Source organism: Pinus tabuliformis, chromosome 9 (genome assembly GCF_031772625.1).
Source record: "Pinus tabuliformis cultivar Carrire ecotype Pingquan chromosome 9, CPIR1, whole genome shotgun sequence".
In the NCBI taxonomy this organism is placed as follows: Eukaryota; Viridiplantae; Streptophyta; class Pinopsida; order Pinales; family Pinaceae; genus Pinus; species Pinus tabuliformis.
This window is the reverse complement of record NC_142307.1, coordinates 1342065885-1342137973: the sequence shown is the minus strand read 5'-3', so window position 1 is coordinate 1342137973 and position 72089 is coordinate 1342065885.

Genomic DNA, 72089 nt, shown 5'->3' with positions numbered 1-72089 from the left:
ACAAATAATTTATGCTTGCGGAGCAGCTTCAAGAGCAGATCTACATGCTGAAGATGTGAAGCCCAAGTGCAACTGTAGATGAGGATGTCATCGAAGAAAACAAGGACAAATTTCCTGAGATATGGTTTGAGAAGGTGGTTCATAAGGCTCTGAAAAGTAGATGGGGCATTACAAAGACCGAATGGCATGACCGAGAACTCATAATGGCCTTCATGAGTTCTGAAAGCAGTCTTTGGAATGTCAACTTCCTTCATGTGAATTTGGTGGTAGCCTGAGCAAAGATCCAGCTTAGTGAAGAATTGAGCCCCATTGAGTTCATCCAGCAAATCATCAACAACCGGGATGGGAAATTTATCTTTGACTGTCAACTTATTGAGGGCCCTAAAGTCTAGACACATACGCCATTCCCCATCTTTCTTGAGCACCATGACCACCGGTGATGAATAAGGACTAATGTTGGGACGAATGACGCCTGCTTCCAAAAGTTCCTTGATTATTTTTTCTATTTCATTCTTTTGGGTGAACGGATATCTGTATGGGCGCACATTGGGTGGTTGGGCCCCTAGAACCAAGGTGATGCTATGATCATGTTCCCCTCTCGAGGGTGGAAACTCATGAGGCTTGTCAAAGATTGGCAGATGGTTATTTAAAATCTGTTGCATCTCAGGATGAATCGGCAGAGAATTGGGTTCGACGGCCTGGATGGCATTAAATTGAGCTATAACTCCATGATGGCCCTTTTTTAACAATTTTTCCATCCTATGTGAGCTGATGATAGAGGGAGCTCCCGCCTGGAGTCCGTGGAGGGTATGTGTGGAGTTGTTATGCTTAAAGCTCATATATAACTCCTATAAATCCATTGTGATTAGCCCAAGAGTGCGAATCCATTCAGCACCGAGGACAATGTTGCACCCTCCCATGTGTATGGCAAACATGTGGGTCTTCAACTGATAATCCCCCATTTGAAGTTTGACATTTTCACAGCAACCTTCACATTTCATTGTTCCCCCATCCACAATTTGGACTTGGAAGTTAGAAACTGCTCATACAAAACAATGCACTGCTTCCGCGACTCTTTGATGGATGAAATTATGTGTACTTCCACTATCAATCAAAATTACTACTGGGCGATGCTTAATAAAACCTCTGATTTTGAGAGTTTGAGGCGAAGAAATCCCTGCCAAAGCATGCAGCGAAATAACTGGTTCGTCAGGGACATTGTCCTTTTGGTTGTCCTCTTCTGCCTCCTCAGGTTCCTCAAGTGGTGGGGCTTCCTCCGATGAGCTGTAATCAGTGGCATCAATTTGAAAGAATTTGGGCTCCTTGCATTTATGACCTGGGGAGTATTTTTCATCATAGTAGTAACATAATCCCTGCTTTCTTCTTTCGGCCATTTCTGCAGGTGACACCTTTTGAACCTTAAGTGTTTGAGTCGTGCTGTGAGACTGTGGGGGACAACCCTTGGCGGTGAAATATGGGCGAATGGACTGGACCGCTAACGCACATTCCACATTATGATCTACCTTGCAAGCCTCTGACCATGTGGGAGGGTGGTGCAGTCGGATGTGGGCTTGTATGGCCTCTTTAAGGCCGCTGATAAAAAATTCCGTGTAGAACGCATCTGTGAGACCCCTAGTGCGGAAAGCTAAGGCTTCAAAGGCTGTAACATATTCATCCACTGTGCCAGTCTATCGGAGCTCAGTGAGACGACCCAAAAAAGCAGAGTCATGGTCAAAGCTCTCTGTAAGAGCTTTTTTAAAGGCATCCCAAGTCAAAAAGCTTCCATTGCAACATTGATGCCATTGCCACCATTGCCATATTTCATTGTCCAAGTACATGCTCCCCACCATAAGCTGAGTCTCATTATCTAAGATGTAATTCAGATTGAAATACTGCTCCATTTGTGCTACCCATGCTGCCGGGTGAGAACCATCAAATTTATGCATATCCAGCTTGGGAGGTCGCAGACGGGATTGTTGGTGGGTGCCCCAGAGGTGAAGAGAGTGGCTAGACTCACCCTCATTGTGTTCATTGCCAATATACGCCTCCTCGCGGGATTCTGCCTTGCCCTTAGAGAGTGCGTTAGTTATTTTGTCGAGTTGATCTTGGATGTCTTTCAAGGATTGTTCCAGTTTTTTGATCTTCTCATTGGCCATAGCTTGAGCTCTAGTTTCTACCATGCACCGATTCGATGTACTTGAAATTTGGGACCGCCCGAATTTTTTTTTTACTAACAATTGAACGGTACCACCTTGCTTAGCTCGTCGCCCTTTTTCTGAAAAATCCTAGCGGAGTTTTACTCCTTGCTTAGGAATACTGCAGTAGTCGAATCCCCAAAATGTCAATGCTGCCAAGAGTCCTGCGAAAATCACGCCCCGGTGTGGGAACCCCACACAACTACTCATATCTGGTGGATCTGAGAGATCTGAATGGCTGATCGGATAGCTCTGAGCGGCAAAATAGATTGGTGCTACAGATCTGATGGATCTAATAGATCAGAATGCCTATTATGTTAACTCGGAACTGTGGGACTGATGTCTGTTGCTGCTGCAACCCCACTTGCGAGATCTGATCTGGCAGAGATTATGTGTGATCCCGAGATAGAAAAGGGAACTATGGTCTCGAGGAGTGTCAGGTGCTATGGATTACAATATACATAAGGGTTTGACAGTAGTACTCGACCCAATGTTTCAGGGCTCTAACTAAGGAGAATCAACCGTACCCTTAGCCATACAACCCGACTACCCTATTGTATGGGCGAGTAATCTCTCCAAGTGATGTTCTCGGTGTACTGTAGCAGCAAGATGGCCGACGGTTTATCTATGACGAGGTTTCAAAGGAGCTAGGGGGCTTCCGATTTACCCATAGGGTACTTGGAAGATAGTCCATGCGCGGTTCTGTCTAATGCGCTACTAATCGAAGGGGTACCCACAGGGGTTACAAGGGAGTCCAACAAGCGTGACCACCTCTTGTATTTCTTGCGTGCATGCCTCCCCAAATCCGCAGGTTTATGCGCTCAACGACAGATCCTGTGGTTTAAAGACGTCAGAACACGTCTCTAGCCAAAAAAAAATTGCTAAGAAATGGAGATCCCACCGGCCCTGGAAAGAGCTTTGATACCACTTGTTATGCTATTAACCTGCAAGACAATACCAGAATACAGAATATGCGAAGAAATATACCCAAAACATAGAATAGTGAGAAACAACAGCAAGTATGTTATTATTCAGAAAGCAATGTTCACTTGCCTCTTCGAGGGGGCAACCTCCAATAGAGCAGAGCTTGATTACAAAATAAGACACGATGCCCTCGCAGGGAGTCTCTATCCTTTATATATGACTCATACACGCAATACCATGGATCAATACCATGGTTCTTATTAATACCATCTATCTAATACCATGGCCCATTTGCAATTAACTGTGGTACCGTCATTAAGTGCAGGTTAACCGCTTACAATTATTAATATGGACTTTATTGACTCTTTACTTAACTATAACTAGGACTCGATCCTACTACATTAATAAGGGGCTTAAGGTGGGACCCTAACAGGGGTAAGGAGGAAACTAGAAAGAAATGGGCCCTGGTTTCCTGGGATAAGGTATGCAAGCCCAAAAGTCAGGGGGGCCTTGGCCTGGATGATCAAGAGATTCTTAGTAAAGCTCTAGGAGCCAAAATCTGGTGGAGATGGGTGCAGGAGCCAAAAGCATAGTGGGCCAGGATATGGAAAGAGAAATATGCCAGCTTGTGGCACAATAATGACCTCATAAGAATGTCTGGAATTATAAAAGGTTCTTACATATGGAATAGAGCCTGGGAGAACAGAAGTCTTGTTCAAAATAATAGTTTCTGGGAAATTAGAGCAGGAGATCTTGCTCTTTTCTGGGAGGACAAATGGCAACAGGAACCAACATTGTTAACAGAGAATTTTGTATGCCTCAAGCAGGAAACAGATGCCCAAGGATTAATCAGAGTTAAGGATTTTTGGGATCTCACGCATACCTCTAAAAAATGGAGAAGCTGGAGAAACATTGATTGTGGAGAGGATAACCCCCTAAAAATAAAAGCAGCGGCTCTTGGGGACTTGCTCAAGCAAAGGATGATCTTAAAAATGGAAGGGCAGGATCAATTGAGATGGGGTAACAACAAGCGCGGAGCCTTTAATCTCAAGGAAGCTAAGGGTTATCTACTAGGGCTGGATTACAGTGTTCCAGACAAGGCCTGGAAGCATCTTTGGAAGCAGCAAGGATGGATGAAGATCAAGATTTTTATGTGGCTGGTTCATCACAAGAAAATATTGACTTGGGAAAATATTAGAAAAAGGGGAATTATGGGGCCCTCCAGATGTCAGCTCTGTGAGGAACAGGAGGAGACGATGGAACATATTCTCAACAGCTGCTCTTATACTTCTTGGCTGTGGGAGTCGTTCTCTTCAATTTTCTAGCAGTCTGATAGAGATAGAGGAAGTATCACAAATACCCTAAATCACTGGAGAAAAAATTTCAAGGAGAACGAAGCCCTCAATTTGGCCTGGGCCTTCACTCCCGGCTTTATTATCTAGAACGTTTGGAAAGAAAGAAATAAAAGAATTTTCAAGCATGGTAAGTCCCCAACACAACACCTTCTTGACCTTATCTTGAAACAAATCAGAGAAACAGTCAGATCTACTGTAAGCAATATCCCCTCGAACCCCCCCACGGACGAAGAGCAGAGAATTCTCAGGCAACTGGGAATGCTAGAGATAACTCCTCAAGGTAGAAACAAAAAGGATAAAACCATGGTTATGGAGAAGGACTACTGGCAACCCCCTCCGAAAGGCTTTCTAAAATACAACATTGATGGTGCCTCAAAAGGCAATCTGGGAAATGCGGGCTATGGAGGAGTTTTAAGGGATGACGAGGGCAATATTATATTTATCTTCCACTACCATTTAGGTAGAGCTACTAATAACATGGCGGAAGTGATGGTGCTGGAGCAGGGTCTAGAGTCTCTATCACAGAATCATCACTCAAATGTCATTGTGGAAGCAGACTCTGAGATCACCATCAACGCAGCAAAAAGAATCAGTGGTGGTTCCAAGCCGGACAGAGTTTCGAATCATTGGAAACTTATCCAGGTTTATCAAAGAATACAAATGCATCTAAGGGGCCTTCGAACCATCAGTTTCAACCACGTTCGACGTGATGCCAATAAAATGGCCGACTTACTGGCCAATCAAGGTGTGAACAATGCTGAAGGTGGAATGGCCAAGAAGTGGCAAGAAATTCCTCCAAGTCGTGCAAAGGCTATCTGGGAAGAACAAGCTAAGGAGGACAGGGAGGTCGCCCGATATCGTGCCGGGTGGAATCCCATGATGGGATGACGATGGGGGGTTCCTTCTCAGTCCAGCAAGTAGAACCTGAGAAGCAGACAGTCATGTTCGTATTCATCTCCTCCTGGATCTTCTCGACCAGGTCTCCCTGGTTTTTGGTGGCCCCCTGGCTGATTTATTTCCTAATCAAACTCGGGATCAGACTCAGGTTCGAAGGTACGCCTCTAAACTTTCCGAGGTTCCAGGTTCAGGAGACGGAGATTATCAGGTGCAAGAAGAACCCTGTTTCATCTGCCAGCCGGTTTGTTCTGAACTTGAGGGCCCAGTACAGGAAACCACCTCCCAGGCGGTTTTATGTTGATCGCACCGCTTTTATGTGGAGAGCGGTTTCGGAGATTTCGCAGCGATTCCAGTCAAGCTTCAACACGTGGCAGAGGGAGTGTACCGAAAACCGCCCCTTATCGCACATTAACGCCTGTTCTAGTTGGCCAGTGCGATATCACTCTCACCCGTAGATTTTGGTCAACAGCGATCAACGGTTGGATTTGATCGTGCTTCTTGGTGGGGCAATGTCGCTTATCTCCGGGGCTTTTTGAGTTATGCGATTTCCCCTCAACCGTTGATCTACTTGCTTCTTTTGGATGGCCCAGATAGGCTGGACCTTCCGTTTTTGGGGCAGCAGGAAGTTCGCGGGTTTTTCCTTGCATTTGAATTTATTTTTTTTGTTGTAATGCTTGAAGGTTTTGCCCTTGATGTCCGGGGCTTTATTTCTTTTCTTTGTCCTTGGCGTCGGGTAGACATGTGTAAAAATTGTACACTAGTTTTTGCTTATTGAAATAGAAGGATCCACACTTGCTTTAGCAAAAAAGAAAAAAAACTTATTTTTTACTTTTATATATATATATATATATATAACTGAAACTGAAGTGAATTGGTAACTTCCAGGAGTAATCTAAATTAGGTCCATAATAATATTTACTGGCTATCACCATAACATCAAGAGTATATCCAATAACCCACGAGCTAGATATACCAATAAATTGCAACTTAGCAAGAGCCTAGACATCCCAAACTCCACGAGAGAGCTCTCTCCCAAGGGTTTTGTATTCTTCAAGCCTTATCACAAGGATCCAACATGTCCCTGATGTAAATTGAAAATTTGTGGAAAAGATAACAAACCATTATCCCAACCACTCAATTTAAACCAACAAAACATACTTATACATTAATTTAATATTTGACTTAATCATTACTTTAAAATTAAATTATTAATATTAAATAATAATAATAAAGTTAATTAAATGTAACTAACCATTTTGAAAGAAGGATGTTATCCTCCCACATTGTGACCTCATGCCATTAATGAGGGAGGAGTGGCCACCACCCTTTCTCATTAATATTTTCTCAGGACACCTCATTTACTCTCCTAAGATTATCGCTCAATCTCAAGAAGAACTTTGTTTTCCATTCATTTCATTGAGAAGGTTCTAGATAATAAAAAAATGGGGGGTATTTCACCTTGTGTTAATTTGTTTGTCATGATATTTTGGGTTATTTCCACTTAGAGAAGATTTTCGCTGCAAGGTGTTGGGATTTTTGCTCAATTAAGTGGGTTTTTTATATGAATTTGGAGCATCAACTCTCTTTTATTTTTAAGAAGGACCAAGTCCCCTGGCCTACCTCCCATGCCACCTTTTAGTTTCAAGCATTCCATTCCAATTTTGTTGGTGCATAGGGTTATTACCAGTTTCACTCTATTCAGGGCATCCCATCAACTCATTTTAGGTTTCTTGGTAGATACCTACTCTAGTGTTTCCAATTTCATTTTTTATAATGGTTTATAATGCATGTCTAAATATATGATGTTTGTCTTATTCAATTATGTGTTCAAGAAGTTAAACGATTGGTCTTTTTTCTTGGTCTCTCTTCTAGGTATTGGTCTCCCCCTCTGCATTGCCATCCTCTTCCCATCTCTCACATTCCCATATAGGACTTGTTTCGTTTATCATTGGTTCTCTATAGCTTCACCCATGCCTAGTCTCTCAAGTTTTCACCCTTGCATTCTTGTCTTGAGACCCTTAACAAAGCTTCTCATGTCTTGGCAGAGTTATGTCCCCCCTTGTCATTTTTCCCCCATGCCGAGGTAGAGATATCCCCCCCCCCTCCCCCCGCCCCTTCATGGAGCTAGCTCCATAAGCACTCTTGGTGGATACCATGCTCACTCTCAAGCTTATGCTTTTTCTTAGCTCTACCATCAAAACACTCCTCCCACAATTAAAGAGGAAACTCAATCTATTGAAGAGGAGGTGATGACTAAGCAAGAAGAAACATCTAAAGTCGGGGTTTTAGCTTCATTGGCTAACTAGGTGCTAGATCCTGGGCACACTCGGTGTTGGAAAAATCTATGTCTACTTACTATAGGCCTTTATTGGCGCTTAGAGTCAATACTTGGAAAAGTGTTAGTGGAGAGAAATGAACCAAAGCAGGGGATCACGCTTCAACTTCATCAGATACAAATGGAACACAGGGACATGGAAAATAAGCTTGCACACATAGAAATCATGCTCACTCCTCTCAACATTTTTCTCCTTTGGTTGGTCTAGCCACTCATGAACTGATTGAGGTCTTCACCTCATCTTAATTCATTTACATTGTTTTCTTTTGTCATGATGTAATCTTCTACTATTATGTTGTCTATTGTTTTATCGTTACAAACTGTTGTGTTTAAAGTATGTAATGGGCTATATGTATCATAGTTAAGACCAATTTTGAGGTATCCCAGACATGTTTATACAAGCATATCTTGTCATAATCATAATGATGGTTCTCATTTAGTTTTGAACAACATATTTTGGACTAAATCTCTCCTCTACTTCAGTTGATTTGATTTTTAGTGTGGCAAGCCACGACAATAGGGAGTTGATTTTCATTGTAATATTTTTCTTATGATAATAGAAAGAAATTAATTTAAAAAAAAGGAAAAAATGTTTCATAAATAAAGAAAATGACAATTCAAATAAATATAAAAAAATCCAACCTTCCACATAAAAAATAATGAATATATTGTTTATATAGTAATATTTGTTTAAAAATACCCTAATGGGGGTGGAAAACAATGAAATAAATTGGGTTGGGGCTCATGCCCTCTCGCCAAAACTTCCTACGAATGTATCTCCCTTGAGGCATATTTAAGGAGCCTCGCCTCGAAAGGCAAGAAGGTGGGCCCCTTGGCAAATGTATGTCATATGTGTTGGTTGTGTTTGTTGACTCCATAGCATGCTACCTTTTTTTAGGGTGGTTGTTTTATCTTGGTGCTATCCTTCATCACTTTCTTCGGCTTTGGGCTTTTCCCACCATGCGCCTAGACTCTCACCTAGTTTCTTGGGTAGGTTGTCTCCTATACTTATCACTGAGTTTCACACTTTTATTTTCATATTTTTCAAAAGGGTTGAATATTTTCCCACATTCCATGTATGTGTAACCTTACTGGTAGTTTGTAATAGCTTCCTTCTTTTATGGCTTCCTCATGTATCTCCCCTTTCACCTTAGCCTGAGCCCATGTGATGTCCTATTGCTTCTAAAAGCCATAACCCATATGAGATCTCATTGTCAGTGTGGAAATGGAGGTCAGGGAGCTTCAAGCGGTTCCCTGGATCTAGGGAATGCCTTCAAGAAAAATATCCAAGCTATAGCTTTCATGGAAGCACACTATCAAACATACAAGAGGAAATTTGATTGGTGGAGGAAGAAATTTGTCATGAATGATAGGTAACTCTTGACTTTTATGTCATGGAAGTCATTGCTCCATGGATTCCAGATTCAAGTAATTCACAAGGATGTCAAAATCATTACTTGCATAATATTGATTTACATTGGCATGTCAAAATGTCGCTTGGAAAAGTCTTGGTGGATAGAATAAAATCCTAGTTCAATATTTTACACAAATTAGATGAACTATGAGACCTTTTTCTTGACGTGGAAGGTTTACTAACTCATTTAGAGATGGGTTTTCCACTCATCTCTCTGATTCCTCCACCGTGCAAGGTTGAGGGATAGCCAATCAACCTATATAATTCTTAACCATTACATGCTGAAACATTCATAAACCCAATCCATTAACCCTGGATTAGAACATAGTCATAGTTCCCTTGACCGGATCTACAAAATACCATGGGCAGAAAACCATCATTCCCAAAAACATGTGCAAAACCCATTCACAAAACCATACATACGTTTTCCCACCTAATATAGGGTTCAAAAAAAATTTCTTGGGGTGTTACCTTGGACCCCATGTAGGGAGGCTACCGCCCCCCTGAGACTGCCCCTATTGTGCCCGATGCAACGAACAGGGGGAGCTGCTGCCCCCTGCATGTGTGACTAGTCGTGGAAAGAATATAACACAAACCCAAAAAAGTTATGGGTATTTGTATTGACTGGCCCTCTTAAGCGATTCTACAAGTCATACAACCTTTCTAATGATACCATGCCTTTTGGCATGATGTTTTATTTGCTTGTGCTAGTTTCATCTTGCAATTCCTTCTCATGCTAATCTTCATCGATAGTTGCATCTTTCACAGCGTTCGCCATAAAGTGTAGTATTTGTTGATCATCATTCAAAACACGTAAATTATTAATATTATTAGGGGTTGATTTCTTAGAAATTATTTATACATAAAAATCGTCCATAAGTGGTGATAACCTAGCAACAACATTTTCTAATGCATCAACGGCTATGTTGTGCATTCTAGGAACAAAGATAATATTAAAAGCTTGGAAATGTGAAATTAAACACCATGCCTTTTGTTAATAACTTTTGAGATGAGGTGAAACACAATGTATGGTATCACGTACCTATCGTACAATAATTTTTGAGTCACCTATTTCTTTGAGAACCAAAACGTTGAGGTCAATGGTTCTTTGCAAACCCAAGATGAGTGCTTTATATTCTACAGTGTTGTTGAGCAAGATAACACCCTAGTTTAGTTTCCAAAAAAAAGTTGCCAAATATAAGATCTGCGAAAGCCATTGGCTCATTCTCGCCCTCTAAGGGAGTTACTGTGTGTTTCATGTACCACTCTGAGTTCACCCAGATCTGATTGTTTCTGCCCTTATACAAAAGCCACAAATGTGACTAGTCTGTCACAAAATACCCTTGTAACTTGTTGGACCAATCTCTACTCAATAATACACCATATGCTTTCAGAATGTCCACAATTACTATATTTATACATTGGTGAACTCGGTGATCAGATGATAAATGAATAAGCACATTTTTTAGTTCACCAATTGCATGGACAAGAGTCTTGTCCAGCTGAATGATTTGTGCATCCATTTTATCCCACTTTGCATTGATTTTATTCACGATAGATAGAGGCATTACGTTTACCGATGCACCAGAATCAACTAAGAAATTGTGTACATTATAATTTAAAATTTCAAATGTCAACAGAAACGGAGGGTAGAGTGTGTTTACATCGAATGTTAAAGCATTAAGTACAGACTCCATGGAACCATAGGACTTACTAGATTCGGATCCCTTCTGTGAAGAAGCATCGTTACCTGAGACAGATTGTCTGAGTTCGCGTAGGAGCATGTCCCACTAGCTCACAATCTTCGTTAATTTGAAAAGTGAGATATCCGTGCAAGCTTTCTTCATCTCTTCAACTATGTTGTAATCTAGTGCGGGAGAGATTGCTGAAGTGTCTAGGGGAGTTGGCTTGTCTTCTACTTCCGGAGTGATGGATTTACTTTTATTGCTTGCAGAAGTACTTTTCATTGTAACTTCATTTCCAAACTTGTTCTGAGTGTTCTGCGTTGAGTTGACGGGTAGACTGATCTTCCTTAAAAAATGTTCTTTCAATTTTTTCTTCATTAACTCTTGTGTGGGAGTTGAACCTTGGATTTTTAAGTTATATCGAGTGTTCTTCTTCAGTTAGGGCCATCACTCAGTGGTTTATTTTCGGCATTGCTTTTTCCACCTGAGAGTACGCAATTGAATGTGTTCATTGCATGCCCCATGCTTGGATTCTCTTTGGTCACAAAAATGTCTTCCTTTTCTTCTGCAGGCTCAGTATGCTCATCAGTAAGCATTGTATCAATAAAATGTGTAGCCAAAGTGTTCATGGTGTGGTTCCATTGTGGGCATGTTTTTTCTAAATGATATTCTTGATGAAATGAACAGTATTGATCCATGCCCATACTCTCGTTATTTAGCACAACATTCGAGCTTTGCACAAACTTGGTCGGATGGTTGTTGTTGCTGCCGGAGTTGGAAGTCCTTCTTAGGAAGTTGAACTTGGTAGGCTTGTTGCTCACGGTGGTCTCGCTTAACCTTTGTTTCAATTCTTACAACTCATTGGACATATACTTGATAGTGTGGGTCATGCTCTCAAGATAAATTTCTTATTTTTCCTTGGCCTTGCTTACAGAGGCTTGATACCTTTAGAGTCCTTTGTTGATTCGTCATCTACGATGACTCTAATCACACACAAGTCCTTTTCAACTGTGATCGCCTCTTCAACCAAAGTTGGTTTCACAAATTCTTTTCATGAACTGCGCATTACTTGTTGGTAAGGCAAAATTTGTGAAATAGTCAATAGTGATGGAGTCATGATGTTTTGTGTCTATTAGAAATCTATTCAAGATACGATTAAACCTATGATTGAAATCTTTCAACTTGTCTTTCTATTCCATCTTAAGATTACCTAACTCTTTCAAAAGCATGGCAGGGGTTTTATCATCAATGAATTTCTCAAGAACTAGTCTCTTAAAACCCCTCCAATTCTGGATCGAGTTCAGAGGAAGGTTGTGATACCATACAACTTCTCTGCCATCTAAGGTACATGGAAAAAGTCTACATGCAACATCATTGTAATGTACCTCAAGTGTTTGCAGGTGTAGGTAGAAGTTGTCTAGATGATCCTCCGCTTTCATTGCTTTTTCAGGGTCATACTTTGTTAGTAGCTTCTCCAGGTGCCTCGAAATTTTGTGTAACACACCCGGTAGTGCAAGTGGGCCTTGAGTCATCCAGTCCAGATCTTGGTATGCCATGTCTTCGTCATTGTTTTCCCCTTCTTCGTCAAAATATGATTGGTTTTCTTCTTTCTCTTCTTCATTGCCCAACCCATGAAAAGTGTCATCCGAGATTACCACGTTCACCATCACCACCATTGAAGGTTGGAGGCTACTCTAGATTTTCTACGTTTTTTCAGAATTTGCTAACTCGTCATGGGTGGTGAGAACCAAATCTTCAACTATTGAGACCACTATCCTGGTGGGGGTGGTTTGGTTCTTCTTTGAAACCTATGGAAGATTATATACTCCGAGTATCAATCCAATAGCTCTTGCAAACTTTCGGGTGATGGGGCGAACGACCTAGATATGGTCGTAAGATATTTCACAAGCTTGTACAGTCTCAGGCTGAGAAGAATTACCAACCTCATGAATGTGCGTAGGGGAGGTGTTGGGAATATTATTTCCTTTACCAGAGGAATGAAGATTGGGTTTGGTGAGGTTATCAGCCATAAAAATCTAGTTGCCCGCCTTCTGGCACCAGAAATTTTGACGGTGCTAGACCTGCCAACATTCAAGGGGTATCCTTGATATGTGGTCCCAATTAGACCTCACACCATTTGGGATAGGATCCCCATCCATAATATGGCTCGGTTGTCGGTTATCTTAAAGATATGCCTTGGCTCTAGCTGTCAGCAAGAGAGAGGAGTGCAAATTCACCTTCAAAAAGCAAGGGGGTGTGCCTAGTGAGTATTAAATCATATGTGTGTGAAAGTTCTTTCACTACGGAGGGGAAGAGAAGTGAGCCTCTAAGAGATAGGTAGTAGTACCGCCCTAGTAGAGACACACATGAATAAGAAGTATATGTGCAACATCAAGCGGAATAGTCAACAGAGATGCGATGGTCATTGTAACCAATGTAACAATGAAGGTCTATCTAATATCTAGCGGAATAGTCCACAAGGATGCCACAACGATAATAGAAATTACAACACATTGTCAATATGATAAGTACCAAAATAACCGAAATAGTTCAACTACTTTAGCACAAATGAAAGAAACCATGAATTACAAACATTAACAAAATAGTCTTACAAATATCCATAATCCATGCATGAAGAACGTGCTTGCCCATAGGGCTTATTATATTAAGTAAAATTTCCAAGACACATGTATACAATGAACACCACTAGCTCCAATTGTGGATCATTGGAGCCACTCCTTGCTCCTCAAAATAACTAGCTTATCTCTCAATGTCTTGGGAGAGGAGCCAAGGTGAAAAAGTCCTTTGCTCTTACAATGAGGGTGTATATACAACAATCAGGGGGTGATGCTCCACCTTCCTTGTGACCCTTCATCTACCCTCATGATTTTTTGACTTCTACGACTTTTCAACTTTACATGACTCTTCGTATTCCATATATGTCCTTTGGACTTCCACTTTACAATGCATTTTTGAAACATAATTTACATCATTAACCACAATGGTGTGGAATGTGACAACTCATGACATGACATGGCATGACACTTACGACATAGACTTCTTGATCATATGTGGAAATTTCAAGCCACAACTGCTATTGTGCGTTGAAGATCTACTTGAGAATGCTTTTCTTTTCACCTCTGCATGACTTGGTGATAATGAATCTTCCATGATCTCAAGTCTTGAATGGTGATCACAAATTGATATCCCTTTGCTTTCTTTGGATTGATCATCTTGCAAACTCAGCCACAAGAATGTGTTTCATCATTTTGCACTCCTTCATCTCCTTCTTCATCATATCATAATGGCATGATAAGGTACCTATTTCTACAATTCACTCATGACGAGACGACATCCATTTGAAAACCCCCTAGTCTAAGATTGTGCATATTGATCCATTGACTGAGCCAGAACTAAATGAGAAGCTGGGAAAGGGGCTCAGTGACTGCACAGTTCAAGTAGTCATTGAGATCCTTGAGCCTTGAGACTGTGGAATGCGTAGTTCATGCTAGGCTGAGGGATAGAACTAGGAAATTTTGGAGATCAGTGTGACAAGCTGATGGGAAGAGCACTGGGAGAGCACATTGTGCAGTTTCGAGAGACAAGGGAGACTGGTCCATTTCACAATTTTTCAGCTCAAGGGCTTAGGAAATGAGCTTGAGGCCAGTGACTGTGCAATGTGCAGTTAGGGCCAGGATGGGAGGAGGAATTTCACCAAGGTTGAGGTTTGAGCATTGAAACTGCGCAGTGCAACAATCCTGGGAGGCAGGAACTGCGCATTGTGTAGTGCCAAGTGGCAAGGTCAAATCTAGAGGACTAAGACTGCACAATGCATAGTTCAGGGAGGCCCAGTGAAGCTAGGTTGCTTGCTCAGGAAGCTTTTTAGAAAATGGCTAAGAGCGGGATCAATGAGACTGATGTGAACAGTGATAAGACTTCAACTATGATCACACACTTAGAATACTTGAATACCCAAAAAAATAGATCATCCTTGACACATGAACAATGCATTTCCCTCTGTGTGACAACTTTATGACAAGTGCAACACTTAAGATACACTTTGCGGCGACCGTGACGACACTTGTGCGACAATGCTTAAAATTTTGGAAATGAGTGTGACATATGTTTACATAGTTATAACAAATAATTTACACAAATATGACCTCTTGAAACTACCAGAACAGGCTTAAACACATGATGTGACAACTAACATGCGAAAATATGACATTTTTCCTATATTGTAAAAGGGACCAAAACACTTCAAGAAAACACATGGAATGAGTTTCAATGTTTGCGATGACAATGTATAAGACCAAGGAAGGCTCTGAAATTGAGCGTAGGCCAAAATTTTGGAGGGTGTTGTAGCAGTGACAACACCTCCTTTATTCCCTAATGGTCTAACCAATACTAGGCATCATTATGCCATCCTTGCTTGAGCAGAAGGTGGAGGTTTTGGCTAGACTTAGAAGCAATTTCAAGAAACCTCTCAGCATCCATGTTGTCTAAATTCTTCTTATACATAAGATACCTGGCCATATCCATGCTTTCATTAGGGAAAGGCTTGCTTCAATCAAGAGGATAAGGTAGAGAGTATTTCCTTTAACCTTGAGGTTGTAGGTTATAAACTACTTTGGGATTTGTTCAATATTCCCCCATGACTCTCTAGATATACTACAACCCCAAACCTCAAAACTATATAAAATAACATGAGTGACAAGAGTTTGAAAGAGGAGTTTCTTTTTGTCCCAAATCCAAAGATATGTTGACTTAAAATTGTTTTCAAACACATAGTAAGCTTTCCAACCTCCCTTTATCCTTTTCTCAACGCTATAATTCCAATTTATCTTATGATGGATGTTAATTCCCAAATATTTATATGAAGGAACTCCCTCCAAGGAGTTGTTGTCATGAATAAAAGTATCATAAGTGATCTTTTTGGATTTAATGATCATGACTTTAGTTTTGTTGGTATTATATAGTCATATCCATCTTGGAGCAGAAATCATGGAGGATTATGAGTTGCTTGCCAATATCGTAACGGTTCCTTTCCAAAAGAACAATATCATTAGCATAAAGGAGAAGAGATATGACCATACAAGTGAGTGCGGGGCCATCACAACTTGCATCTTCCAAAAAATCTTCTAGCTTATCAATGTATATGCCAAAAACGGTATGGGATAAAGGACACCCTTGCTTGACTCCAATATTGTATGTAATTTCCTCCAACCAACCCTCAGCGGTCCTAGGCTTAGCAATAACATTCTTGTACAACCTTGTCATAACAAACCTTAACTTGATAAGAACAATTATCTCTTACAACCTCTTCCATAGCTTTGTCCTAAGAACATGTCAAAAGATTTTCTAAAGTTAACAAAACAATGAAAAAAAATCATTTTATTATTGCGACATTCCTCTAGAATTATCCTAAGAGTAACAAGATGGTTCGTTGTTGAATGATATCTCCTACACTCGACTTACTCTTTTACCATATTTTTGAAAATAATGTTTCATAAAGAATATAATATTAAAAATAAATTTAATAAGATAAAATGTAAAATAAATTTTAATACCATTAATAATAAATAAAAATTGAAGATAGAGGTTCAGAAAGAGAACCTTCCTGTCTGGCGATTTTTTGTGAACCCTTGCTACTCGGCTTTTTTAAATCTCAACATTGAGGGGGTTCAACAGCTGGAACCCTAGTGGACTCAACCCCCTCTTCCTCACTACTTTTGCTGCTCTAGATCAACAGTGCCTACCTGGGTGTTGTCAATTTTGTTTTTTCCTGTTGCTGCCTTCGGTGAGGAGTCACTTTGTTTTCTCTGTGTTGTTGCCTCTTGGTGTGGTTCCATTATTGGGCTTTTGTGGCTTCATCGGTACACTACCTGTGTTCGGATGCGTGTGGGGAGTTGAGGGAGTGGGTTTGTGGTGGCTTCCTTGCCGCTATGGACCTAATTCGTGCCTCTTTCATGATGCAAACTACAATTATCAATGCTTATTCGTCGTAATTTCCTCTAGTGTTGTCACCCGCCTGGGGTTCATCGTGGGTTTTTGCGGGGTGTCTTCCCATTTTTTTTATGAAGGCCTGCTCTTGGCTTTTAGGTTAGGGTTAGCTAGACGACCTATGCCCAACTTCTTGACTAGTTATTTGGCCAACATTTTGTTTTGTTGGGGTTTCTGGCTTGTATATTTTGCACCTTTTGAAGTTTTATTTTTTGGTTTTCGATTGCTCCCTTTGGAGTTTCTTAGCAAGCCTACATGTCCTGCGTTCTTGCTTGGCCTTTCGACTTTGTTTATAATTTTTTGTAAAATATAATTACTTAAATACGATCAGCATATAAGTTTGTCCTCTTTCAAATGAATAAATTTATAAATTTTTTCCCTTAAGAAAAAAAAAAATTATTTTTTTATTTAAAAATTAATTAAAATAATTAAAAACCTAACCAACAAAAAAATATATATGTAAATAAAAATAGACACATGCTATCTCATTTCTATTCTTTCCATAATGTTATAGGCATCAACGTCAAAATTCTTTTAAAAGAGATACTTTTCAAAATAGTGATTATGGCTAATAAGTATAATTACTCAATATTTTATTACTTTGAAATAAAATTATAATCAAAAGTAAAAAATATTAAATTATGGAAACCTTAATTAATTATATCGTGTTCCACCTCCCGATCGGGATGAGGGACAGGGTAGTTGAGGATGGCAGGAGCGATCATTATAAGGGAAGGACAGCCGGAAGTGACCACAGGAAGGAGGCCGCCCTCCCATAAAAAACAATGAGTAATCGGCCAGCACACGTTTCAAGAAACTGGAGTGGGGAAGGTGGAATGAGAATGATTAGCAATAGTGGCGGCGGTGATGGCAGAGCGAGAAGGGTGGCGAAGAGGAATTATATGAAGGTGGCGGAGGATAAAGGAAAGGGTAGTGCAGTCGGGTCGAAGGAGGTGTTGAACGAGGAGCAGCTAGGAGGAGCCATCAAGGAGGTCTATGTTCTCAGGTATGTGCAACCTGCGACCTCTGTGTTCTTAATATCTATCACTATAGGTAGAATGGATAAGTTTTATTATTGTGAAAACCCTGCTAATGAAGAGGGCCTGAGTGAGCTAAGCCACCCCTCCAAAAGGCACTGTGAGGGTCCTCGAGGCTTGTCTCTGGGTGGGAATCTTGAGGAAATCTGCAGCTAGGAGCACGGCTTAAGGATTAATGTGGAGAACCAAGAAGAGAACTCCATGGTAAGAACAGAGGGGTGGTCTGGTAGGAGGGAATCGAAGATTTTTCCCTTAGCCCAACATCTGATACGCATGACAGAGGGCCTAATTCATCTTTTGTACCCGGGGAATGAGTATCAGTGCCAGTTTCAAACAAATGAAGGGGAATGCAGTAGAAGCAGAGGAAAAACCACAGGGAAATTGGTAGGCGAAGATGACGAGAAGAACCTCAAAAAACTCACACCTATGATTGATGATTGTTTATAGGAGAGGGTAGAAGAAAGGATGGCGCGGCCGGGTCGTGGAAGAGGCGCGGAGGCAGAGGCCGTCCAAGACAAGGGAACTCAGGAGGCAGAGCAACTGAAACCCTAAGCAATCAGCGCAGAGGGAGAAGGACCACCATGACAACGGTTCAGGAGGCGGCTCAAGCTTACCAGGAAGGAACAGATGAGGATATCCGTCATATTATTCAAAATATGGAATTCAGTGTGCTGGAAGAACAATCGGAACCAAAATCAGAAGAATGGGCATAAATGGTTAGCGACCCAGGAAATACGAGGGGAAGGAAGACTCTGTACAGACAGTCTCTGCACATTTACTGGGTCCTAAAACGCCTCCTGGCAAAGGCTTTAGAACAGGTAGCGAAGGAAATGGCGGAATTAGCCAACGGGACGCCAAATTTACAGAAGGAAATGAAGAACTTCCAGGTAATCATGATCAAACAAAACAACAAATTGGAGGAGATGTCTCAGCTTCTGTCCAGGATGGTTGGCATGCACCCAAGCCAGGAGGAACAAATGAATATCCCCATGGATATGGACCCCAATACTGGAACCAGACAGGAATGATCTTCGTGAGACTTTGCTATGATTTTTTGATACTCTCATTCTTACAGTTTTTATGCAAATCAGTAGCTTAATAGGTAGTTTCAGTTGTATAGTGCATATAGCCAGTATGAAAAGACTTGTCAAATTTTGTTTTTGGAACGCTTATAGTAAACTCAGGTGGCCAACAGACCTGGTTTCCCGTTGGGGCAGGGTGAGGGCACCAAAACGTTGTATTTGGTCTCCTTGTTTATCATAAATAGAAAAGAATGGTACTACCTCCACTTACAAAAAAATATTATATCGTGTTCTACTTAATTAATATTGTGTTATAAAGTACCATAAGGTTAGATCTATTTAATTCAAATCTGATATTTATAAGCCATATTTTATTTCTTTGAAATAAGATTATGATCGAAAGTAAAAAATATTAAATTTCTGGAAAACTAAATTTAATTATGATCGAAAGTCAAAATATTAAGTTTATGGAAAACTAAATTAATTATATCGTGTTTCGTACCATAAGGTTAGATCTATTTCATTCAAATCCCATATTTATAAGCTATATTTTATTTATTTGAAATAAAATTATGATCGAAAGTAAAAAATATTAAATTTTTGGAAAATTTAATTAATTATATCGTGTTCCACTTAATTATTAGTGTGCTATAAAGTACCATAATGGTAGATCTATAATTATAAGTTATATATATATATATATTTTTAATTATATTAAAAAATTATTATCGTAATTGTGTAGGGTAGATCTCACATAAAAATATAGACATAAACACATAAACACGGCAACATGTAAATGTAAATATAATATTTAATCACATGATGATGAACCATAGTAGAGGGTTCGAAATGTTGACTCCAAGAAATTATTCGATGCGATCTCTTCGAAAAAATCTCTTCTAAACATTATGGATCACAGAAGTCTAAACTCAGAAATAATATTTAACATTTAAAATTTAACATTTAATATTTTTAATCTAATGTCGGCCTTACTGAAAAATCAATCTAATTATTATTATGTATAAACACAATATAAATTTAAAATATAAAGAGATTTAATAATATTTAACATTTAACATTTAACATTTTTAATCTAATGTCGGCCTTATTTAAAAATCAATCTAATTATTATTATGTAGAAATACAATATAAATTTAAAATATAAAGAGATTTATGAACATTCAAAAAAGAGATGGTAAATAAATAAAATATAAATAAACCAGAGATATAGTAAATAAATAATTTTTTTTTTATAAATAAAACCTATTTTTATATTTATTCCATAAACCTCTTTATATTTACGAAAACTCAAAAAAGAAGTTTTATTTAGGTGAAGCCCATGGGCCAAATACTAGGGGACAAATAATTATTAATACCATGGGCCAAATACCATATTTATAAAAGAGGTATGGTAAATAAATAAATATAAAAGAAGTTTAAAGAGGTATGGTAAATAAATAAAAATATATCAAATAGGATTAGAAATCAACATCTAATTATATACCAAACTTATGGGCCAAATACCATGGTAAATAAAAGAGATATGATAAATAAATAAAAATATAAATAAACCAGAGGTATGGTAAATAAATAAAACCTCTTTTTATATTTACTCCATAAACCTCTTTATACTTACTAACACTCAAAAAAGAGGTTTTATTTAGGTGAAGCCTATGGGCCAAATTATTATTAATATCATGCAAAAAAACATTATTAACCCTATTATTATTATTATTAAATCTAATATTCATATTAATATATTATAATATTAATATTATTAAATTTAATAACTTTGGATTAATACAATATTAAATTTATTATATTATAATATATATTAATATATCATGATATATATTAACTCTAGAAATATATTGGAGAGAAGAACAAAGACATAGATTGATAGAGGTGAAGACATAGGGGGGTGACAAGGGAGAGATGGAGATAAACTGAATGAGAGCGGAGAGAAAGAATGAAGAGAGAGAGGGGGGGATGAGTGAGAGAGGTAGAGAAGGGTAAGATAAGGAGAGGGAGACACAAATATGGAGAGGGGGAGAGAGGGAGTGAGATAGTGAGAGGATTGGAGGGAAGAGAGAGAGATATGGGGAAGCGACAGGAAGGTAGGAGAGGGGGAGAGAGGGCTTGTGAGAGAGGAGGAGAGAGGGATGGATAGAGAGATGGAGTTGGAGGGGGAGAGAGGGAGGGAAGAAGAAAGACATAGAGAGTGAGAAGTGGAGAGAGAGGGGGAGTGACAAGGGAGAGTTGGAGAGAGAGAATGTATGTTTAGGGGTGAGATAAAGAGACAAAGAAGGAGAGAAAGAGAGAAGCAGGGAGAGAAGGAGAGAGAAGGAGAGGGGGAGGGATATAGTAACATAGTTGGAGAGAGAGAGAGAGAGAGAGTGAGTGATGGGGGAAGAGAGAGGATTGGAGGGAAAAGAGAGAGAGAGAGAGAGAGAGAGTAGTGGGGGAAGAGAGAGGGAGGTAGGAGAGAAAGGGAGAGAGAGGAAGAACGAGAGACAAGACTTGAGAGAGAGGATGAGAGTGATGGGGGAAGAGAGAGGGTTGGAGGGAAAAGAGAGAGATATAGAGAGAGCGATGGGGGGGAGAGAGGGAGGTAGGATAGAAAGGGAGAGAGAGTAAGTATGAGAGAGCGGACTTGAGAGAGATGAGGAGAAAGGGAGGGATAGGGAGATGGGGAGAGAGGGAGTGACAAGGGATAGATGGAGAGAGAGTGTGTATGTTTTGGGGTGAGATAAAGAGACAAAGGAGGAGAGATGGAGAGAATGGGGGAGAGAAAGAGAGAGGAGGGAGGGAGGGATATAGTAATAGAGTTGGAGAGAGAGAGAGAGAGAGAGAGGATGTGAGAGAGTGGAGAGAGTGAGGGAAAGATATATGGAGTTGGAGGGTGAGAGAGAGGGAGGTAAGAAGAAATAAATAGAGAGAGAAAGGTGGAGAGAGAGAGGGATAGAGGACAAGAGAGATAGAAACGAGGGAGAGGGAGAGAAGGGGAAGAGAGAGAGAGGGAGAGGAGGAGGGAGGGATAGATAGATATATTGGAGAAAGAGAGTGTATGTTTTGGGGGTGATATAGAGAGACAAAGGGAGATAGAGATATAGATGGAAAGTTAAGAGAGAGAAGAAGAGAGAGATGGAGAGAGGGAGGAAGGGATAGAGAGATTGATGTATATGGAGTGAGAGAGCATGTGTGTTTGGGGGGTTGATATAGAGAGACAAAGAAGGAGAGATGTAGATATATATTAAGGGGGGAGAGAGGGAAGAATATTTCTTACACTAGATGCATTGATTTCAGTGTAGATGGTGATTTCTAATCCTATTTTCTTAGATGCATTGATTTTAGTGTAGATGTTGATTTGTATTGATATTTGATTGTTACACTAGATGCATTGATTTCAATGTAAATGATTTCTAATCCTATTTAATTGCTTGCACTAAATGAAACATTGATTTCAGTGTAGATGGTGATTTATTATAATATTTGATTGCTTGCACTAGATGCATTTATTTCAATGTACATGTTGATTTCTAATAATATTTGATTGCTCGCACTCGATGCATTGATTTAAATGTAGATGATTTCTAATCCTATTTGATTGCTTGCACTAAATGCATTCATGTCAGTGTAGATGGTGATTTATAATCCTATTTGATTGCTTGCACTAGATGCATTGATTTTGGTGTACATGGTGATTTCTAATCCTATTTGATTGTTTGCACTAGATGCATTGATTTCAGTGTAGATGTTGGTTTATAATCTTATTTGCTTACTTGCACTAGATGCATTGATTTCAGTGTAAATGTTATTTTCTAATCTTAATTGATTGCTTGCATTAGATACATTGATTTCAGTGTAGATGTTATTAGTTTAAATTTTTCAATCTGTAGAATTTGAGTGTCCCAAGGGTTTTTCAAGGTGTTGAATCCATTTATGCACTCAAAAATGTATTTTTTACAACGAAAAATCACATTCTTGCTTGAAATTATATCACTGGATTCTAGTAAAAAATGTTATTTCCTCTATAAGTTAGATTAAGCCCTTAATAATTATTGATAGTTAAATTAAAATTCTTGAAGTCCTATTCCAAAATAGACATGTGTACCGGCGTCACTAAGCCATAAGAGGGTGGAGGCGGGGAGAAATAATCATAGTCTATCTGTTATAAATTTTGGAGGGATTTTTGGCATATTTTTCGGTCTAATTTACCTAGAATCCAGTAGGGATTTGTTGGAATCACAAATTTGAGTTGTGAGCTCTTCCGAATCTCAGTGCCTAGGGTTTTCTAGGGTGTCCAATCCATATATACAATAATAAAAAAAACCCAATTTAAACAACATAGATGAAGATTTATGTAACACCTCCATTTTAGACACACACAAAAAAATGAAAATGAAACAAAAAATACGAATATATGTTCTCATATTTATTAACGACCATATTTTATGTAACTAAAGCTAAATGTGTTTGCTTTGTTTTTAATATTTAACCTGTCATGAATGAATTGATTTATAAATACCAAACTAATGATGGGACAATATAATACAATTCTTCCTCTTGTTTTCCATCTCCTCTTTCTGTTTCCATGTTTTCAGTTCGGAATTCCTGTTCCCCGGTTGTGTGATAGTGCTCCAAACTAAGGGCTAGTGGACGGTGATTCTGTCTATCTGACAAGCTCTTTAATATTTTCTCTTGTTCCTGCGTGAGTCTTTCATTGCCTTCCCAGAGTCAGGCCATATCACCTTTCAGTTCTTGGACAATGGTTCAGAGGTCTGTGTTGGGATTTTGTGTATCATCGCCCAACTGCACCCAAACTTCCTGATTGCCTTCCCGAAATGTTGTTCACCCTGTTCCCATTACGGAACCATGTGGTAAATTTCCGGTTTGCCTCATACTGAACCTTGCTACTCCCTGCATCCACATTATCAAAAACTGTTATTTCTTACCCAGAGGTCTCAGTTTTGGAAACCTAAGTCCGCTCTAATACCATATGTAACACCTCCATATTAGACACACACAAAAATTTGAAAATGAAACAACAAATACGAGTATATGTTCTCATATTTATTAACGCCCATATTTTATGTGACTAAAGCTAAGTGCGTTTTATTTGTTTTTAATATTTAACCTGTCATGAATGAATTGATTTATAAATACCAAACTAATGATGGGACCATATAATACAATGTCGAATCCTTTGATATCATTTAGATTACAGACTTGGGTACGGTAATCATTAAACAAGGATTATTATACATATGATTTTTATCCCGACATTAATGTTGTTTCACCGATGAATTTAATTGTTTTGGGTTCGTGGCTGGCCCAGGTGCTAGTGGTACAAGCCCGTGCCTTGATCTCTGCATGCACAATAAACCTCTGCAATTTTGGGGCCTGCTGGCGGCCAGAGGGCTCTCCGTCTGTCCTTCCTCAACCATGCTTCTCAGAGTTTGGCCCTTCCATCGACGGTTCTCTGTAGCTGGCCAGATCGGACGGCTCATCGGTTGTCAGGCATTCATAACTCCGTTGAGGGGACTCATTTGGTTATGGTTTTGCTTTGAGGGTTTTTGGCTCCCGCCTAGTTCAGGTCCTCCATGACAATGGTTCTTCAATTTGGCATTGAGGTCCCTTACGGAGGGTTCTGAGACTTCACCATTACTTTGGAACACCGTCAACAGAGGCATGCATATCTTTTTCAGGTAATTAAAGGGTTAAGTTCTTCATTCAAGCTTTCATTCGGTTTTTTTTTCTTTACAACACTGGTTCGATCTCAGGAATGTATGACCCATGAGGATTCTAATATTGTTTTCTTGTCAAGGTGCAAGGTGAAGATCTCTAGTGGGGGTTTGGAGTGGGTCTGAGGCTAACCCTTCAACCTGCTATACTCTTCACATTCTTACCGGGTATTCTAATCCTCTTCCGGTTCTAGAGTTAGCTCAGGGTTGTTGTTTGTTCAACTAAAAGTCTGTAATGGTTGTTTCAAAAGGAATCATTGAGTCTGTAACAGTTTTGAATAGGTGTAATGACACCGCAGGGGGTCGGCACTCTGCAATTAGTTTTTTGTGCTGAATGTGTATTTAATTTTTAAAGAGCCTTACGGCCTCGGCCGAAGGTGAAAGATCTGGCTCTTAAGTGGACTGGTCATTCTGTTTTCTCATGATCTAGACTATTTGAAGGTTGCACCCTCTATGGTAATCTTGGGGCAGAGACATTATTAGCGATGTTTTTCTTTTTGTTTCACCTCTCTGTATCTATAATGCTGCTTTGGAAAGTCGAATGGTTATTCACAACGTTCTTCAGTGTGATCCCTTAAATGTTTACTCGTTTTCTCCAGAAGTGATTCTCGTCTATTTTGTTGTCGAATGGACTTCTGGTCGGGTCTTTGGACATACTTAGGGTTTCTAAGTTAACTTCGTAATTTCCTTAATGCTTATAAGATTAGTTTTATTCTCAGAGATTCCTATCGAACTCATGATAATCACAAGATTTTTCCTGTGATGAAGCCGTGAGGCCTTTATGTAAGTAGAGAATATATCTATTCTATTTCGACTTATGTTACATGGTTTGGTTTTATATTATCCCGATTGGGAGTCGAGTAATTCTGTAATAAATTCATTTCAGGTTTTGAAAAAAAGAAAATCCTCTCTTTAAAAAATGACTATTCTAGCTATTTTCCTGTTCTTGATAACATGTTAATTTTATACATAACTGTGCAAGTCACGAGCACCGAGGTTCTGTTCTTTACAAAATTTTTGTTATTTTCGACCAGTCATAGAGTTCCTTTCTTTCTTCCTGTTCTCTCTATACTCAATGTACAGGGTTTTCTTTCGCTTCCAGTTTTATCATGCCAATAGGAAATTTTTAAATTACTTTTCCATCTAAATACAACAGTAATAATCACAAAATCTTTAACTAGTATAAAGTATTTTCTTCCAGAATTTTTTCTATATTTACTTGCTTTTATTTATCAATGAAAATGACTCTGGAATGAAATTTATAAGATTCTCTTGCCATAACTAAAATATCAGGGACCCTGCCTTTTAGTTTACAGCTGACACCTACAGTCATGATTTAATGAAAAAGTTCTGAAATGAAATTAACTAGATTCTCTCACCATGCTTAAATGATAAAGATCTTGTCTTTAAATTTACAACAGTTACTTACAGTCATGATTTGATGACACAGTCTTAACAGACAAGCAATAAATAACTTATATCAGAGATTCATTTTACTTATATGTTTCTGCTACTCCAGATTGACTTAAAAATCAAGATTTGCACTTAATTCCTCCCTGCCTTGAGATACCAAATTTGGTCAATCTCCCCCCGTGCTACTCCTAGCTTCAGGAGTTCTCTACCTCAGAGATTTAATCATTTACTGGCTATCTGATCCTTACCAGAAATAGCTTTCTCAAATTGTCTGACCCTTCAACATAGTTTTCTAATTTCTTAGTTCCTGATCTCAAATCCCCATCCTCTTGATCATTTACTGTATTATACTCTAGGATTTAGTTTTGAAACAAGTAACTGTTTCCATAACTAATTACCTAGTAAGAAAAGAATAGTATTTACCCATAACTGTAAAATATTATCCTTTAATAACTGAAATTCCAAAAATAGTTCATAATTCAAACAAATAGTAATACTCTGTTTGGTTGCAATAAAATTAAAATATTTACATTAATGGGGGATATTACATCTTCCCCCCCCAAAATGGAACATCGTCCTGATGTTCTCCTCTTGCAAATAAACCCAGAAAGTTCTCTTTCATGACCTGTTCATCTTCCCAGGTAGCCTCTTCCGGCCCGAAGTGCTGCCACTGCACCTTAACCTGGGTGATAACTCGTTTCCGCAGCGTTACTTCTCTCTGATCTAGTATAACCAGAGGCTCGACCAAGAATTCGCCTTCTGGTTCGACCTGAACATTGCAAAAAATGTTAAGTCATTAACTAGTTATTTAACACATTTATAACATATACTTCACACATAAATATACCTCACCTGGATATCTTGCCATTGAATTATGTGTTTAGCATCATATACATATTTCTTAAGTAGAGAGACGTGAAAGACGTTGTGTACATGAATATGACTGGGTAAGGCAAGTTGATAAGCCACCGGTCCTATTCGAGCCAAGATTTGAAATGGCCCGCAATATCGGGGTGCTAGCTTGGCACACCCGGCCCATTGTAAGGTGCTTTTCTTGGCTTGCACTCGAATGTAGACATGATCTCCTACCTGGAATTCTTAGAAACTCCTCTTCCAATCGGTGAATTTCTTTTGCCGGTCATGTGCAGCCTTTAAATTAATCCGAACCTTTTTTACCATTTCTTCCATTTCCTCCAACATGTCTGGCCCTAGTAACATTTTATCCTCTGGTCCTCTCCAACTTAAGGGTGTTCTGCATTTACGACCATATAAAACTTCAAAGGGGCTCATGCGAAGAGATGCATGGTACTCGTTGTTATATGTGAACTCCACCAGGTGTAAATAATCTTCCCATTTTGTGGGTTGTTGCATTACATATGTTCGCAACATGTCCTCAACCACTTGGTTTACCCTTTCAGTCTGTCCGTCCATTTGCAGATGGTATGCTATACTGAAGTGCAGTTGTGTGCCCAATCCCTCAAAGAGGGCTTTCCAGAAGGCTGATGTAAATTTTAAATCTCGGTCAGAAATAATCATCTTAGGGATTCCATGCAATTTAAATATGTTTTGCATAAAAATATTAGCAATTTGGACTGTCCTATAAGTTGATCGAACATGTATGAAATGAGCATATTTGCTCAGTTTGTCCACCACCACCATGATGGAATCATTTTGCTTCCTTGATTTAGGTGGCCCGGTAATAAAATCTATAGATATGGTTTCCCATTTCCATTCTAGAATAGGTAGAGGGTGGAGTAACCCTGTTGGGTGTTGATGCTCAGCTTTCACTTGCTGGCATTCCAAGCATCTGGCTAAATATTCTGCCACTTCCTTCTTCATACCAGGCCAGAAGAATTCCTTCCGCAGGGCAGAGATCATCTTTTGGTATCCGGGATGACCTGCATAAGGAATCTTATGGTATTCATCCAAAATTAAATTTTTAAGATGTTGCTGGTTGGGTACATAAATTCTTTTCCTATAAACCAGTAAATTTTCTGCATTTATTTCATAACCCAGTTGTTGTTCATGGCTGTTAGAAATTTTTTCTTGCTGCCATAATTGTCTATATGTAGAGTCCTGTATGGCTGCTTCCTGAATCTGTCCAAAAAAAGTTGTTCGTGATTCACTAAAAGCAATTTCATATAAACAACTTACCTTTCGACTTAAAGCATCTGCCACTCGATTTTCCTTCCCTTTTATGTGTTTGATTTCGAAATCGAATTCACTTAGGAAGTCTGCCCAATGAGCTTGCCTGGCATTTAAAGTTGGCTGCTTGAAATAATTAATCAGACTATGGTGGTCAGTCATTAATAAAAATTTCTTACCTAAAAGATAATGGCGCCACATTTTTAAGGCATGGATGATCGCTATCAATTCTAAATCATATGCTGAATACTTTTGTTCATATTCCTTCAGTTTTCTAGATTCATAAGCTACCACCCTGCCTTCTTGCATAAGTACGCCACCCACTCCCTCCTTACTAGCATCCATACAAACCACATATTCCTTGTTGGGATCAACGATGCTTAGAATGGGTGCGGTGGTAAGCAGATGTTTGAGCTGATCAAAGCTTTTTTGACATTCAGGGCTCCACTTGAAAATTCTCTCTTTATTTTGTAAGGAGGTAATAGGATAGGCCACTCTCAATAATCCTTCCACAAACCTTCGGTAGTAACCAGCCAGGCCCATAAACAATCTTATATCGGCCACATCCTTTGGCACTGGCCACTCCATAAGGGTTCTTATATTTTCTGGATCAACTGCAATTCCATCCTTGGTGATAACGTGTCCCAAGTATTGGATTTGTTCTTTAAAGAAGTCACTGTTACACAGTAATTTGTCACTGCCTTCCTGTCAGTCACCCTGCTGTGCCAATCACTAAGATTCATGCCTTCTGAACTGGCCCAAAAAACCCATTTTCCTAAAGTTTTGTTCATCAGCGTGTCTGTTTGAAAAATACCCGCGATGACAGGCGCCCTGTAGTGTATTCTGTGCGCTGCCAGCGCGGAAGAACATCACTTTTCCGCGATGGCCCCCAGCGCGCCTTTCCCGTGTTCTTCCGCGCTGACATGACTGTCCTAGTTATGTGGACGCGGCGACATCGCGTCAGTTTCCTCATAATCCGCACTGATCCAGTTTGGGCGAATTTGTTCAAACAACCAGCCTTCCAGATAACTCCAGGCTTGGTTGTTAGCTTTGTGAATGTCGACTCCCTTCTCTGGCATGTCTATTCGACCCTTTGCAACCACTTCCCTTGAAGATAAGCTCATCCTTCCACCCTTTTAGGAGGCTCCTTCTCCTACATATACTTCCACCATTACCATGAGCAGCTAGTTAGACATAGCTTGGATTGTATAGAGCTTATAGTGCTCAGATTGCTGCTACTATAGGTATTTGGTGTGCTAGGTGTGGAAGTGATTGATTGCTTAGGGAAGGTTGTTTTGTGTTGCTTGTATGTGAGAGAGAGTTGTTTGTCTTGGGAGAATCATCCTCAAAGGTGAATGCTTGAGATACATGCTGACTGGCCCCTCCTGAGAAGGTTACCGACGTCAGAACATTTGGTTGTACTCTTCTCTATTCTGATTAATAATAGATGACTGCTATTATTGTTCCATTCTCATTTGTACTTGCAATGGTTAAATGTGAATTACATCTTTTTTGACTGATGTATGGTTGCTTTTACTAGATTTCACGCTTGCGTTTGTTTCCTCTTCGTGTGTGCAGGTATCTATTCGCGGAGATCGCGGAGGATTGTGACCAGCCAAAGCGAAGGAGCGAAGGCAACATCTCTTCGTCAAACGACAGCGCTGGAATCCAAGTAGGTGCTCTTTACCTCTTGTTTAATTGTAATTAGGAACATGCATAGCAGCATTGTTTGATTGTTGCTAGACCCTTGCTGGGCTAGTAGGGATCGCCTCTATCCGTAGAGGGGATTTACCTCTCCAACAATTTGGCGACTCCGCTGGGGATCAGCCTTTTTGTCTCTTGAGTCCACTTTTGTGTTTGACTTTGATTGATCTCTTTTCGAGTTTTTGGGATTGTCTCTTTGCTTATGAACTTTCTGGGAAGCATTTTTATTGTTAAAAGGCTCTTGCCTTTGGTTTGGGGAGTTTTTATTTTTGGCCTTGCTTGTTTTTGCTCTCAGCGCGTTTTAATTCCGAACAGCCGCGCTGACATCGCGACCCTGTTCGTTGGTTTTCTATCCATCGCGCCTGTACGTCTAATAGTCGCGCTGACTTCGTTTTCAGAGACAGCGCGCTTTATTCGTGTCCTTCCGCGCTGGAATCGCGGCCCCGCTTCTTTGTGGTTTTTGTCATCGCATCTGTGTGCTTTCTTTCCGCGCTGACCTCGTTTTTCTGAGACAACGTGCTTTATCCCTGTCATTCCGCGCTGACGTCGCAAAGTTGCTACAGGCCTCCCCCTGTCAGTGCCGAGTTGCTGAAGGCTACCCGCGCTGATCCTGTAAAATTCATTTTTGACCAAATTGGCCTCTTGAACCTCTTGCTGTGACTTTCCCTTCTTCTCTCCACCTGTCTGATGACTTGTTTTTCATTGTCTGAACTCTGAACTGCTTGATTGCGGAGCTTGGTTCCATAGGGTTCCGTTTTTGCTCAGTTCTTAAGTTTGCAAATACCTTCCCTTTTTGCTTTCGCTGCTTGGTTCGTGTTTCCATCGTTACTTTTGCAATTGTTGGATTGTGTTGGGTCTCTAGTTGACTGGTTGTGACTCTCGTCCTTCGGGTGTTCGCTTTTCTCCATTGATTTCACACTCTAGCCCTAGGACATCTAGAGGTCGTGTGTGTGTCAAGCCTACCGTAGGGATCTTGTTTGCTTGTTCGACCAGCCGATTTCAGATTTGTTTATGCACTTGTTCAGTGATTGTTGGAGTGTTTGGATTGTGTTTCCGAGTGGTTTTTCGCTTCCTCCTTGCTTGCAATCCTCGCTTGTCTTGCAAGAGCTTAGATCACATAGCTCGTGCGGATTTTGTTTTCCTTTGATTTGGAAGCTTTGGTTGAGTGTTTCGGGAACTTTGTGTGCTTTCATTAAGTGATTTTATCTTTATTTGCTTGGTGTTCCTGTTCCTCCAAATTCATTTAGATGCTTTGTGCCATTGAAAGAAAATCAAACTAGTGGCTTTGCTTTTAAAAATTGAAAAGGAAAAGAATGTTTCATTGATTTGCATTTTCAAAAGAAAAGTTTCCTTTCCTCGCTTTTAGTTGCATTAGGCTGTTTGATTGATTGTGTTTGTTTTGTTTGATTGAAATCTCTTCGCCCTTCCATAGCCAGAATTCATCGAACAAAATGGTATTCTTTGGCATGTAGTTTGCATCTAGGTAATTGTGAGAGAACATACGATAGGACCTGAAATCGAAACTTAATTTCAAGATCAACTATAAAATGAACTGAATTAACCTAAAAACGCATTGGAACTAAACGCAAATATCTAGAGGTCTAGGTTAGAGACGTGTTCCGGCGTCTTTAAACATAGTCACTGTTGTTTCACATTAGGTTGGGTGATTCCTCCTTCTGTGACTCGATAGTGGTCTAACACGGACTGTGCTCCCACGTACCGTCGCGTATATAGGGAGACCCCACTAGGCTTTTATCCTTTATCCATAGGAAGCCGAGTCTGCCGCCTTGTGAACCGTAACGCACCGAACACAGCATTCGGGAAGATTGACTGCAGTACGGAAAGTCCTTGGCTCTCATACAAGTGCTGAGGTGTATAAGCAGTTTTACGGGTTGCTTGGTAAACCCTATACCTAGAGTCTCAAGAGTAGTCACTTTTGATCCTTTTCGGACTCCCTAAATGAAAAGGTGCCTGTGAGCGTCTTGTCACTTCGTGCTCATTAAACATTCGAAGGAGACTGGAGTCATCTTTTCGTCCTTTTCTCGACTCTTGAAACATGAAAAGGTCAAGTTCAGTTCCTGTGTCTTAAAAATTTATTCGGCCACGATAACATCACCTGATTAGATCTCGTGTGCGTTAGCTTGAGTAGGTTTCGTTTTCATTTGCTATGGCAACTTTTCCGGGATTCACTAACCCAGGTTCCCCCTCTGATGGGAATCCAGGACAATTCCCTCCTCTTGGGAATGTTGGTGCTCCGTATATGGCGACGTTGTCACTACCAGGGTTAACTGTCGGGTTGCCTGTGTGGTTGTTTTCAACCTCTTTGGTCCCTACCGTATCGGCTGTTAGTCCATCAGTCCCTCCACCTGAACAACATCATGTTGATCCTAAGGTGGACCTCTCCCCTTCGACCCATACTTCTACGTCCTCATCTTCGACTTCGCCTGGTGAAAGTCTCGATTCGCATAACCAGGTGGCTAAGAAGAAGAAGAAGAAGACCAAGAAGAGGAAGTCTCATAAGGGAGAGTTTACACACACAGTCCCCCCCTCAAGTCCAGCTATCCACTCCAGTATCCCTGAAGTCGGGTCACCTTCTGCTCCTCAGCAGAAGGTCAAGTTTCCTTGTCGATTATGCAAGGAAGACCATCTTCTTCGCGATTGTCCTGGCATTCCCAGGGTATTAGAAGTTTGGTCTCACGATCCGGCCCGCCCTCCATCGTCCACTGATGATCATGGCGATGCTACCTCATCAGTTGGGAATGGTAAGGAGAAAGGGAAGTTCTGAATCCCCTGTCGACTTTGTGAAGGCAAACATCCCCTTCACCTTTGTCCACTCATGGATAAAGCCTCTGCTGTGTTGGAAAGTCTTGCTGCTCCTCCGAATCCATTTCCCGCTGGTTATCAACGTCTTTCCACAGCTGTAGATCGCGCCCCTGTTGACAAAGAGATCGCTTCAGATTCCCCTTTTGTCCAGGCCCCTCTTCCCGAACCTGGCTGTTCCCAGCCTGTTCCAGACCCGTCGTTGGTCGGAAAGGGTGTTGATTCGAGTTCACCTCCTCTCAAGCACTCTGTTTCGGAAGAGCAAAATTCTCATGTTCTTCTCGTCTCCTCAGATTCTCCTGAGCTTGATAAAGGTTCTCCTGAAACCTCTCCGGAGAATTTAGATTCGGTTCTTTCCGAGCAGGGGGGCAACCATATGGTTCCCCCACCAAGTAGTTCGGTCATTTCCTTTGATTGGAGTCGTTTGACTACCCCTCCCCTTCCATCCCACGTGCCTTTCTGGGTCACCGCCTATGCTTGCAATAAGGCGCTGCCTGGCACTGTGTTAGACGAAGGAGCATCGGTTAGTCTTATGCCCGTTACTACTTGGCGAGCTTTGGGTTCCCCATCGCTTGTACCTGTCGCACCGAATCTCACCGCCTTTGATGGAGGAACGAGTCAACAATTAGGGATCCTTCCACAGTTTCCTATTACTTTGGGAGGCAAGACTGTCTATATAGACATCTCAGTTACCCAAGGTTCTTTAGACTTCAGTCTTCTCCTTGGTCGTGATTATGTGTATGCCATGGGAGCCCTTGTTTCTTCACTTTTCCGTGTGGTTTGTTTTCCACACGATGGAAGAATCGTGACGTTCGATCAATTATCGTTCGTTCGTCCACAAGCCCCTCCGGCGCACTCATCCTTCCCTCCTGGCTTTCATCCACAAGTTGCATCTGTCTCACCCCAGATCAACTACGTGGCCACCTCCCCCGTGCCTATATCCAGCAATGTCGCCGTCGTGCATAGTGTCCTGGGGGCATTGGGTCCTGACTTCCGAGATATTGACCTCCCACCGGGAGCGCCACTCTTGGAAGCCTCGACTTCCTGTTCATTATGATGAAGTTCGGGCGGAGCATAGTTCACTTTCCTATGTCAAGCTCCCTAAAAAATGAAATTAGGTCTGGTTGGAGCATAGTTCCTTTCCGGTGTCAAGCTCCTTAAAACATGAAACTAGGCTTAGTCCGGAGCATAGTTCACTTTCCTATGTCAAGCTCCCTAAAAAATGAAATTAGGTCTAGATGGAGCATAGTTCCTGCTCTTGTGTCAAGCTCGTTAAAAAATGAAACAAGGGTTATGAGGATAGTTCTTTTACTGTGTCAACCTCATTAAAAAATGAAACACCTCCCTTTCAAAATCGAGTCTTTTGATTAAGATCTCGTAAAATACAAGTCGAGTCTTTCATCGATCTCGAGAGTGAACCTTCATTCCATCCACTTTGTTGAATGCAATGAAGCTTGGGGGGCATGTACCTCGATGTGCGTCATTATGCTGGGGGCATGTGCGTCATTATGCTGGGGGCATGCGAGCTTATAACAAGCATAGTTTTTCGTTTCAAGCTTGTGTAAACATGAAACCGAATCCAAGCAAAGTTCTCCATGGTTCAAGCTTGTGTAAAAATGAACCCATACCCATTTTACATCTCGTGATTGCTATCTTTATCTGCTAAATTCTGCTAGATGAGCCTTGGTTGTTTCATTCCATTGCTACCATCTCTTTGGCCGATCATATGCTCTCACTTGGTTGTTTATCCTTTCCTGAGGAACCGCAGCGATGAGTGGTTTTATTAGCCAGCCTCTTGACCATTACATGTTTTGAGCAGTTCCACCATTGCCGGAACCAGTTGCTATCCTTTATACCACTCGTTCCTCTAGGACGAGTCACCTTTAAGCTCTTTTCTGACTCGTAAAATGTGAAAAGATTGCCGAGTATTTTTCCCTTTTTGACTCGTTAAAGAGAATAAAAATGGAGGTCTGCTTTCAGCTCTTTTCTAACCGTTTAAAGATGAAAAGATTGCCAAGTCCCGCTCTCGACTCATTAAAAAATGAGAGGCGGTCGCTTTTAAAGCTCTTTTTTCGACCGTTTTAACTTAAAAAGATTGCCGGGTGTTTGTCGTTTCGCACTCGTTATTGGCCCTAAAACGACGTGTTTTCGACCGCTTTTTTACTTTTTCGGGTCAAAAGCACTATTTACGAAAAGTACTCCTCGATCGTAATGGTCGGGCGGTTCTTTCGAGCATTGTTTTATACTTTTTCGGGCTCGAGAGACACAACTGTACGAAAAAGGACCCCCCTGGAGTCTTCTTTTCTGCTGTCTTTTCAGGCTCTCTAAACAAGAAAAGACGCCGAGTTTTTCCTTTGTCAGGCTCGTTAAACACTTGATGACATCGGATATTGTCAAAATGACACTCTTCGAGCATATGCTATCCCCGTCAAGCTTGTCATCCAAAAATAACCGAGGTACCTGCCAGAAATGGTGGGGAAAATGGAACTGTAATCATAGTCGTGTCGGCAGTATGTCGCTCTTGAACATGGCACTCTTCTGCTTCGTGTCTGGGTGGGACCATCTCATCTTGTTTTTCACTGGCCTCCGTGGGTTTGGGTTATCTTATTCGACCTCTCATCTGCCCATTGCCATCATTACTATACCCTCTGCTCATTTGATGTCAAATACTGCCAAACCCGCTACAGTGCCGCCGATATGTTCAAGAGAAGTTGACCTCTGCAATAATACAACCTCATCTGCTATCTCACACAAATCATTTTTTTCCTCTGTCTCGCGTCGATGATGTGGGAATCATTATGGCCCACCTTCGATCAAGGTCACTTCCTGTCGACTTCAGCTCATTATCCGGGAAGGTGACTTAGAGACTCCCTTCAGGTGCCTTAGAGCCTGCATGCCCTAATGGCAGGTTCTTCGTGTTCGACGCGAGGTTTACATCATTGGCCTCCGATCGAATGATTCCGTGGGTGTTCGACACCAGCTCATTGATTCACATGCCGCGGATTGTACCTATAGTACCTTGAGGGCCATTGTCATTATTGGTGGTACCTCTCGCGTCTGTTAACAGTTTTCATCATTGACTGGTAATCAGACGATGTTCATGCATGTTCGACTTCAACCCATGTATTCACATGCTTGAACTTGTACTTTGTTCGGATCGGGACGAAGCGCAAGACCCTGGATCCCTGTCTGTCACGGTCCAGGCTGCGATTTTGTGGATGATCATTACATGACTCATTGATGGATGGCTGCGCCCATACCTGAGTCTTCATGGATGGCTGCGACCATACCTTATCATTATTATGGTCTCTTTAGCTGGGTGGCTGCGTCCATTCCACAGACCATTTTCGCATGTCCTTTGGATGGCTGCGCCCATGCCTAGACTGCATGTACTTGATTGTCAGAGTTGTTCGGTCCTTCCTGGTGGTGTTCCAGTTCGGCGTGTGTTGTAAAGCATTTCACCCCTCCCACTCTCTCGGTCTTCATGCTTTAGGGGGCATCTGTTACACAGTAATTTGTCACTGCCTTCCTGTCAGTCACCCTGCTGTGCCAATCACTAAGCTTCATGCCTTCTGAACTGGCCCAAAAAACCCATTTTCCTAAAGTTTTGTTCATCAGCGCGTCTGTTTGAAAAATACCCGCGATGACAGGCGCCCTGTAGTGTATTCTGTGCGCTGCCAGCGCGGAAGAACATCACTTTTCCGCGATGGCCCCCAGCGCGCCTTTCCCGTGTTCTTCCGCGCTGACATGACTGTCCTAGTTATGTGGACGCGGCGACATCGCGTCAGTTTCCTCATAATCCGCGCTGATCCAGTTTGGGCGAATTTGTTCAAACAACCAGCCTTCCAGATAACTCCAGGCTTGGTTGTTAGCTTTGTGAATGTCGACTCCCTTCTCTGGCATGTCTGTTCGACCCTTTGCAACCACTTCCCTTGAAGATAAGCTCATCCTTCCACCCTTTTAGGAGGCTCCTTCTCCTACATATACTTCCACCATTACCATGAGCAGCTAGTTAGACATAGCTTGGATTGTATAGAGCTTATAGTGCTCAGATTGCTGCTACTATAGGTATTTGGTGTGCTAGGTGTGGAAGTGATTGATTGCTTAGGGAAGGTTGTTTTGTGTTGCTTGTATGTGAGAGAGAGTTGTTTGTCTTGGGAGAATCATCCTCAAAGGTGAATGCTTGAGATACATGCTGACTGGCCCCTCCTGAGAAGGTTACCGACGTCAGAACATTTGGTTGTACTCTTCTCTATTCTGATTAATAATAGATGACTGCTATTATTGTTCCATTCTCATTTGTACTTGCAATGGTTAAATGTGAATTACATCTTTTCTGACTGATGTATGGTTGCTTTTACTAGATTTCACGCTTGCGTTTGTTTCCTCTTCGTGTGTGCAGGTATCTATTCGCGGAGATCGCGGAGGATTGTGACCAGCCAAAGCGAAGGAGCGAAGGCAACATCTCTTCGTCAAATGACAGCGCTGGAATCCAAGTAGGTGCTCTTTACCTCTTGTTTAATTGTAATTAGGAACATGCATAGCAACATTGTTTGATTGTTGCTAGACCCTTGCTGGGCTAGTAGGGATCGCCTCTATCCGTAGAGGGGATTTACCTCTCCAACAGTCACATTTACTATACTTAGTGTATAGTTGATGCTCTCTTAGGATTTGCAGTACAATGCGGAGATGTTCCTTATGCTCCTCCATATTCCGGGAGTAGATCAGAATGTCATTGATGAAGATTAACACAAATTTATCTAAACACTGATGCAAAATTCTATTCATAAGACACATGAAGGTAGCTGGGACATTAGTTTTCCCAAAAGGTAAAACCACAAACTCATAATGACCATAACATGTCTTGAAAGCAATTTTTGCAATATCTTCCTCCTTGATTCTAATTTGATGATACCCAGAACGGAGATCAATCTTTGAGAAGATGGTTGTGCCTTTCACTTGGTCAAAAAGCTCGTCTATACGGGGAAAGGGGTATTTGTTTTTAACGGTCAGCTTGTTTAGCTGGCGGTAATCCATGCACATTCGTAGGGTTCCGTCTTTCTTTTTAACAAATAACGTTGGTGCTCCCCAAGGAGACACACTAGGACGAATATATTTCTTATCAAGCAACTCCTGGAGTTGCATCTTTAATTCTGTTAGTTCGGGGATACTCATTCAGTATGGTGCCCGAGACACTGGGGCAGCTCCCGGAATCAGTTCAATAGTAAAATCTATGTCCCTTTTTGGGGGTAGGCCTGGTATTTCTTCGGGAAATATATCTGGAAAATTTTGTATTACAGGTATGTCTTCTAGTGATGCGGGTTTATCCTTAGAGTCAGCATACCCTACTTGTATAACATATATTTGGCAACCTTTCCTGATGCATTTGGCTAGTTGGGAAGTTGTTATTGGCCTTATTTGCAGAGATTTCTGAACACCCAGAATTTCTTGTCTTTCACCCTTTTCATCTCGGTAGCTAATAGCTTTTGTCTTACAATTTACCAAAGACCAGTGCTTTTCTAACCAGTCCATACCTATCAAAACGTCGTAAGACCCTAGGGGTAGCACATTTAAATCAGCTATAATAGATTTACCATCTAATTTCAAGGGGCAGTTATTTACCTTAGACAAAACTCTTCTTTTTGCTCTTGTGGCTAGTTGTACTAACCATGGGTTTTTAAATTTAACCACTTGTAATCTACATCGTTCTACTATCTTGGGACTGACGTAACTTAGCGTAGCTCCAGGATCTATTAAAATAGAGCAAGTCTGGTAAAAAATAGTACCTTCAAATTCAACCATAGTTGGTTGAAATTCCGCCTGATGATCTTCAAGAGCTGCGTTGATCTTAGGGATGCTTCTAGCCACTTCTCCCACAGTGGAGGCCTCATGAATTTGTGAAATCTGGTCTGCTCCCCTGCGTTGAGGGAAATTTTTAATATAATGCGGGCCTCTGCATCCCCAACACTGTACAGGGGGTCTATTAACTATTTCTGCTTCATTTTTTCCAGCTTGTTCATTGGTCCTAGTTTCTCCTCATGCCTTAAATCTGGGCTTATTCATATTCTGTTTACCTTGACCTTTAAATAATCCCTTGTTGTTGTTGTTCTTATTTCCCTTATGGCTGGAAATGAATTTATTTCCCTTCTTGTCTGCCCACCTTTTACTCATATCTCCTTTTGGTTTATTCCTCCTTTTGGTTTATTCTACTGATAACAAATTCGTGCTTTTCAAATGACCTCATCCATGGTTTTTGGGTTGTCAAACTCCAGCCGTTCTTTCATAAATAACGAAATACTATTGACAAACCGTTGTACTTTGGCCTTTTCTTCGTGAATATAAGGAATGTATCTCAACAATGAGGTGAATTTTGTTATAAATTCATTCATGGTCATTTGGCCCAAGCAGAGGTCATGGAAATCCTTAGCTTTCTCATCATAAAATCTCTCGGTCAAATACTTTTCTTTGAAGAATTTTTGGAATTTATCCCAGGTTATACTCTGTTCATTGACCCCATGGACTGTTTTTACTTCTTCCCACCATAATGTAGCTTACCCTTGAAGCTGGAAAATGGTCAAACGGGCCTTCAAATTGTAATCATATTCATACAATTGGAAATATTTATTCATATTAATTAACCATGCTTCCACAACCTCTTCTTGTTCCCCATCGAAGAGAGGAGGCTTGATTTTTTGAAATTCTCCTTGGAGTTCAATTTTCTGTTTCTTCTTTGTCTTGTGATCTGACACATTTCCTGATTCTTCCTCTTGTTTTTCATCTCCTCTTTCTGTTTCCATGTTTTTAGTTCGGAATTCCTGTTCCCCGGTTGTGTGATCGTGCTCCGGACTAAGGGATAGTGGATGGTGATTCTGTCTATCCGACAAGATCTTTAAGATTTTCTCTTGTTCCTACGTGAGTCTTTCATTGTCTTCCTAGAGTCGAGCCATATCACCTTTCAGTTCTTGGACAGTGGTTCAGAGGTCTGTGTTGGGATTTTGTGTATCATCACCCAACTGCACCCAAACTTCCGGATTGCCTTCCTGAAATGTTGTTCACCCTGTTCCCATTACGGAACCATGTGGTAAATTTCTGGTTTGCCTCATACTGAACCTTGCTACTCCCTGCATCCACATTATAAAAAACTGTTATTTCTTACCCATAGGTCTCAGTTTTACAAACTTGAGTCTGCTCTGATACCATATGTAACACCTCCATTTTAGACACACAAAAAAATTTGAAAATGAAACAACAAATACGAATATATGTTCTCATATTTATTAACGCCCATATTTTATGTGACTAAAGCTAAGTGTGTTTGCTTTGTTTTTAATATTTAACCTGTCATGAATGAATTGATTTATAAATACCAAACTAATTATGGGACCATATAATACAATGTCTAATCCTTTGATTTTGTTTAAATTACAGACTTGGGTACAATAATCATTAAACAAGGATTATTATACATATGATTTTTATCCCAACATTAATGTCGTTTCACTGATGAATTTAATTGTTCTGGGTTCGTGGCTGGCCGAAGCGCTAGTGATACAAGCCCGTGCCTTGATCTCTGCATGCGCAATAAACCTTTGCAATTTTGGGGCCTGCTGTCCTTCCTCAACCATGCTTCTCGGAGTCTGGCCCTTCCATCGACGGTTCTCTGTAGCTGGCCAGATCAGACGGCTCATCGGTTGTCAGGCATTCATAACTCCACTGAGGGGACTCATTTGGTTATGGTTTTGCTTTGAGGGTTTTTGGCTCCCGCCTGGTTCAGGTTCTTTGCAACAATGGTTCTTCGATTTGGCATCGAGGTCCCTTACAGAGGGTTCTCAGACTTCGCCATTACTCTGGAACACCGTCAACAGAGGCATGCATATCCTTTTCAGGTAAATAAAGGGTTAAGTTCTTTATTCAAGCTTTCATTTGTTTTTCTTTACCGCACTGGTTTGATCTCAGGAATGTATAACCCGCGAGGATTCTAATATTGTTTTCTTGCCAAGGTGCAAGGTGGAGATCTCTGGTCACGGGGTTTGGAGTGGTTTGCAGCTAACCCTTCAGTCGGCTATACTCTTCACATTCTTATTGGGTATTCTAATCCTCTTCTGGTTCTAGAATTAACTCATGGTTGTTGGTTGTTCAGTAAAAAGTTTGTAATGGTTGTTTCAAAAGGAATCATTGAGTCTGTAGTAGTTTTGAATAGGTGTAATGAGACCGCAGGGGGTTGACACTCCACAATTAGTTTTTTGTGTTGAATGTGTATTTAATTTTTAAAGAGCCTTATGACCTCAGCCGAAGGTGAAATATCTGGTTCTTGAGGGGACTGGTCGTTCTGTTTTCTCATGATCTAGACTATTTGAAGGTTGAACCCTCTATGGTAATCTTGGGGCAGAGACATTATTAGTAATGTTTTTCTTTTCGTTTCACCTCTTTGTATCTATAATGCTGCTTTTGGAAAGTCTAATGGTTATTCATTAGAGTGATACCTTAAATGTTTACTCGTTTTCTCCAGAAATGATTATCGTTTATTTTGATGTCGAATGGACTTCTAGTTGGGTCTTTGGACATTCTTAGAGTTTCTAAGTTAACTTTGTAATTTCCTTAATGCTTATAAGATTAGTTTTATTCTCAGAGAATCCTATTGAACTCGTGATAATCACAAAAATTTTATTTTTCCTGTGATGAAGCCGTGAGGCCTTTATGTAAGTAGAGAATATATCCATGGTTTGGTTTTATATTATCCTGATTGGGAGTCGAGTAATTCTATAGTAAATTCATTTCAGGTTTTGAAAAAAAAGAAAATCCTCTCTTTAGTAATTCTATAGTAAATTCATTTCAGGTTTTGAAAAAAAAGAAAATCCTCTCTTTTAAAAATTACTACAGGTTAATTTTATACATAACTGTGCAAGTCACGAACACACAGTGAAAGAACATGTTAATTTTATACATAACTGTGCAAGTCACGAACACACACCGAGGTTCTGTCCTTTACATAATTTATTTATTTATTTATTATTATTATTTTTTTTTTATTTTTTTTCTCGTCCAGATTCCTTTCTTTCTTCCTATTCTCTCTTCCTTTCTTTCTTCCTATTCTCTCTATACTCAACGTATAGGTGACAATAGGAAATTTTAAATTACTTTTCCATCTAAATACAACAGTGATACTCACAAAATTTTTAACTAACATAAAGTATTTTCTTCCAAATTTTTCTATATTTACTTGCTTTTATTTATCAATGAAAACTACTCCGAATGAAATTTATAAGATTCTCTTGCCATAACTTTTATCATGCCAATAAGAAAGTTTAAATTATTTTTCCATCTAAATACAACAGTAATAATCACAAAATCTTTAACTAGCATAAAGTAATGAAATTTATAAGATTCTCTTGCCATAACTAAAATATCAGAGACCCATGAAATTTATAAGATTCTCTTGCCATAACTAAAATATTAGGGACCCTTTTTAGTTTACAGCTGACACCTACAGTCATGATTTAATGCTGAAATGAAATTAACTAGTTTCTCCCACCATGCTTAAATGATAAAGATCCTATGCTGAAATGATAAAGATCTTGTCTTTAAATTTACACCAATTACTTATGGCGATTCCTATTTCCGCCACAATTCTGGGGGCATTAGGGAAATATAACGCGAGCTGAAAAAAACTGGAGGTGAAAAAAAAACAGCTCGCGTTATATTTCCTTAATGCCCCCGCATGTCAAGGGGCATTAATTAAAGAATTGTGGCGGAAATAGGAATCGCCAATTACTTATAGTCATGATTTGAGACAAGCAATAAATAAATTATATCAGAGATTCATTTTACTTATCTGTTTTCGCTTGTTTCTGCTACAAGATTTGCACAAATCAAGATTTGCACTTAATGTTTCTGCTACTTAGTATTGACTTAATGTTTTGTTTCTGCTACAAGATTTGCACTTAATGTACAAGATTTGCACTTAATGTTTCTGCTACTTCGTATTGACTTGATGTTTCCGCTACTCCGGATTGACTTAAAAATCAAGATTTGCACTTAATTCCTCCCTACCTTGAGATACCAAATTTGACTTGATGTTTCCGCTACTCCGGATTGACTTAAAAATCAAGATTTGCACTTAATTCCTCCCTACCTTGAGATACCAAATTTGGTCAATCTCCCCCGTGCTACTCTTGGCTTTAGGAGTCATTTAATGGCTATCTGATCTTTACCACAAATACCAAATTTGGTCAATCTCCCCCGTGCTACTCTTGGCTTTAGGAGTCATTTAATGGCTATCTGATCTTTACCACAAATAGCTATCTCAAACTGTCTGACCCTTCAACACAATTTTCTCATTTCTTAGTTCCTGATCTCAGATCCCCATCCTCTTGATCATTTACTGTATTATACTCTAGGATTTAGTTTCTCATTTCTTAGTTCCTGATCTCAGATCCCCATCCTCTTGATCATTTACTGTATTATACTCTAGGATTTAGTTTTGAAACAGGTAACTGTTTCCATAACCAATTACCTAGTAAGAAAATAATAGTATTTACCCATAACTGTAAAATATTATCCTTTAATAACTGTAATTCCAAAAATAGTTCATAATTCAAACAAATAGTAATAATCTGTTTGGTTGTAGTAAAATTAAAATATTTACATTAATGGGGGATATTACAATTTCACCCAAATATTGCCCAAAATTGGCCCCTCCCCCCTCATGGGGGGAGTGAGGGAAATATTAGGCAATTAATTTTTATTGTAAATATTTTTTTCCTAATATTTTCCCACCAATTTACTAGAACTATTAATTGCCTAATATTTATCAGCGCCCCACTACCACCCTCGTGATAGGTTGGGGGATGAATAATGGCTAAGTAATATTTATTGTAAATATTAATTGTCCAATATGCCCCCGTCATGAGGGTGAAGGTGGGAGGTAATATTGGGCAGTTAATATTTACTCTATATATTAATTACCCAAGAGTGAATTGCAGTGAAGACAAATATGGAACAATTAATATTTCCTATAAATATTGATTACTACCACGAGAATGGGGTGGAGGAAAAATATTGAGCAAATAATATTTACAGTAAATGTTATTGCCCCAAAAATAAGTGGGTGTTGAATCCATATATGCAGTCAAAAAACTAATTTAAACAACACAAATCAAGATCTAGCTACAATTTTTTTCACCAATTTCAATCATAAATCTACCATATATTTCAAAAAATCATACAATATTTACACTAAATATTAATTACCCATACATATAAAAAATATTTAAAATTAATATTTAAAAAAAATATTAACTACCCCTTCTTCTCCTTTCCAAAATAAACTTAACCAGTCTATCCTTTTAAAATAAACCATTCCATTGAAAATCAAAACTAACTTATTTCTATTTATTAATTTCTAATTCAATTTTCTGATTTTTAATAAATTCTGTTTGTGATTTTTATTTTAATAGTAAATCAAATAACAAAATTAATTTAAAACTCCAATAACAAAATTATCACAATTATAACTACCTATACACGGCCTGGAGTATGCCGTAAAACTGCTTCTGCTTGGCTAAGAGCTCGTCTTCCTCGGACGTAAGGAAACAGGTTAACGGCCCAAGACCCAGAGGCATCTGGCAGGAGTGAGAGCCTGCTCCCGATTACGGACCACCAGCAAGGTTATGCCAGGTGGCGTGGTTTTCCTATTTAACAGTGATGAGTCAAACCCAGCATTCGCGGATAGCAGCCAGAGATTGGCTGTCCTCACTGTTGGTTTGACACCTGAGATGATAGGTTTTACCACCTTCGGAAAAAAAAAAAAAAAACTACCTATACAACCACGCTCTAAATGAGATAGGCAAAACTAAGTGGTACACATTCAATGTTTTACTTAATTTACAAATTTCAGCTGTTAATATGTAACCACGTGTTACACAATAGTCGATTTTGAAAACCACTCGCCGTACCGCCAGCAGGCCATTTGATCAGTTAACATTTACTGTAAATATTAACTGCCGAAGAATATTGGATAAATAATATTTATTAATGGTGGGTTTAACTGTAAAATTAACTGCCCAAGAATATTGGATAAATAATATTTATTACAATAAATATGAATTATCTAATGGTGAAGAATATTGGATAAATAATATTTATTACAATAAATATGAATTATCTAATGGTGGATTTAACTGTAAATATTAACTGCCCAAGAATATTGGATAAAAAATATTTATTACAATAAATATGAATTATCTAATGGTGGGTTTAACTGTATATATTAACTGCCCAAGAATATTGGATAAATAATATTTATTACAATAAATATGAATTATCTGATGGTGGGTAGGTGAGTTGGGGGAAATAAGGTTTACAATAAATATTAACTTTTCAAGATGGATGGGTCGGTGGGAAAATAAAGTTTACAATAAATATTAATTTTTCAAGGTGAATGGGTCGGTGGGAAATTTTGGCAAATAATATTTACAATGAATATTAATTGTGCAATATTTTTTTCCCTTCGTATATTAATTTTATGAGGGAAGGTGGGTGGATGAAAATATTGAGCAAATAATATTTACAATGAATATTATTTGTTTAAAATTGTCTTACATTCTAGTATACTGATGTACCAATAATTTTTTTAATCTCACTTTTATAATATTCGTCTTGCTTTATTCTTAGTACTGAGGATGAATCATATTGAGTGGTTCAAAACACATCGACAATATATTTTTTAATGTGATTTAACCTAAATTTTTCCTTGAAACAATATGAATCATAAAAACCATAAATATTAATTGTTCAATATTTTTCTCCACTCTCCATCACCTTCACTCTCACAATATTTCCCCTCAGAGTTAAGAGTAAATGAACTATCCTATAATAAATTGAACAAGACTTTGGTTTCAAAACTTAACTATTACGATTATAAATTAAACAAAACTTTAAATTCATAGCTTGAAAACATGCACACAAAAAAAGAAGGAGAAAATAAAAAAAAAAATAAAAAAAAAAATAAAAAAATAAAAAAATAAAAATATTTTATAAAAAAAATGACATTAAATTTCAGTGGATACCATACCACTTTGTGTCACACCTATATCCACATACATATAGAAATTTTTTTTGATGTATGCCTAACCTATAAGTTAGCGACCCACTTTATAATACTATTGTCTTATGTGTGCACATTACTTTTAACAATCATACATAAACATTACACAATATATATATAAAATCAACGGGCAAAGATTATTCTGTTAACTTTGCTTTCCATACACTACGCGGCATTGTAATGTATTATCAATTGTGTATTTGGGTGTAAGTCCTACCCTCATGACAGACCTTCAGATAGGCTTACCAACAGTATCGTGAGTTAATATTGCGCGGGCTATGATGGTCCCGCCGCAGCATGTACAGGTGCCAACTCACCCTCGCTATTAAGACAACCGTCCTTACCGGGGCAGGTGTCATGGCCTGGTTCCTTTGGCCATGTGACACCTTGGAAATGCAGATCTCGATCCTATCATTTTTGGTTCCCGCCTTGCTTCGACGGCCTGGATCTCCTCCAGAGATCGGATGGTCGAGAATCATTCAAGGGTTCCATGTGATACTTAAACGCCTCCACATGGTCTCAGAGCTCATTTACGCTTGCGGTCTTTCCGGACCCGGTTCAGTGCTCCATCTCTGGCTCGAATTCATCAGCATTAACCCTTCGTTCTGCAACGCTTCAGAGGCTACGAACCGTCCGTTATCAAACCCTCGCAGGTACTAGCTATTTGATATCCGTTTTGCCATATGTTTTAACTGGTTTGTTTACCATGGAAGGTTTCTTACAATATCATTTCTTTTCCTTGCCAAGCTGTGCAGCTGGGACTTCCTATACCTCGGATGGAAACAGAGTGGCTCCCCACCGCGATACAACTCTCTGGTAGACACAGGTATGTCATCGGCTATTGATGCGCTGTTTGCATAATAGAGTGAAAAGATTACGGGTCATAAACTACAGTTTTGTGGTTTGGTGCAGACCACTACCCCCAACGCGGGTTTTCTTGCTTCAGTCGTTGGGTATTCTCTGTGGAGAACCCTTATGGTTTGCCTTCGTGGTGTAGACTGGTCATGACAGTGATTTTACTGGTTAAATTGTTGCTCACAGAGAAGTTCTGGGTTCTTTTATACATGTTTATGTTTTCCCATTTGCTTTACAATACTGCTGCCCTTGCCGCAAGCTTGGTACATTTGTTTTGATACATATGGGTTTCAGGTCTGGTCTTCGCGCTCAGATCTGAGCACGAATATTTTGGGTTTTCCCTTTATCAAATATGTACAATAATTTATTTTTCAATGCCTCACCGTTCGGTGCAAATTGTATTTGTAAACAGTGTATGGAACTTATCTAACCCTCAGGGTATTTACGCCTGTATCTTATATGGTTCGGATTTGATTTCTTCGACATTCTTGAAACAGAACATGGGGTTTATATGTTGTAGCTGTTTCTACCTATTCTCATAACGGCATTCGCCTATCTATTATCAAGTTGTGATGATAATTTTGGTTACGTGCTCTATGTTTTTAAATGCTCTTCGCATTGCTAATCTATGCAACATGATTTTCGGTGACTGTAAGCAATGTCAAGCTGACTCTTCTCTTTATGGAAAAGTTACACTATATACTTGCGGGTTTTTCCTCCTTACCATTATCGCACAGGTGCTCTTGTATTAATATGACTATCTTCTCTTTAAAGTTGCATACACAGAGTGTTTTATTTATGTATACCGCTGTTCCCATTTATCATTCTAAATGCACAGAGTTTTACATATACATATACTTCTTGTACTCTATTTATAGCTCTAGATGTACAGGGTCTTTATATTCACATGCTCACTGTGTTTCCATTTTTCGCTCTAAATACACCGGGTTCTATTTTACTATGTCCGCGTGTACTGCGTCTTGGTGACAAAGGTTAATGAAATGCGATTATAATTTCCATCCTCTGTTTGTACAGTTCACCAATAATGCTCTGTCTAGAGTAATGTAACGGTTTATGCACATGTTATTCATTATTCGTGCCTAACACTGTCTCACTACTCCTCCGTCACTATTCAGATTCGGAGGTTTAAACCCTCGTTCTCTTGTCATTTCACAGCATTGTTCGGTTAACTGCCATAGTTTTTCCTACTATTTGATTCGCTGGTAACTATTCGTTACAGACAGTGTATTGACCTCGTTAATGAGGTTGGGTCAAGTCCGTTACACAGTAACCAGACCTTGATAGATGTTTCCTTGTATCCATGTACAGTTTTGCTTACTATCTCTGTGTAGCTTTCTTTACCGGAGTACTATTCCAGACCCTGTCTAATATTCGACAGTCTGTCCCTTAATTTAAAGTTTGCATTTATACATTTACGCTAATCATCGTGACAGTGTCTAGGAAAATAAAAAGACATATTTCCTATTCGACTACTGTAATTTTAATGCACTTTTATTCTCAATCAGGGACTTCACAGTTTGGAACCGTACCTGGTTCGCCAGTCTCAGGAATGGTTTTTCAAACAAAACAAGTCACCTGAGCTTTAATTCTGCTCGTCCACCCAGCCATGAGATCCATCCCTCAGACGGAATTCTCCCCCCGAGCCATCCTGCAGGCCTCAAGCCCTCAACAGGATTTGTGCACTCTCTGTGCCTGGTTATCTGGTCCTAACCAGACTTAACCACTTTTCTCTTTCTTTTTCCTTTTTCCTCTTCTTGGAAAAGAATCTCTTCTGTCTGTCCTCACAGCACAGAACCTCCTCCCTCAGTCAGGACTTTTCCTGTTTTGGAGGGTAGTTTCCATCAGTTATCATAACTGATCTTTTTCTTTAAGATCCACCTCTTAGAGGCTGCCAGCATTTCAAGAAATATTTAAATTACTTTAAAAAAAATAGTTTGTCACAGTTTTGTTTAAAACATAACAACAACTGTATTACTGTCTTTTACCACAGTAAACTTTCACATTTACATAGCCTGGGGTCATTACATCTCCCCCTCCTGTGATTGGACATCGTCCCGATGTCTGTCACTCTTAAACAAATTCGGGTAAGCTTCTCTAAGGAGTTCCTCATCCTCCCAAGTGGCTTCTTCCGGCCCATAGTGCTGCCACTGCACTTTAGCTTGGAAAATAACCCGTTTCCGCAGTTGCACTTCTCTCCGGTCGAGAATGGTCAGTGGTTCGACCAGAACCTCGCCTTCCGGCTCGACCTGCAATCAGCAACAGATTTAGTTATTTTCTTGTTTCGGAACAAAGCTTATCTAGAATGACCAGATTAATTCTTACCCGAACATTCTGCCATTGAATCACATGCTTAGGATCGTAGACGTATTGTTTCAATACGGAAACGTGAAAAACATTGTGGATCCTAATATGGCTTGGTAGGGCGAGTTGATAAGCTACCGGCCCCACCCTTGCCAAGATTTGGAAAGGGCCAAAATAACGAGGTGCAAGTTTGGCACACCCGCTCCACTGCAAGGTACTCCTTCTGGGTTGGATTCTGACAAACACATGGTCCCCAACTTGAAATTCTTTGAACCTTCTCTTTCGATCAGCAAAACTTTTCTGTCTATCTTGAGCAGCTTTTAAGTTGGTACGCACCCTTTTTACCGTTTCTTCCATTTCCTTGAGCATTTCAGGACCAATTCGTAACCTGTCCTCAGGTCCACCCCAACTTGAGGGTGTGCGGCACTTCCGCCCATACATGACCTCAAAAGGACTCAACTGTGTTGAGGAGTGATACCCATTGTTATATGCAAATTCGACCAGGTGGAGATATTCTTCCCATTGGGTTGGCTTCATCATAACACATGCTCTCAGCATGTCCTCCACAACCTGATTCACTCGCTCCGTTTGGCCATCTGTTTGGGGATGATAGGCTGTGCTAAAGTTCAGCTGTGTTCCCAGTTCAGCAAACAATGTCCTCCAAAAGGCTGATGTAAACTTAACATCACGATCGGAGATGATTACCTTCGGAAGTCCATGCAATTTGAATACATTTTGCATGAAAATATGAGCAATTTGCACAGCCTTATATGTTGATTGCACAGGTATGAAGTGTGCTGCCTTACTCAACTTATCCACTACCACCATAATGGAATCATTATTTTTCTTCGTTCGAGGCAATCCAGTTATAAAATCCATGGAGATAGTCTCCCATTTCCATTCCGGAATGGGTAAGGGTTGTAGCAGCCCTGCTGGATGCAAATGCTCCGCCTTGATCTGCTGACATTCTAGACATCGTGCTAGATACTCAGCTACCTCCTTCTTCATTTTTGGCCAGTAATATTCTTTTCGAAGAGCGGTAATCATTTTCTGGTATCCTGGATGCCCGGTGTAATGGCTGATGTGGAATTCGTCCAGAATCAACTTCTTAAGACTACCTTCATTGGGTACATACAGCTTTTTATTAAAGTACAACATTCCGGCATCATCTAGTTCATACCCTTGTTGGATTTCCTTACCAGATAGTTGCTGTATTTGCTGATAAATAGCATCTTGTTCAGCCGCTGTTTTTATCTTTTCAATCAGAGTACTTTGCCATTTACTGACCGAAATCTTGCACACGCACTGTACCTTCCGACTTAATGCATCCGCTACTCGGTTCTCCTTCCCTTTTAGATGCTTAATTTCAAAGTCGAACCCGCTTAAGAAGTCAGCCCAACGAGCTTGTCTCGTATTTAAGGTGGGTTGGCTGAAATAGTTTGTTAAGCTGTGGTGGTCTGTTAGCAACAGAAATTTTCTGCCCAAGAGATAGTGTCGCCACATTTTCAGGGCATGAATGACAGCTGCCAGCTCCAAGTCGTAAGCAGAGTATTTCTGCTCATGTTCTTTCAGTTTCCTAGATTCATAAGCAATGACTCTTCCTTCTTGCATCAGCACTCCTCCCACACCTTCTTTACTTGCGTCCGTGCAGACCACGTAATCCTTATTAGGATCAGCTATACTCAGTACAGGTGCGGTGGTGAGTAAGTGCTTGAGCTGTTCAAAACTCTTCTGGCATTCTGAGGTCCACTTAAATACTTTTCCCTTCTTTTGTAAGGAGGTGATAGGGTATGCTACCCTTGAAAAGCCTTCAACAAATCTTCTATAATAACCCGCTAACCCCATAAAGGACCTAATATCTGCCACGTCCTTTGGTATGGGCCATTCCATTATAGTTCTGATTTTCTCAGGATCTACTGCGATTCCTTCCTTTGTGATTACGTGGCCTAAGTATTGTATCTCCTCCTTGAAGAAATCACACTTACTAAACTTTGCATATAATTGATGTTCTCGCAAAGTTTGCAACACCAATCTAAGGTGTTCCTCATGCTCCTTTCTTGATCGGGAGTAAATCAGAATGTCATCTATGAATATCAACACAAACTTGTCTAAGAACCTGTGAAACACACTGTTCATCAGACACATGAAGGTAGCAGGTGCATTGGTCAGACCAAAAGGTAGCACCACGAATTCATAATGCCCATACCGCGTTCTGAAAGCGGTCTTAGCGATATCCTCCTCTTTAATTCTGATCTGATGGTAACCAGATCGCAGATCGATTTTAGAAAATATCGTCGCTCCCTTCACCTGATCAAAAAGTTCGTCGATCCTAGGCAAAGGATATTTATTTTTGATCGTGAGCTTATTCAGCTGACGATAATCAATGCACATCTGAAAAGTTCCATCTTTCTTTTTGACAAACAGCACTGGGGCTCCCCAGGGCGATACACTGGGACGGATGTAATTTTTATCTAACAGCTCCTGCAGTTGCATTTTTAATTCTGTTAGTTCTGGTACACTCATGCGGTATGGTGCCCGTGATACGGGTGCTGCCCCTGGAATCAGCTCAATGGTGAAATCCACATCTCTCTTAGGTGGTAATCCCGGTACTTCCTCGGGAAAAACATCTGCAAATTCCTGTACCACTGGAATGCTACCCAGCATAGCAGTTTTATCCTTCTGATTTGCGTAACCCACCTGAATAGCGTAGATTTGACATTTCTTCTTGATGCACTTAGCTAGCTGAGATGCTGTAATGGGTCGAATCTGTACAGGATGTCTGATTCCTTGTAACTCCTGCTGCTCTCCACGGTCATCCTTATAGTAGATGGTTTTGGTCTTGCAATTCACTAAGGACCAGTGTTTTTCCAGCCAGTCCATCCCAATCAGGATATCGTATGAACCCAACGGTAGTACATTTAAATCTGCCACTATTGGCTGTCCTGCTATGGTTAAGGAGCAATTATTTACTTTGGCCAAGACTCGTCTCTTGGCTCCTGTAGCTAATTGGACCAGCCATGGATTTCTGAACTTTTCAGCTTGTAGTTTACACTGTTCTACTATTTTTGGGCTAACATAACTTAAAGTAGCTCCTGGATCAATAAGAACAGCTATAGAAAGATTTGAGATTTTACCTTCGAATTCAACCATAGATGGTTGGTACTCCGCTTGTCGGTCTTCCAAAGCCGCATTAATTCTGGGTACACTGCGTGCCACGTCCCCAACGGTCGATGCCTCATGAATTTGGGATATCTGGTCTGTCCCCTTTCGCTGTGGGCAGTTTTTCACATAGTGAGGTCCTCCACAACCCCAGCATTGAACTGGAGGTCTGGTCATCCCCTCACCTTCTGGTCTAACAGGCTGCTCATTTACTCTAGATTCGCTCATTGGCCTAGATCGGGGCGCATTCCTTGCAACAGATCTACTGTTTAATCCTTTACCAGCACCTTTACTCCCACTGCTGCGACCTCCTTTGCTGCTCCCAACCATCCGACTGCTCTTTTTTTCATTCCATCTTTTGTTTGAGGTGTCCCCCTTCTGTTTACTCTGCTGGTAGCAGATCCTTGCTTTACGGATAGCCTCATCCATGGTCCTAGGATTGTCAAACTCAATCCTTTCCCTTATATATGAAGGTAAGCTACTCACAAACCTTTGGACCTTGGCTTTCTCCTCCTTGATGTAAGGTACATAACGTAGCAGTGAGGTAAAGCGATTAATGAACTCGTCCATTGTCTGCTGTCCCAATCTTAAATCATGGAATTCCCTTGCCTTTTCATCATAAAAGCGTTCAGTCAGATACCTCTCTTTGAAGTATTTCTGAAACTTCTCCCAGGTAATGGTCCGTTCGCTTACCCCTTTGACAATTTTGATTTCCTCCCACCACAAGGTTGCCTTACCTTGTAACTGAAAAATAGCTAATCTTGCCTTCAGGTTATGATCATACTCGTACAACTGAAAATATTTATTCATATTTATTAACCAAGCTTCAGCTGCTTCCTCCTGTTCGCCATCAAAATGCGGGGGTTTAATTTTTCGAAACTCCCCCTGCAGCTCCATTTTCTGCCGTTTTGAAGTTTGCTGTTCTGGTACATTATCAGAATGATCCTCCTTGCCTTCTGAAAGTTCAGGTTCCATCTGATAATTCTGTTCTTCGGTCATCCTCTGCTGTTCCGCACTGGGGTTGGATAGAGGGGGATTTTGCCTATCCGACAAACTCTTCAAAATTCTTTCTTGTTCAACTGTCAACCGCGCGTTGTCCTCTCGCAACCGTGCCATCTCATTCTTCAATTCCTGGACAGTTTCCAGGATTGCAAGGTTGGTACTTCGTGTTTCTGCACCCAATTGTACCCACAGCTCTGGATTCTCTTGAGGGTTACTGCCGGTTCCTTGCATTTTGTCTCTTTTCTGGCTTAACTGCTAGCTGTTGTAATTCTGTATTTCACCCCAAATAGACAGAACACAGTTAAGTACATTATTATCTTGCATATGTATGCATGGTGTACCCTTCTGCACAATGAAACATGTTCTACTTGAGGCCACAGTGTTGAAACTGGGCTCTGATACCAATTTGTCACACCTATATCCACATACATATAGAAAAAAATTTTGATGTATGCCTAACCTATAAGTTAGCGACCCACTTTATAATACTACTGTCTTATGTGTGCACATTACTTTTAACAATCATACATAAACATTACACAATATATATATAAAATCAACGGGCAAAGATTATTCTGTTAACTTTGCTTTCCATACACTACGCGGCATTGTAATGTATTATCAATTGTGTATTTGGGTGTAAGTCCTACCCTCATGACAGACCTTCAGATAGGCTTACCAACAGTATCGTGAGTTAATATTGCGCGGGCTATGATGGTCTCGCCGCAGCATGTACAGGTGCCAACTCACCCTCGCTATTAAGACAACCATCCTTACCGGGGCAGGTGTCATGGCCTGGTTCCTTTGGCCATGTGACACCTTGGAAATGTAGATCTCGATCCTATCATTTTTGGTTCCCGCCTTGCTTCGACGGCCTGGATCTCCTCCAGAGATCGGATGGTCGAGAATCATTCAAGGGTTCCATGTGATACTTAAACGCCTCCACATGGTCTCAGAGCTCATTTACGCTTGCGGTCTTTCCGGACCCGGTTCAGTGCTCCATCTCTGGCTCGAATTCATCAGCATTAACCCTTCGTTCTGCAATGCTTCAGAGGCTACGAACCGTCCGTTATCAAACCCTCGCAGGTACTAGCTATTTGATATCCGTTTTGCCATATGTTTTAACTGGTTTGTTTACCATGGAAGGTTTCTTACAGTATTATTTCTTTTCCTTGCCAAGCTGTGCAGCTGGGACTTCCTATACCTCGGATGGAAACAGAGTGGCTCCCCACCGCGATACAGCTCTCCGGTAGACACAGGTATGTCATCGGCTATTGATGCGCTGTTTGCATAATAAAGTGAAAAGATTACGGGTCATAATCTACAGTTTTGTGGTTTGGTGCAGACCACTACCCCCAACGCGGGTTTTCTTGCTTCAGTCGCTGGGTATTCTCTGTGGAGAACCCTTATGGTTTGCCTTCGTGGTGTAGACTGGTCATGACAGTGATTTTACTGGTTAAATTGTTGCTCACAGAGAAGTTCTGGGTTCTTTTATACATGCTTATGTTTTCCCATTTGCTTTACAATACTGCTGCCCTTGCGGCAAGCTTGGTACATTTGTTTTGATACATATGGGTTTCAGGTCTGGTCTTCGCGCTCAGATCTGAGCACGAATATTTTGGGTTTTCCCTTTATCAAATATGTACAATAATTTATTTTTCAATGCCTCACCGTTCGGTGCAAATTGTATTTGTAAACAGTGTATGGAACTTATCTAACCCTCAGGGTATTTACGCCTGTATCTTATATGGTTCGGATTTGATTTCTTCGACATTCTTGAAACAGAACATGGGGTTTATATGTTGTCGCTGTTTCTACCTATTCTCATAACGGCATTCGCCTATCTATTATCAAGTTGTGATGATAATTTTGGTTACGTGCTCTGTGTTTTTAAATGCTCTTCGCATTGCTAATCTATGCAACATGATTTTCGGTGACTGTAAGCAATGTCAAGCTGACTCTTCTCTTTATGGAAAAGTTACACTATATACTTGCGGGTTTTTCCTCCTTACCGTTATCGCACAGGTGCTCTTGTATTAATATGACTATCTTCTCTTTAAAGTTGCATACACAGAGTGTTTTATTTATGTATACCGCTGTTCCCATTTATCGTTCTAAATGCACAGAGTTTTACATATACATATACTTCCTGTACTCTATTTATAGCTCTAGATGTACAGGGTCTTTATATTCACATGCTCACTGTGTTTCCATTTTTCGCTCTAAATACACCGGGTTCTATTTTACTATGTCCGCGTGTACTGCGTCTTGGTGACAAAGGTTAATGAAATGCGATTATAATTTCCATCCTCTGTTTGTACAGTTCACCAATAATGCTCTGTCTAGAGTAATGTAACGGTTTATGCACAGGTTATTCATTATTCGTGCCTAACACTGTCTCACTACTCCTCCGTCACTATTCAGATTCGGAGGTTTAAACCCTCGTTCTCTTGTCATTTCACAGTATTGTTCGGTTAACTGCCATAGTTTTTCCTACTATTTGATTCGCTGGTAACTATTCGTTACAGACAGTGTATTGACCTCGTTAATGAGGTTGGGTCAAGTCCGTTACACAGTAACCAGACCTTGATAGATGTTTCCTTGTATCCATGTACAGTTTTGCTTACTATCTCTGTGTAGCTTTCTTTACCGGAGTACTATTCCAGACCCTGTCTAATATTCGACAGTCTGTCCTTTAATTTAAAGTTTGCATTTATACATTTACGCTAATCATCGTGACAGTGTCTAGGAAAATAAAAAGACATATTTCCTATTCGACTACTGTAATTTTAATGCACTTTTATTCTCAGTCAGGGACTTCACAGTTTGGAACCGTACCTGGTTCGCCAGTCTCAGGAATGGTTTTTCAAACAAAACAAGTCACCTGAGCTTTAATTCTGCTCGTCCACCCAGCCATGAGATCCATCCCTCAGACGGAATTCTCCCCCCGAGCCATCCTGCAGGCCTCAAGCCCTCAATAGGATTTGTGCACTCTCTGTGCCTGGTTATCTGGTCCTAACCAGACTTAACCACTTTTCTCTTTCTTTTTCCTTTTTCCTCTTCTTGGAAAAGAATCTCTTCTGTCTGTCCTCACAGCACAGAACCTCCTCCCTCAGTCAGGACTTTTCCTGTTTTGGAGGGTAGTTTCCATCAGTTATCATAACTGATCTTTTTCTTTAAGATTCACCTCTTAGAGGCTACCAACATTTCAAGAAATATTTAAATTACTTAAATAAAAGAAATAGTTTGTCACAGTTTTGTTTAAAACATAACAACAACTGTATTACTGTCTTTTACCACAGTAAACTTTCACATTTACATATCCTGGGGTCATTACACTTTGCCAACCCTTATGCAAAAACATGACATAAACCACAAGAAATAAATAACACAATTAAATACAGAGTGAAAAGGAGTATGGGATTTTGTACTAGCCCTAAATGTACCTGTTAAATAATAGAAAACTAAAGAATGTACTGGATGATAAGGAAACATACGCGATGTGAAAGTTGAAATCGAATATGTAATATAGCATTAATTTTTTTGAAAAATACATTAATAATTCAAGTCAATACTGCGACGAGCCATACCTTTGGTTCAGCTACACATTTGCTATACGCATTCCTTTGTAGCCAATTCTTGCTTTGCTGGTGTTTTTGCTCAACAATATGTGCATGACCATCCACAAAAGGTCGAGGAGTGCTAGCTCGCTTGATAATCATGTATTTAATTAAGAAATTGATAGTTCTTTAAACCAATGTATTGTGACAAAAATATGATCGGAGAGTATTTATAGCTATCAATGTTTGAAGTTATCAATTCTAATGGTGTAAAGGTGACTTATACTAAGATTTGTCTATAAACACCCAAAAATTATTACATTTAAATTGTTAATTAGTGTATATTAATATAATGTGTCATCTAACAATTCGAAATTGTCCATAGCACCAAAAATTTATACATCGAAATTGTTGATAAACACCAAAATTCCCTAATTAAATGCATAACTGTCCTTAATTTGAAAAAATATCTAAATTAAAATTAATAAAAAAATCCAACTCTTGAAAATACATTAATGATTAAAACATAAAATTCACAAATTTCTTCATAATTTCAATGGATAAAAAAAACTGAAAAGCAGGGTGGTGGAAGTCATTATCTTCCATTTATTTAATAATAAAGCCATTAATGGTTGGCCCCATTAAGGGCTGGCGTTGGTAGTTTTCAAGGCGAATCCCAAATTTCTCAATGGCAACTAAGTAGATTATAGTTGTTTTGAAAAGATTTTTAGATTAAGGTTAAATTTATAGAAAAAGGTTATGGGGTGCTACAATCACTTAATTATTTGTGGAAGTCATTATCTTCCATTTATTTAATAATAAAGCCATTAATGGTTGGCCCTATTAAGGGCTGGCGTTGGTAGTTTTCAAGGCGAATCCCAAATTTCTCAATGGTAACTAAGTAGATTATAGTTGTTTTGAAAAGATTTTTAGATTAAGGTTAAATTTATAGAAAAAGGTTATGGGGTGCTACAATCACTTAATTATTTCAAATATATATACATAATAATTAAATTAAATTGAAATATAAAACAGATATATTATTGGATAAATGACCACAAAATATTACAAATACACCAAAATTTACCAAGACATGTATTTTAAAAATTGAACACATACATGGTAGCTTTTATACTCTTAAATTCCATGTTTAAAGTCCCCTCTTCCCTTCAATATTAAACAATTGTAAAAGTAGAAACAATCAAATAAGTTATTAAACACTATGGGATGTCACAACCACCCAATCATTATAGAAAAAAATATTATATAATATATATTATAATTAAATTAAGTCGTAGTTTAAAAATTATGTTTTTTTGCCCTAAAAGTTATGGAAATTCTGGTCATATTTTGAAAAAATCCGGTAGGGATTTTTGTAAATCCAAGTAAAAGCTGTCAAAATTCATAATTTTAAGTATTTTGGACGTTTTTGATGGTGCTGAATCCATTTCCACCATCAAAAACATGATTGGAACACTCGATCTACAAAAAAAAATTGAATTTTTTTTGCTCGGATTGGACCACTTTTGGTCGTCCAGGCAATTCAAGACTCCTTAAATTAAATTAAATTAGAATATAAAACAAATATATTATTGGATAAATAATCACAAAATATTACAAATCCACCAAAATTTACCAAGACATGTGCTTTAAAAATTGAACACATGCAGGGTAGCTTTCATACTCTTAAATGCCATGTTTAAAGTTCTCTCTTCCCCTCAATATTAAACAATTGTAAAAGTAGAGACAAACAAATCAATTATTAAAGATAGGAGTTTATAGTGTCGGAATCCGGTGAAAACTTTGAGGTGAAATCTTCATTTGTGTTATTTAAACTAGTTTTTTCAATGTATATATGGATTCGACACCATGAAAAACCCCTAAGGCACTTCTATTGTGCAGGGTTTACCCATCAATCTTGTGATTTCAATGAATTCCTACAAAATTTTAGAAAAATTAAACCAAAAAAACTTCCAAAACTAAAAACAACTCCTTAAAAATAAAATAATTTAATTTCTATGTATCTTTTCATTCCATTTTCCAAAACAAATACAACTACCTCTACATTCTCCTCGTAACAACCAAAATCATATAATGTTATCAATCTAGATTGCAAATAAATCAAATATTAATTAATCCGTAACAACCAAAATCATATAATGTTATCAATCTAGATTGCAAATAAATCAAATATTAATTAATCCGTAACAACCAAAATCATATAATGTTATCAATCTAGATTGCAAATAAATCAAATATTAATTAATCCGTACGGTAGTTAATGAAGGTTCCTCGCTGTTAAGATCGAAAATCCGTGATTTCCCGTCAGCAATATGAGTTCATGCAGACATAGTACAAGTCTACAATCATGACTCAATACAAGAGCTTAGGTAACCAATCACAACCTTAAAAAAATAATCCAAATAAAAATATTTTTTAGTGATAGCGTTAACAATACACACGCGTTTTTATTTTTTGGTTAATTAAAAAGAAATTAAAGATCAACGATATTTTTTTTTTTTTCGAAGGTGGTAAAACCTATCAACTCAGGTGTCAAACCAACAGTGAGGACAGCCATCTCTGGCTGCTATCCGCGAATGCTGGGTTTGACTCATCACTGTTAAATAGGAAAACCACGCCACCTGGCATAACCCTGCTGGTGGTCCGTAATCGGGAGCAGGCTCTCACTCCTGCCAGATGCCTCTGGGTCTTGGGCCGTTAACCTGTTTCCTTACGTCCGAGGAAGACGAGCTCTTAGCCAAGCAAAAGCAGTTTTACGGCATACTCCAGGCCGGAGATCAACGATATCTTGCTAGCACCAGTAATAATAATAATTAAAAAAAAATTATTTTATTTTATTTATTAATTTATTAATTAAAATTTTTCATAATTAATTTTTTCTATTTCTAACGCTTTAAAACCTTAATTGTCTAATATATTTTCCACCTAATCCTCACCCTCATAATATTTCTTCCCACCCCAACTTTAACGAAAATAAATATTAATTGTGAAATATTTTATCCCATGATATTTTCCACGAGGCCCACCCTCATCCTAACGAGTAAATAAATTATCCCTTAAAAAAATATCTTCGCATTTATTAATTTTTAATTATTTCTCTTTATAATTATTTTTATTTATAATCTCTATAAATTTATTTATTTACTCATAAATTTATTTAAATAATAATTAAAATATTCATTTAAAATATTATAATATTTAAAAATTAAAAAAAAAAAATTAGCGCAATTATAATTACATATAAAGTATGTTTTAAAATTGTTTTTAGTTATTGGTCAAGAATTTTAGTTGTTAGATGTTCTGCGCTGACTATTTAACATGCAAAGCTAGATCTGATTCTTCAACTTGTCCTGACAATAATTACTTATGACTGGGAGGCATCTCACTGGAGTGAAAATCCGACATCTCACATGTATTAAAGTATTCTACATTTACGAACCACTATCTAGTAATTCAAATAACTGATACTTTAGTTTTCCTTGAATAACAATGATACCATAGTATTACCTAAAATACACGAATACACCGTACACCTCTCCAATGCCATTTGGATCAATCCGATAAGGAGAGTGACGTGCAACGGCCTGTTCCTGCTGAGTCAGCGACGAAAAATATTTAGCTTTTCCATGCACGTAAATATCTGAGCTGGCACCACACTTCACTTATTTCCCTCCTAATCCCACGGGGTTCCACAATATTACCGTTGTAATTGATTCATTTTTAATGCCCTCTGCACTAACAAAAGAAATGCAATGATGGACGCGTTGCCTTCACTTTAAGTATTCTGTTCAATGTGAACTGCCTTTCAAATCCAATCAAATCTTAGGAAGCTGTGGGGAAATTCGGAGTATCTCAAACTTGGGAAAAGATTGTGGGATTTCTCTTACTATTATATTATCAAGTTGTTTAAATTTCATTCCATTTTTTGGTTACTCATTAAATGGAAAAACCATGAAGCATTATCTATCTCTTGGTATAATATGGCTATTTGGCTATTGCTGTTTTATAAGATGGGTATTATTATATTAGTATTGGAATTACGCATTTAATTTTGCTTTTGATTATTTAGTAATTTGTTTTTCTTAAAAATTTATGTTGTTTATCTAAAAAAAATTATTATTTCTATTTTCATGAATTATAATTTTTTTCCATAAATTCAATTTAAGATGACAAATTTAAAAGAGGAAAAAATAATTAAAAAAACTTTTCCAATATATTTTATTTTATTTTAATTTTCAGTTTTATTACTTTTTAGTTTGAGTGATAATTTCTGTCTTTTTTATTTTCAATTCCAATTCCAATTCCATTAGCCATATTTTTTTCTCTATTTTCAATTTCAATTCCATTATCTATATATTTTATTTTCTTTGTTAATTCTTAATTTCATTTTATTTTTTTCCTTCACATTTCTATAATTTTCTTAGAGTCATCTAGGGAGGCCACAAATTCGCTTGTTTTTTTTCTCTATTTTCAATTCCAATTCCAATAGTCATATTTTTTTTCCTTGTTAATTCTTAATTTCATTTTATTTTTTTCCTTCACATTTCTATAATTTTTTTAGAGTCGTCTAAGGAGGCCACAAATTCACCTGGAAAATAGTGGAAATTGTGGCAGAAATTTTGGGAAATTTGGATTACAGCGAAACGTAAGGATTTTGGGTGCTTAGGGGTTTTTTTGATGGTGCTAAATCCATTTCCACCATCAAAAAATTAATTTAAACACTCATTTGATCATATTTTTTGGAAAAGAAATCGTTGGATTCCCATTTTCGTTTAGTTTCTTTTTCCTCCTATGCTTTGTTGTTGTTTATTGATTTCTTGAAATATCCATGTTTACAAGACTCTTGGACACTATGAAATGAAACTAAATTTTCTTACATCTGTCTTTTAATGTTCAAAGTTGAGGCCATGTCATAAAACCCTATCATATAATCACAACATAACAATTTTATTAACTTGTTTCGAATTTTAATATTTGATTTTGGTTTAACATTTCTTATTCCATTTATTGTTAACCAATTTCTCCACAGAATATGTAGAGTAGTTTTATATCATTTCAGGAGAACGATCAACTTTTTGAATTTAAATATTGGATTTTGGTTTAACATTTTTTATTCCATTTATTGTTAAACAATTTCTCCACAAAATATGTAGAGTAGTTTTATATGATTTTAGGGAGTATGTGACGCCCCTCGTGAGATGTGATATTAGTAAATTAGTAAGTTTAGCTGTGAGATAAACTCTGTTTGGTGAAATATAAAAACTCTGTTGATTAGTATTGTTAACCAATATGTTAATTAATTGTGTTATCATTTATTTAATCTGGATACATGATTAATTATGGCCAATCACTGTGAAGGTGGTTAAAAAAAAAAAAAAAAAACCCTAACTACCTTCAAGAGGCAGTTGAGACCTCTGGAGGAAAAAGGGAAAATGCCAAGTCTGGTTGGGATCAGATGGCAAAAAGATAGTAAGAGAATGCTATGTTCGGTAGTGATCGGATGGCATGTTGGTGAGGAAGAAAATTCCTACACTCGCTATGTCTGGTTAGGACCAGATAGCGAAATCTGGCATGGCCAGTGAGATTGCAGACGAGAGGATCTGCTAATGTGCTTGGGGGTGGAAGATCGAGGAGGACCTTCCTACGGACGGGTGGACGACAAGCATTACACACAGGTTTGCCTGTTATACAGGTAAGGATTACTGTGCTTAATAACTATGAAATTTGCAATATGGTTATGTGTGTGCGCATAGATTAGTGAAGAGAATGCTATTCGTTTTCTTGACTAAGGAAAAAAAAAAAGAAACAAAAACAGAAAATTGTTCTTATGCATTCGGCAGAGACCGATTCTATATATATAAATGCAAGCATTGAGCGTGTAAGTAAATCGAAATTCTGTAACACCGGCAGCAGAATAAACATTTAACAGAAACGAAAGCCAGTAACCCTACTCTGTATTCTCATGCAGATGACATTTAGAGAGAGTCGAATCATAAGCAGATTAACAGTTTCTTTATTGCATTATAGCAGCATTTAACAATGGAAAGTTCAATAATATTCAGAATAACGAACAGGCCGAGCGCATGTCGGCGAACCATAATATAAGCTCAGGTAGAACAAATTACTCCTGTCATTATACAAGAAAAATAATTGAGTAAATACACTAGCGGTATATAAAGATGATCACAGACTGAGGAATGTCTATACCGTGAAAACGAAAACGGAAAGAGAACCATAACATTTTTGCATGCACACGGTAAGTGCCAGATCCGGCTCCTAAGAGTCACCGCCGCTGGCGGAAGCGAATGCTTAGCCGACAGGGCTCTATGGCCGAACTAAAACAATATAAGACCATCATGCAACAAACATTACATTTGTAAGAAATTGAAAGGAGATTCAAATACAATCTGAATGCATAATAAAGCCGAACTATAGGCGAGAATACCCATATACAATATGAAAGCATAATAAAGCCGAACTGTAGGTGAGAATACCCTATGAACGGTTCTATATAGAACTCGGGCTATACCCAGCTAAAATATCTGCACATAGTGGGTCTGGAACAAAACAGTAAGAGATTATATTATAAAGACGGTGGCAACAAAGCCTCGAAACATTGTTACGAACTGTGCATGACCCAGAAACCAAAAGAACTCATTTATACAGTTAAGCCAACAAACAGCGCTTGGCGGGGCTTCGACATAAGTCAGATAACAAAACAAAAACTGTTGCTATTAGCCGCATAAATTTAGAAACGAAAAATCATGTAACATCGCAGCAAGAAGCCCTGGTTATAAGTCACAGGGACCGAATGCTAGAGCATAAGCCTCGGCATCCCTGTTCCAGAGGAACTATAGCTCAGAAAATGCCCAGAAAGTAAAGAACCATCAAAACGCAGGTCATATGGTTCTGTCCGATTCTTACCTGTAGAGGGACGGTGGAGGAAGGAACCCGACTTCCACGGTGCCGGCTGGTCGCCGAAGCATCTCCCTAACACAATAATGTAAAGGGTCAGAACCTGCTCGATACTGTGAATACCATAAATCAACAATAAAAACCGAGAACTGTAAACAAATCCGGAGGCATGGGTCGCCTTGGTAATCGAGGGTAAAGAAGAGTAAGTAAATAACCATCAAATATACCTGAGACAGGTGGATCGAACGCAGCATACCCTGGGATTCTTCGCACTGAGGAGGGATTCCGGAATTGCCAGAGAGCCTCGGCACCCCGGGCGGCATACAGCAGCTCAGGATGAAAACAATAACGAGCATGTATGAAGAACACTTTTAAATACTTCAATGCAAACTCTGCCCCGTGGCATAGCCTCAACCCTCGATCGAGGAGAACCTCTAACCATCGTTCGATCAGTGAGAAAGAACCAGGAAAAGCCCTGAGCGCGAAAGGGCAGAGCCCGAGAAGTTTGTACTCACGGCACATGGAGCTTGGAGCACGCCACAGCACATGGCTCTTTGCTGAATGACCGTTGATCAAGCCAGATGTATGGCGTTCAGTGACAGAGCGCCGGAATCGGGCAGAGCAACACCACATCAGCGCCTCGGAGATGCAGCTCAGTACGCTGCTTGGTAAATGCCATAAATGAACCGTTTATGAGGGAGGACGTAACACTGTACCAGGATGTGTATTGGAATTGTTTCCATATCGCCGCATGTAAATATTTATGTGTGTAAACATTACTAAAAACCCGAATGCGACATAAGATAACCCATGCATGATTATGAATCAAATATAACCCATGCAATATATAATAAAGTGAAGTTTGATACGTAATGTGCATCAGGGTTGAAACATTGTATATGTATATTAGATTGCTCATGTTAGAACGAAACTATAATATATGTTCCAGAGGTACGTGGGGACTCCTTCCATTGCACATGTATATGCATATTGTAAGCTGGTAAGAAATGATAAAAAAAAAATTACTTTTGTAACGGAGTGTGACAAATTGGTATCAGAGCCCGGTTACAACACTGTGACCTCGGGTAAACTTTAAAGAAAAACAGTAATGCATAAATAGTGTCATGACAACCAAACTAAGAGTATACTGAAGTATATAATCACAGCTGTTGAATTAGTTAATCTTATACAGGTTGCAGGATGAGACGAACCAGTAGCGCTCCTCACCGGAACGTGGGACAACCAGAGAATGTAGCTCATCCTCAGGGAAATCCTGAGTTATGGGTACAACTGGGGGCAGAAGGCCGCAATACTGATTCGGCTATATTGAGGACAGTCCAGGAGCTGAAGGACGAAATGGCCCGTTTGCGGGAAGACAATGCAAGATTAAACATGGAACAGGAGAGGATTCTGAAAAGTTTATCAGATAAACAACATCATCAACAGTCCCATCCTAGACCTGAACAGACACGGGTAACAGATGAACAGAGCTATCATACAGAACCAGAGGATGCAGAGGAAAGAGCCGAGACGCGAGGAGAGAAGTCTGTTAACGCTTCCGAATATCAAACTCCAAAAAGACCGCGAATGGAATTACAGGGTGAGTTTCGGAAGATTAAGCCACCTCAGTTTGATGGGGAGTCAGAAGAAGCTGCGGAAGCATGGCTGATCAATATGAATAAGTATTTCCAAGTGTACGAGTATGATCACCATCTTAAGGCTCGGCTGGCTATATTCCAGCTGCAGGCCAAAGCCACATTATGGTGGGAAGAGGTCAAGATGGTGTGGGGGGTGAGTGAGCAGGACGTGACTTGGGAGGCCTTTCAAAAGTATTTTAAGGAAAAATACCTGACAGAACGCTTCTATGACGAAAAAGCACGAGAATTCCACGATCTACAGTTAGGACAGCAGACCATAGATGAGTTTGTAACCAAATTTACGTCTCTGCTCCGTTATGTTCCGTACATTCGAGAGGAGAAGGCTAAGGTGCAGCGGTTTGTAAGCAGCCTACCTCTGGCAATGCGAGAAAGAATCGAGTTTGATAATCCGAAGACGATGGACGAAGCCATTCGGAAGGCTAGACTCTGTTACCAGCAGGGCAAGCAAAAAGGAGAAGGTTTTGGGAAGCGATGGGCAGACAAGAAGAGCAGTAGAGTGGTTGCGGGAAATAAGGGAGCTCGCAACAGCTTCCACAAAGGATTTTCGAAAGGAACCGGCACTAAAAACCCATCCAGGGGTCAGATCAGATTTAAGCCACCTGCTGAGTCTAAATACAGTGAACAGTAGGTTAGAACGGATAATGAAGGTGCAGCAAGGCCACCAGTTCAGTGCTGGGGTTGTGGTGGACCCCATTATATTAAGAATTGTCCTCATCGGAAGGAAAGTGACCAGTTGTCCCAGATTTATGAAGCTTCTACCGTGGGAGACGTGGCCAGATCCATGCCCAGAATCAATGCAGCACTTGAGGATCGACAAGCTGACTACCAGCCAACCATGATTGAGTTTGAAGGTAAGCTCTATGATCGAACTGTTTCTATTTTAGTAGACCCAGGAGCTACTTTAAGCTATGTAAGCCCCAAAGTTGTAGAAAGCTGCAAGTTGCAAACTATTAAGTTTAAAAATCCTTGGTTAGTACAGCTGGCCACGGGGGCCAAAAGACGAGTGCTGACGAAGGTCAGCAACTGTCCATTACGATTAGCTAGTCAGACAATAACAACAGAACTGAACGTACTCCCTCTCGGATCTTATGATGTGCTGATAGGAATGGATTGGCTGGAAAAGCGATGGTCTGTAATTAATTGTAAAACAAAAACCATATCGTACCGAGATGAACTGGGATTGGAAAAAGAAATTCAAGGCATCCAAAAACCGGTGCAGATCCGGCCAATTACGGCCTCACAGCTAGTTAAAAGTGTGCGGAAGAAATGTCAAATATATGCAATTCAGGTGGGGTACGCTGGGTCTGAGAATAAAATTACGACAGTGGAAAATATTCCGGTGGTGCGAGACTTTGCTGACGTATTTCCAGAAGAAATTCCAGGGCTGCCGCCCAAGCGGGATTTGGATTTTACCATCGAATTGGTACCCGGTGCAGCCCCAGTATCCCGTGCACCCTACCGGATGAGTGTGCCAGAATTAACTGAGTTAAAGATGCAGCTGCAAGAGTTGCTGGATAAGAAGTATATCTGCCCCAGTGTATCTCCTTGGGGGGCTCCTGTGCTGTTTGTTAGGAAAAAGGATGGAACTCTTCGTATGTGCATAGATTACAGGCAGCTGAACAAACTGACAGTTAAAAATAAGTATCCACTACCCCGCATTGATGAGCTGTTCAATCAGGTGAAGGGGGTGACAATCTTTTCCAAGATTGACCTGAGATCGGGCTATCATCAAATCAGAATAAAGGATGAGGACATAGCTAAAACTGCTTTCCGTACTCGTTATGGACACTACGAGTTTGTGGTACTGCCTTTTGGGTTGACTAATGCACCTGCGACATTTATGTGTTTGATGAATAGTGTATTTCATCAATACTTAGACCAGTTTGTGTTAATCTTTATTGATAATATACTTATATATTCCCGAAATATTAAAGAGCATGAGGAGCACCTCAGAATAGTGTTACAGATGCTACGGGAGCATCAGCTATATGGAAAATTAAATAAATGTGATTTTTATAAAGAACAGATTCAATACTTGGGACACATCATTTCAAAAGAAGGTATAGCGGTGGACCCCGAAAAGATCAAAACCATAATGGAATGGCCAACACCCAAAGACGTAGCAGATATTCGATCCTTCATGGGGTTGGCTGGTTATTACCGACGGTTCGTAGAAGGTTTTTCCAAGGTTGCATACCCTATCACCTCTTTGCAAAAGAAGGGGAAAGTGTTCAAGTGGACAGCAGATTGTCAACGGAGCTTTGAGCAGCTCAAATACCTGCTCACCACCGCACCTGTGCTGAATGTTGCAGACCCAGAGAAGGAATATGTAGTTTGCACAGATGCAAGTAAAGAGGGCGTAGGTGGGGTGTTAATGCAAGAAGTTAAGGTGATCGCATATGAATCCCGAAAATTAAAAGAGCATGAACAAAAGTATTCCGCCTATGATCTGGAATTAACCGCGGTGGTTCACGCGCTGAAAATGTGGCGCCATTATCTGGTGGGAAGAAAATTTTTGCTGATGACTGATCACCATAGTTTGACTAGCTACTTTAGTCAACCAACCTTAAATGCGAGACAAGCAAGATGGGTGGACTTTTTGGGGGGTTTCGATTTTGAAATTAAGCATTTAAAAGGAAAAGAAAATAGGGTAGCTGATGCACTGAGTCGAAAAGTGCACTGTCTTTATGAAATCGGTATTAGTAAGGGACTGTCCACCCTTGATAAAGAACTTGAAAGGGCTGCTGCTCAAGACCAGATTTATCTACAAAAGAAACAGCTGGTGCAAGATAAAAATACCCACATAGTACAACAAGGGTACACCTTGAATGCAGCCGGAATTTTGTGCTACAAAAAGAGGGTTTATGTACCCAATCAAAGTGGTATTAAAGAAAAGATTCTGGATGAATATCATAAAAGTCCTTATGCGGGACATCCGGGTTACCAGAAATTGATTACCTCGCTTTGGAAAGAGTACCACTGGCCAGGCATGAAGAGGGATGTGGTGGAGTATCTGGCGCGATGCTTAGAGTGCCAGCAGGTTAAGATTGAGCATCAGCACCCTGCGGGTTTGCTACAGCCACTACCTATACCAGAATGGAAATGGGAGACCATTACCATGGATTTTATAACGGGATTGCCAAAATCCAAGAAGAACAATGACTCTATAATGGTTGTTGTAGACAAACTCAGTAAGTCAGCTCACTTTATACCGGTTCAATCCACCTATCGGGCGGCTCAAATCGCCAACGTTTTTACGTAGAATGTGTTTAAACTCCATGGACTGCCAAAAACAATAATATCTGATCGTGATGTGAAATTCACCTCAGTCTTTTGGCGAACCTTGTTTGAAGGTCTGGGGACCCAACTGAACTTCAGCACCGCTTATCATCCGCAGACTGACGGGCAGACTGAGCGGGTGAACCAGGTGGTGGAAGATATGTTGAGATCTTACGTGATGCAACAACCCACTCGATGGGAAGAGTATTTACATCTGGTGGAATTTGCCTATAACAATGGATACCATGCATCCTTAAGGATGAGTCCATTCGAAGTGCTTTATGGCCGGAAATGTCGTACACCATCCAGTTGGTGCGGACCAGAGGACAAACTCTTGTTGGGTCCTGAGATGTTGGAGGAGATGGAAGTTATGGTCAAAAGGGTTCGAGCTAATTTGAAAATAGCTCAGGACAGACAGAAAAATTTTGCAGATCGGAAGAGGACATTTAAAGAATATCAGGTTGGTGAGCACGTGTATGTCAGAATCCGGGCTAGGAAAAGTACCCTTCAATGGAATGCTTGCGCCAAGCTGGCACCACGCTTCTGTGGGCCTTTCCAGATTTTGGCGCGAGTAGGGCCAGTAGCTTATCAGCTAGCCCTACCTAGCCATATCCGGGTTCATAATGTCTTCCATGTATCAGTTTTAAAAAAATATGTCTATGACCCTAGGCACATAATAAGTTGGCAAGATATTCAGGTGAGAAAAGGCTGTTAATAGATGTAAAGTAAAATATGATGCTAGTAAGCAGCTAAACTGAATACTGTGTGTTTCAGGTGGAACCGGAAGGAGAGTTCATGGTCGAGCCAGTGAACATATTAGATCGGAGAAGAGTCGAGCTGCGGAAAAGGACTATCCACCAGGTTAAAGTGCAGTGGCAGCACTTTGGGCCTGACGAGGCCACCTGGGAGGATGAACAAAGCATGAGGAAGGCTTATCCCAAGCTGTTTTTGGCTGAACAGCAACATCGGGACGATGTAGAACTTCAGGAGGGGGAGATGTGACGCCCCTCGTGAGATGTGATATTGGTAAATTAGTAAGTTTAGCTGTGAGATAAACTCTGTTTGGTGAAATATAAAAACTCTGTTGATTAGTATTGTTAACCAATATGTTAATTAATTGTGTTATCATTTATTTAATCTGGATACATGATTAATTATGGCCAATCACTGTGAAGGTGGTTAAAAGATAAAAAAAATACCCTAACTACCTTCAAGAGGCAGTTGAGACCTCTAGAGGAAAAAGGGAAAATGCCAAGTCTGGTTGGGATCAGATGGCAGAAAGATAGTAAGAGAATGCTATGTCCGGTAGTGATCGGATGGCATGTTGGTGAGGAAGAAAATTCCTACACTCGCTATGTCTGGTTAGGACCAGATAGCGAAATCTGGCATGGCCAGTGAGATTGCAGATGAGAGGATCTGCTAATGTGCTTGGGGGTGGAAGATCGAGGAGGACCTTCCTACGGACGGGTGGACGACAAGCATTACACACAGGTTTTCCTGTTATACAGGTAAGGATTACTGTGCTTAATAACTATGAAATTTGCAATATGGTTATGTGTGTGCGCATAGATTAGTGAAGAGAATGCTATTTGTTTTCTTGACTAAGGAAAAAAAAAAAGAAACAAAAACAGAAAACTGTTCTTATGCATTCGGCAGAGATCGATTCTATATATATAAATGCAAGCATTGAGCGTGTAAGTAAATCGAAATTCTGTAACACCGGCAATAGAATAAACATTTAACAGAAACGAAAGCCAGTAACCCTACTCTGTATTCTCATGCAGATGACATTTAGAGAGAGTCGAATCATAAGCAGATTAACAGTTTCTTTATTGCATTATAGCAGCATTTAACAATGGAAAGTTCAATAATATTCAGAATAACGAACAGGCCGAGCGCATGTCGGCGAACCATAATATAAGCTCAGGTAGAACAAATTACTCCTGTCATTATACAAGAAAAATAATTGAGTAAATACACTAGCGGTATATAAAGATGATCACAGACTGAGGAATGTCTATACCGTGAAAACGAAAACGGAAAGAGAACCATAACATTTTTGCATGCACACGGTAAGTGCCAGATCCGGCTCCCAAGAGTCACCGCCGCTGGCGGAAGCGAATGCTTAGCCGGCAGGGCTCTATGGCCGAACTAAAACAATATAAGACCATCATGCAACAAACATTACATTTGTAAGAAATTGAAAGGAGATTCAAATACAATCTGAATGCATAATAAAGCCGAACTGTAGGCGAGAATACCCATATACAATCTGAAAGCATAATAAAGCCGAACTGTAGGTGAGAATACCCTACGAACGGTTCTATATAGAACTCGGGCTATACCCAGCTAAAATATCTGCACATAGTGGGTCTGGAACAAAACAGTAAGAGATTATATTATAAAGACGGTGGCAACAAAGCCTCGAAACATTGTTACGAACTGTGCATGACCCAGAAACCAAAAGAACTCATTTATACAGTTAAGCCAGCAAACAGCGCTTGGCGGGGCTTCGACATAAGTCAGATAACAAAACAAAAACTGTTGCTATTAGCCGCATAAATTTAGAAACGAAAAATCATGTAACATCACAGCAAGAAGCCCTGGTTATAAGTCGCAGGGACCGAATGCTAGAGCATAAGCCTCGACATCCCTGTTCCAGAGGAACTATAGCTCAGAAAATGCCCGGAAAGTAAAAAACCATCAAAACGCAGGTCATATGGTTCTGTCCGATTCTTACCTGTAGAGGGACGGTGGAGGAAGGAACCCGACTTCCACGATGCCGGCTGGTCGCCAAAGCATCTCCCTAACACAATAATGTAAAGGGTCAGAACCTGCTCGATACTGTGAATACCATAAATCAACAATAAAAACCGAGAACTGTAAACAAATCTGGAGGCATGGGTCGCCTTGGTAATCGAGGGTAAAGAAGAGTAAGTAAATAACAATCAAATATACCTGAGATGGGTGGATCGACCGCAGCATACCCTGGGATTCTTCGCACTGAGGAGGGATTCCGGAATTGCCAGAGAGCCTCGGCACCCCGGGCGGCATACAGTAGCTCAGGATGAAAACAATAACGAGCATGTATGAAGAACACTTTTAAATACTTCAATGCAAACTCTGCCCCATGGCATAGCCTCAACCCTCGATCGAGGAGAACCTCTAACCATCGTTCGATCAGCGAGAAAGAACCGGGAAAAGCCCTGAGCGCGAAAGGGCAGAGCCCGAGAAGTTTGTACTCACGACACATGGAGCTTGGAGCACGCCACAGCACATGGCTCTTTGCTGAATGACCGTTGATCAAGCCAGATGTATGGCGTTCAGTGACAGAGCGCCGGAATCGGGCAGAGCAACACCACATCAGCGCCTCGGAGATGCAGCTCAGTACGCTGCTTGGTAAATGCCATAAATGAACCGTTTATGAGGGAGGACGTAACACTGTACCAGGATGTGTATTGGAATTGTTTCCATATCGCCGCATGTAAATATTTATGTGTGTAAACATTACTAAAAACCC